This window comes from Chenopodium album, chromosome 13 (assembly GCF_948465745.1).
Source record: "Chenopodium album chromosome 13, dcCheAlbu1.1, whole genome shotgun sequence".
In the NCBI taxonomy this organism is placed as follows: Eukaryota; Viridiplantae; Streptophyta; class Magnoliopsida; order Caryophyllales; family Amaranthaceae; genus Chenopodium; species Chenopodium album.
Genome location: NC_137846.1, coordinates 42940208 through 43012296, shown reverse-complemented (window position 1 = coordinate 43012296; position 72089 = coordinate 42940208). Strand labels below are relative to the sequence as shown.

The following is a 72089-nucleotide window of genomic DNA, read 5'->3' as shown; positions in this document are numbered from 1 at the left end:
CCGAATAAAAATGGTAGATTGTGTTAGTGGAAACACAAATCACCAAAAGAGTCCAATGTGCATTACATATATATTCACCAAATAAATTCCATTAATTGTTAGACGTCAACATAAATACTTATCAAATAACTAAATTATGACATATTTAGACGTATTCCTCAAAGTATGGGGCTAATATGAACTTATCTCCCGCACGCGTTGATTCCTTAATACTCCGCCCAAGGTAATCTTGCACATCACGAGGGTTGCATAAGCATCTGGTAACGGAGGTCTACTCGGGGCAAAACCACCCAACTACAACCTCATAATTACCTCCAGTAAGAAGGTGCTCCTGTAGTGACCTTCATGAAAGCAATGTGGGGAATAATTATTAATTGCATTGTCTACATTCGAAAATGCAACAACAATATGATTAGGAATAGTGGCATTGAATTACCTCATGAAAGTTTAAATGATAGAAATGTTAAGCATGGAACCGATTAGAAATTCCTTCACATCCACTCTTGAAATAAATGTGATTGCATCCTCATCATAGTGGAACGATGCCTTAGGTAAATTCACTTCAATAGATCTACCAAAAGGCAACTCACTAACACGGTTGTGAAGAAAAGTACAAGCTTTAGAGAGCGACCGAAGGACATCGGCTTCTACTAGTGGAGTAGAGCTCAAGGCAGAACCTCTCGAATCTTCTTCGACAGGTGTTCACCCTTCAACCCTTGTCCTTCTTCCATGTTCTTTGGAGGTTGGACATCCTTGGATTTTGGTTACTCCACCTTATTCTTTTTAGAGGATTGATTTTCCTTTGTAATCTAGTAACATAAAAGCACATGGTCATATTACAAGATATGTTAGACTTGTTTTAAAAAAAAAAGTATTTTATACTTACCCCTCCTATCAACCTCACCCAATCACGTGGCCATTGCACAAAGCTACTTTTCGAATCTCATAGCGTAAAGAAGTCATATTCCTCTCTAGGCACCAGTAGTGGTAAGTCCTCAAACCCAAGTACTATAGAATTGATCCCGACCGAGATATACCGGGTACTAGTATTAGACTTGAAATGGACCTTGTCAAACGGTTGTGCGCTACCATACCCCACCAACTTCAACTCTCCATTCATGTTTTCCCTGGGGTAAAGAAGCTCACAAGGTGTCTCTTCCTACACATTTGATTAGGACATGAGTTATGAACTAACCGACGTAAGTCTAATAGAAGCACATTTGATTAGCTAGTGATGTTTACCTTAACATCTGGAAAAGGATCAAGTGTCGGATGTGCAATCTCCCATGTGTCTGCATGCATAGGACTAGGAATTTGAAATAGTAAAATAATTGTGCTACATAAGACTTCGTGTATGGACCAAGTTCATATTTTATAAATTTGATTCTAATGAAATTACCTCGCTCTCAACAAGTGGATCATCCCCGACACTTTTTGGGTGACTACATGAGTCCACTGGAGTAATCGAAGGCAACGGTAAGATTGGTAAGTTCATGTGCTTCAAAATGGCATTGAATTGACTTTGCAATTGTTCTTGCATCTCTTTGTGTATCTCCGCCTTAATTTATTCCTTTTCCTTTTCATCCATACGTTGTGGTGAATTAACACTTGATCTACTTCTTCCTGATCTATTGTATTCTAGACCCATCACCTTTTCCCACCCTAGTTGTTTACCTCCCGATCCAATAACTCGCCCAGGGTGGTATGGTTTTCCCAAAGCCAAGGTGAAAGTATCGTTGTCTATGCTTAGAGTGAGCTTGCCTTCAACCACTTTCGACGCATGCTCCAGCTGTAATAACACAAAAAGATCTCAGTTCAAAGTTAGGTTGTAGTTTATATGAAAATACGTAATAATAAGGGTGTAATATTATCATAAGTACCATAGGTTGCTCACAAGTGCATATGCTACTATTTTGGTATCCGGACGCGAGATGACATACTTGCCGGTTTTCTTGTCGATACCATGCATAGCACACCACCAATCAATTGCACGACATACCAAAGTTGTGACCGTGGACGACATTGGTTTATCAGATGATGATATTTTCGATATGGGGTATAGACCCTCTTTGATCCACTTTGATCTACTTTCCGCAAATGTCTTACAACCCATATGATGGCTATACAATTTCTTCTCCGCATTGATTCTAGCTTGTTCACTTTTTTCCTATACATTATGAAATATTAGCATCATTATTAGTATTGAACCAAATTTATTAAACAACTTAATTGACATATATATATAACTACATACAAGTGCAGTAAAAGTAGTTGATTTCTCCACAAACTTCTCCCACTCCTTCACCGTTATTTGTGGATATAAATCCCACAGTTTCTTCTTAGGTTCCTCCTCTCCTCCATTAGCTTTCACATTTTTCTTTGCGCTTTTTCGTCTTGTCTTGTGGATCCATTATGATCTCAAGGAACTTTTAAAGTTTTTGAACCTCTTTTATACAAAAGCTTCAAACGATTTTCTCTTGGCTGGCTCATCAGCAATATTGAACACACTCTGTAAGAATGGCAAACGGCCACGTTAGGAAATGGAAAAAAAAAATTTTAAAAAAAAGTAGCACAAGCAACTGCCCAGGCCGATGCAGCAGCCAAGGTAGCTGCCCAGGGAGCTGCAGAAGCTCAGACAGCTACAACAGCCCAGGAAGCTGCCATAGCTCAGTTTCGATACGGTTTTCATGTTTTGCCACTTACCGTTTTCTTGTACAAAGCTAATCTCAAATAAAACCACTTACCATTGTATCATCCTAAAACGTTTGAAGCAACCCTTCAGGTATCTCGATCCACTCAAGTGTAATGGATATTTTACGAGTACGTATGCCAATGTGACTAGAATATTTGTTGCGCCATTGGCCAGTAGGTTGACCGAACTCATCATACTCAAGAACCATGGGAACCCCGGGTTTCTTAAAAGCTTTTGTTGCACCCCTACCCTTTCTCTTCACCGATGCCTTTACCCCCTCTCCACCAACGGTGGTTTTCACTTGATTTTGCATTTGACTTTGTCCTTGTGAATTAGTTACAAACTCGAAGACAACATTATCCTTAATAGGGGGCACATTCATCTGATACCTCATATTCGTCAAGCCTTGGTCTTCTGGTTCACCCAAATCTGTCTCCTTATTTATATCATACGCCTTGTCATCAAGTAAGAACTACCAAGGTCTTCATCATCCATATTCTCATCACAATGAAGGTACTCATCACTGCCCATGATATATATACACCTACCATCACAAGCAAAGCAAATTATTAGTCAGCATTAAAAACAATCAAAGGTGACTACCCAAAATAGCCAAACACTTACCCAACTTCTTTGTTTTGAAAACAAATTCACATCTAATCTTTCTAACAACTCATATTTGGTATATATAACATGTTTGTAAGTTGAAAATGCTTAAAAGTAATTGATTTCATGCAAAAACAAGCTTGTAGGAGCGAAAGAAGTTCAAAATGGCATAAATGAGGTTATTACGTCCCCAATTCTTTATAGTAATTAAATGTCCACATCTAATCGTTCTAACAACTCATATTTGGTATATATAACATTTTTATAAGTTGAAAATTCTTAAAAGTAATTGATTTCACGCAAAAACAAGCTTATAGGAGCGAAAGAAGTTCAAAATGGCATAAATGAGGTTCTTACATCCCCAATTCTATACAGCCATTAAATGTCCACATCTAATCCTTATAACAACTCATATTTGGTATATATAACATGTTTATAAGTTGAAAATGCTTAAAAGTAATTGATTTCATGTAAAAACAAGCTTGTAGGAGCGAAAGAAATTCAAAATGGCGTAAATGAGGTTCTTACTTCCCCAATTCTATATAGTCATTAAATGTCCACATCTAATCGTTCTAACAACTCATATTTGGTATATATAACATGTTTATAAGTTGAAAATGCTTAAAAGTAATTGATTTCATGCAAAAACAAGCTTGTAGGAGCGAAAGAAGTTCAAAATGGCATAAATGAGGTTCTAACTTTCCCAAATTCTATATTTTGTTATTGTGATGCACACATAAAAGTACCTCATTCGAGTATTCCCTTATTGTGGTCAGATCGAATATAATTTGCATCATTGTATACATCATTTTCTATCAAGTCTAGGAGCAGTGAAATGGGACGAATCATCAAACGCATCATATTCTTCCTCGTCTTCAACATCTCCAACCCCTAAAATTCTTCTTTTTCCAGCAAGGACGATAGACCATTTTGGATCGGCTGGGTCGGTTACATAGAACACTTGTTTAGCTTGAGACACAAGAATGAATGGTTCCAAACTATCCCGCAAGTGGCCAAGGTCTATAAGAGTGAAGTCGTCATGTCTGACGTTGCGCCTATTATTATCAACCCATTTAGACTTGAATAGACCTACTATTTTGACCATAGTATGATAATAGTGCGTCAACTGGTGATGTATCCTTCGCACTTGCAAACTCTCTTGATGAAGCCACACCACTATTTTGAGTTAATGAGGATTTCTGATCCCGATGCTCAGTCCAGAATGTATACCCATTAATGTCATATCCCTCAAATGAATGAACTTCTTCCTTTGGACCATAAGCTAGCCACTTTATTGTATCAGAGATACTCTCATCTAGTTGACGCATCACTCGATCAGGGAACCATGTCAGAAACATCTTATTATGCAATTGTATTAGTGCCCTTTCCCCTTTTGATGGAAATTCGACACCCAAACTTTACATGTGCTCTTCTAAATAGGAGTGAACCTCCGTAACATGATGAAGCACAAATAGGTGAGCTTGCAAGAACTGATCTCGAGTGGGTGAGATCTGTTTTGACCCGATTGTGTCATGACCATCAAGTCTCCCTTCATGTCGGGAAGTGGGAAGTCCAATAGCTTCGGCAATGGCAACATACTCTGCCACAAAATTACCAATCTCCTCAGCCACAACCCCTTGAATCCTACTACCTTCCAGATGGGCTGGATTTCTTACTTTATCTTATAATGTGCCCATGTGTCTTTTAAAAGGGTAGCACCATCTCATAAAGACTGGACCGCACAACTTAATCTCACAAACCAAATGAAGAATCAAATGCACCATTATGTCAAAAAGTAACGGCGGAAAATATATCTCAAATTTGCACAGAGTTACAACAACATTCGTCTTGAGACCATCAAGTGTAAAAGGATCAAGCACTTTGCTGCATATAGTATTGACAAACAAACAAAGGCTAGTAATAGCTTTTCTCACGTGCTTCGGTAAAATACGACGAATTGCAATCGGTAGAAATACTTACATCATCATGTGACAATCATGGGATTTCATACTTGTCAACTTCAATTCCCCATTTAAGGAAACGAATCTTTTCATGTTTGACGAGAACCCAAATGAAAGCTTGATGTCATACAAACAAGTACAAAACTTTCGTTTTTCTTCCTTTGACAATGTGTAGCAAGCTGGAGGTAATAAACCTTTTCCGTCTTACCTTCTCCATCATCTTTTTTCTTTGATACACCCGTGGCCTTTCCCTTGCGCTTCCCCTTACATGTTTTGCCACCATCTTCGTTTCCCTTTTCCTTTTCCTTTGCCTTACCTACCTTTGGCTTAACCCACAATTCCGGACGAACCCCCCACACTTCCAAATCTAATCGCACACCGTTTTCATCCTTTGTTTTGCCTTGAATGTTCATAATTGTCCCAACAATTGCATCACAAACATTCTTCTCTATATGCATCACATTGAGACAATGTTTGACATCATGTTATTTCCAGTACTCGAGCTTCTAAAGATTGATCCCTTTTTAAAGAGAGCATGTGGATCTACATGTTTCGCTGTTTTACCAAAAACAGTTGGTATACCCTTCACTCTAGCATAAACCTCATTTCCACTTAATGGCCTAGGAGTAGCATCCTCTTCCACTTTCCCATTGAAGGCCTTTTTCTGCCTACGATATGGGTGATCACGCCTAAGAAATCTCCGGGTCCTCATGTACACATCTTTGTCATAGTGATCACGGTACACGTTCAGTGTGTAATCAATACAAATAGGACATGCTTTATGCCCCTTGTTCTTGTACCCGGACAGGTTGCCATATGCAGGAAAATCATTAATGGTCCACATAAGGGTTGTACATAATAGAAACATCTCGTTCTTATGGGCATAAAAATAGAAACTCTTCCGTCCCACATATTTCTCAAATCACCAACAAGGGGCTCAAGGTAAACATCTATGTCGTTTCTAGGTTGCCTTGGCCCCGTTATCAAAAGTGAAAGCATTACGTATTTCCGTTTCATGCATAACCACAGAGGCAAGTTGTAGATCACTAAAACTACCCGCCATGTGCTATATTTTGTACTAAGAGTGTCAAATGGATTCATACCGTCCGTGCACAACCCAAGCCTTAAATTTCTAACTTCAGCACCAAATGCCCTAAACTTCATATCGATGTTCTTCCATTGTGGAGAGTTAACCGAATGCTTCAACAAACCGTTTTTCTTTCTTCCCTCTGCATGCCATCTCAAGTTCTTAGCATCTTTTGGTATTGAAAATAGACGCTTTAACCTTGGAATAATGGGAAGATACCAGAACACCTTGGCAGGAGGTCCCTTCATCCCAGCATTGCAGCTTGTTCGCTTGTAACGCGACTTACCGTAACGTGGACACTCTTCCAACTCTTTATATTCATTTCGATATAGAACACAATCATTAGGACATGCATGTATCTTCTTATACTCCAAACCAAATAGACACATGAGTTTCTTTGCATAATAGTAGGAATTAGGAAGTTCATTCCTATCTGCAACATGTCACATAACGCAGTCAACAAAGAAGTAAAACTAGTGTTACTCTAGTTATGCTTTGACTTAATGTTAAAAAGTGTTAGCACGACTGAGAGTTTTGTGCATTTTTTTGGACCCAGGATACAAAGGCTTGGCGACCTCTGATATTGACTCAAATACATCAAATCGGTCACCAAATTCACCTTCTACATCATGTATCATCTCATCCAAGTGATCAACACCACCATCCTCGATCTCATCCCTCTCCTCATCCCCATCTCCACCATCATCAGTCCCATATTCCTCTTCCACATGAATCTCGACACTCTTATCATGCGTATCATTCCCAACAGCATTCTCTCTATATGATCCCGTTTCACCGTGCCAAACCCACGCATGATATTGAGGCGTAAACCCATGACATACCACATGATCCCTAATGGTATCAACACTATCAACCATTATGACATTATTACAATTGACACAAGGCAATAAAGGTAATTGACATCCGTTCGGAGTTGATACTGTGAAGCACTCTTGCAAAACTCTTGAACCCCATTAAAGAATTCCAATATATCATATCTACCATACATCCAACCGCGATTCATCGACGTTTTAAATTGCCTTTAAGCATACCAACACATAACAAATAATGTATAAATGTAACATATATGATGTCAATCAGAGTACATAACATATATATCATTCATATCGCGTAAAAATGAATGCTCCCAAAAAGCTCTTATCACTCCAACCTAACCCATCCTTGAACGTTTAATCTCACTAGTGAATGTATGTCAACTTTCCAATTTTAAGGAAAATCCGGCAGCATCCCCCCTCCCCCAGTTCTCCAAGTACACAATGTAGGTAATAACTTACCTACATATGCACCCAGAGAACACGGTGGGAAAATGATAAGCCGAGATATTCCTTAAAATCGAAAAAGAGACATACATTCACTACCTAAGTGAGATTAAACGTCCAAGAACAGTCCCAACCGGGGACTATTCAAGACTTTCTCCTAATGAGAAAGACTCGAACGGGTATCTAGGCAAATGATGATGCAAGCATTCAATAATTTGCATTTATTTGACATTCAACAATACACAAGTTCATTCGTTCATATAGTACCTACAAGCAAACTAAGGTTACTTAACAATCCATATATTCATTCATAACAAATCCATTAATACATTATATTTTACTAACCAAATTTAACAAACTAACTACTTAACTAACAACTATTCTATTAAAAAAAATCACTTTAAAGCTACTCTTATTCAAACAACATATATATATATATATATATATATATAGCATTTAAACAATTAAAGTAACAATTAACATTATGGAATAAACAAACAATTAATAAAACAATTAAGATAAAATTGTGTTAACTAAATTTGAAACCCTAACTTTAAAGTTTGGGAATTTGTTGAAAGCATACAAATATGGAAGTAAAATTTAGCAAAAACTCACCCTAATTTGAGAGTGAGAAAGAGAAGGAATGTGGGGTGAGAGAAAGAGGTGTGGTGGTGCCTTTGAACTAGGGAGAATGCGGGCAGCAGGGAGTAGCAACGATGAACTGTGGTGCGGTGGTCCAATGGTGTGAGCAGGTCTAGTCGACGCGGTGGTCGCGTACCAAGAGCAGCACCAGAAGTGCGCGCTGTGGTTCGGTAGTTCGCGCACCAGGAGCAGTTGAAATGAAGTACTGGAGTACGGTGGTAGGGTGGTAAGGTGGTGCGAAATTGAGAGTGAAAAGGGAGTGAAGGAGCGATGGTGGTGGTGGTGGTGTGCCGGAGTATGAGAGCTCAAGGGTTCGTGGAATTGAGGAGGGAAGAATGAAAATGCTTAAAAATTTCAAGGGTTTTAAGTATACAGTGAAGGCCGCAAAATTTTTTAAAAAAAGGGAAGCAGTTTGAACCGCTTCCTATTACATTTATGGGAGCGGTTGAACCCGAACCGCTTCCCTTTTCATGTGCAATTTTTTTTATGGGGTTTTTGGAAGCGAAATTCAATAACCGCTTCCCATTTGGGGCTTCCCAATTACTTTTTTCTACTAGTCCAGGTCCGGATGACATTCAACCTAAATTTTTCCAAAAATATTGGAATGTATTGGGTAATTCTATTGTCAATCTTGTTTCTAATTGTTTTAAGGATGAGAAAATTTCGGCTTATGTTAATGAGTCCTTTATTTGTCTTATTCCTAAAATTGAACAACCGGAAACTATGAATGATTTTAGACCTATTGGGCTTTGTAATTCTTTTATAAATTGATTACTAAAATTATCGCTATTAAAATTAGGCCTCTTCTTGGTGATTTAATTAATTCAATCCAATCTAGCTTCATAGAAGGAAGATCTATCGATGAGAATGTATTAGTCATTAAAGAGATTGCTCATTTTTTAAAAAAAAAATCAAGCAAAAAACACCTTATGGATTTTAAAGTCGATATTTCTAAAGCCTATGATAGCATGGAATGGAGTTTCATTAGGGAAACCTTAATTGGGTTGCATTTTCCTATCTCTCTTGTTAATCTTATCTTAAGTTGTATTACTACTCCGTCCATTTCCATTTTATGGAATGGTGAAATCACGGATAATTTTACTCCTTCTAGAGGGATTAGACAAGGAGATCCTCTCTCCTCCTATATTTTTGTTCTTTGTCTTGAAAGATTATTTTTAATGATAGAACAAAAAGTAGGAGAGGGACTTTGGAATCCTATAAAGATTTGATAATATAGTTAGTATTTCTCACCTATTTTATGCCGATGATGTCTTTTTATTTCCTAAGGCTTCGGCTGATAATGTGAGAGTTATTAAGGAGGTTCTTCTTGACTTTGGTGCAAAGTCCGGTTTATGTATTAGTCGTAGTAAGTCTAAGGTTATTTTCCCTCCCAAAATGTGTTTGTCCATTAAAAGGGCTATTCTTAATGCTTCTAACATTAAGGGAGGTCCCACTTTTGGAAAATATCTTGGAGTGAATATTAGTCTTAATAGACTTAGGAAATTGGATTACATTGACCTCCTTAATAAAACTAAAAATAGAACCAAAGGTTAGTAAGCTAAACTTCTTAACATGGCCGGAAGATGTACCCTTATTAAGTCTGTTCTCAACTCTTGTCCTCTTTATGTCATGCAAACTACCTTGCTTCCTAGTGCCATTATGGAGGATTTGAAGAGAAGTTGTAGAAGGTTCCTTTGGAATAAGGTACATAGAACCCGTTATCTTCCTAGGACTAGTTGGGAGAAGGTGTGTCTTCCCTCCGGTTTAGGGGGTCTTGGTATGCTCAATCTTAGGAATTGAAACCTACCTTTTATGGCTAAACTTGGATGAAGAATCATTCATGAACCGGATAAGCTTTGGGTGAGAATTCTTCGTGCTAGGTATTTCAAACGGTCCACCTTCCTTAATAGTGTTCCTAATACTCATGATTCCCCCCTTCGGAAAGATATCCTAAAAGGGAAAAAGTTATTCATTCATGAGGGGTATTTCATATAGAATCGGGAGTGGAAGGGATATTTGTCTTTGGTTTCATCATTGAGTGGGGGACAAACCCATTTATTTGGTCATTGACAAACCTATCCCAAACTCTATGGCTCATTGGGGAGTTAATCATATAATTGACAATGGTGTGTGGAATACTAATACAATCAAGCATATCATTCCGAACTATTTTTGTAGACTTATTGTAGGGAATATTTCAAGCCATTAACCCAAAGCTTCAACCCCACTGTGATCATACACTTAAGCATGGTGGCGTCCAAAGGGAAGGAAGCTAGAGAAAAAGAGTTGCCAACAAGTTTTAGGAACTTGTAAACCGTTCACAAGGTGAAGATTACACCCCTTAACGATCTAGGAGATCGTCAACTACAAAAGGTCTTGAACCAAATAGGGTTCAGGGATGAAGGTACAAATCCAACCTAAAAGAGATTGAACCTTCCCTAATAATAGGCCTCTACTTTATTCTTCTCGCATTCATGTGCGCTTTCTGACTAACATGCAAACAATAGGTTTACCCTAAACCTGTTTATCTATGTTGGTTGAATTTAATGCACAAATAAAACTATTATTGGTGATCACTTGAATTATAATCATATTAGCCCTAAACAAGATTATTAATTATCTTATTAAGCGTGATTACAAGTACAAATTCCCTTTAGGCATGCATAAAAGGCGTGATAAGCAATAACAATAATAATCATCAAGCAACATAATAACAATCATCATAATTATAATCATAATCATAAAAATAATCATGTTAAAGCATAATATTAATAGCAAGATCCTAGGCATGATACTAATAAGATTAATAACAAATCCTAGCATGTCACTAAACATTAAAGATCAAAGCTTTAGCTCTAACAGGATACTAACATGATATTGATATGATATTAGAAAGCATAGGAAGCACCCTAAACATGATACTAGAAAGCAATAATAACATACTAAGCATGATGCTAGGAATTAATAAATAACAAACATGCTTTCTACAAGAATAGAGCAATAAGATTACATACTTTGATGCCTCGTATCTCTTTCTAATAACAAAATACACGCGTTAGTAACTTCAAGGAAAATAATAAATCAAACTATTAAATTAAATAATTGAAATAGAGATTTGGGACCAAACCCTCAGAAATTATAACCTTTCACGTCTAGGGCGAAGGCAACTTCGAACACGGCAAGGTGTGTCTAGAACTAATGTATGAGGAATTGTGTAAGAGGGAAGGTTTAGAAAAAGAATAGAGAATCAAGAAATTCTTGATGAGAGTTGATTGTAGATTGTTGATTGTAGATGATTAAAAACCAAGGTTTAGGACCCTATTTATAAGAAAATAGTCCGAAAATAGGTAGAATTTGATAAGGAATAAAACTACACTCTGCCGCTGCAAAACTGACTTTGTCGCCAGGCGATAGGGTCTTTCGCGTGGCGACAGGCCTGTCGTCTGGCGACAGCCTGGATTTCTACACGCTTTCAAACACGGAGTCCACATATGAATCAAAATTGATTTGTAAAGTCTGTATGAAAATCGAAATCGTATTTTTCATAAAATAAAATTTTATTCCAAATAAAACTTATCAAAAAATATAATTATTAATTCTAATCTTATTAGGATTAAAGAGAACCTTCTACAGAATTCTAGAAGACTATAATCAATTCTAATAACTTGAGGAATAATAATTAACATTGGGCCCTCCCCTAGATCATCGGGCCGCGTGTAAAGACCAAACAGGGCCCAGTTTAGTATTTTGGCCATAACTTCCTCATTATTCATCGGAATTGGGCTTATAATATATCGTTGGAAAGCTCTTTGCAAGCCCTATCCAACTACACTATTATTGGACCCTTTTCGTGGACCAAACTAAACTGGATTGGCTGTTTTCATAAAATAGAGTTGTTTTCGAAAACAGAAAGAAAGAATTTAATAAAAACCAACCGCAACACTTGACTTTTCACACTTTCACCTCATTCGATAATCATTGGACGCAAAAGGTATTCATCACTGGGTTTGGTTTTGGGAAGACACATTTGGGTGTCTACAGAAGCCCCCACTTTGACTGAGTTTGGAGAAACACGAGTTTCGAAAACGAAAGTCAAAGTAGCGATAGGGACGGAGAATGATTCAGAACGTTCTGCGATCCTAAATCATTCTTGTAACGCCGATACCTGCAAACTAGCGTTAGTTAAACAGATAAAAGAGTTAAGAAACGCGTATCTTGCACCGTCGAGCACACGTCTCTAAAGGTAACCGATTTGCTGCATTTTGTTGAAGACCGCTCTGCTTGTAGCTGCCTCCTATTTCATCGAAGATGGCTCTGCTTGTAGTCATTCTCCGCCGCTTGTGACCATCTTCCACATCCTAGGGAACACGATCGAAGATAACTCTGCTTGTAGCCATCTTTAGTTGTTTGTGACCATCTTCCACATCCTAGGGAACACGATCGAAGACAACTCTGCTTGTAGCCATCTTCAGTTGTTTGTGACCATCTTCCACATCCTAGGGAACACGATCGAAGACAACTCTGCTTGTAGCCATCTTCCGTTGTTTGTGACCATCTTCCACATCCTAGGGAACACGATCGAAGACAACTCTGCTTGTAGCCATTGTGACCATCTTCCACATCCTAGGGAACACGATCGAAGATAACTCTGCTTGTAGCTATCCTCATTTGTTTGTGACCATCTTCCACATCCTAGGGAACACGATCCAAGATAACTCTGCTTGTAGCCATCTTCGGTTTTTTTGTGACCATCTTCCACATCCTAGGGAACACGATCGAAGACAACTCTGATTATAGCCATCTTCGGTTTTTTTATGACCATCTTCCACATCCTAGGGAACACGATCGAAGACAACTCTGCTTGTAGCCATCTTCATTTGTTGCGACAATACTCCGAAGAATATCATCGAAGACCAATGCCTGTTGATCCTTTAAAGTTCGCTTGAACTTTGCTTCCGCTACGCCAGTACGTCGGCACTTTTGCTTGCTTGTGAACCATTATGTCGGTGCCTTTGCTGTTTATGAACCATTATGTCAGTGCCTTTGAGCCAATGTTTAGGCGCTTTAAGCTAAGTGAGACGATCTTTTCATCAGGTCGGTTGATCACTTGATTTAATCGTGATCGAGCCGATCATTTAATCATGTAAAGTTGCTTAGAGGGGCTAACTGGCGTACCAAGGAACCCAAAATTGCTGGACGAGGTTCACATAACCATATTATGGAGCCCTGTACTCTGTCGCCGCTCCAGCGCTAGCCGGAACTGCTTGTCGCCGCTATTTCTACTTGTCGCCAAGTGACAAGCTTTGTTGCCGCTATTTCTGCTTGTCGCCAGGCGACAGGTTTTGTCGTCGTTGATGTTCACTCGTTTTTTGAACCAAAGAGCTTCTTTTTTAGGAATGTTCACTCGTCCCTGAGCAAAAGATCTTGAAAAGAAATGTCCACGCGTCTCTGAACAAAGAGCTTTAATAAGAAGCCCACGTGTCTCTGAACAAAGGAGCTTGAAATGATATGCCCACGCGTCTCTGAGCAAAAGAGCTTTGATGATATGTCCACGCGTCTCTGAACAAAGAGCTTTGATGATATGTCCACGCGTCTCTGAACAAAGAGCTTTTTATGTCCACGCGTCTCTGAACAAAGAGCTTTTTATGTCCACGCGTCTCTGAACAGAGAGCTTTGATACTTGAATGTTTGTTGAGATCGTTCGGTTGGCTGCAAACAGGAGCTTTGCTGAATGGTTGTATCCTGTAAAAATCAAAAGATTGCCAAAAGACTTTGCTGGTGTTTTTCTTAGGGTTGACCTAAGGTGATTGACTGACTTGAGGTTGACTCAATGTGTTTGGACACGTGTGTGACTCTTATGTGATTTAATGTGTTTTAACACATGGGTTAGACTCAATTCGAGGGGACATGACTCAACGTACATGACTCGTGTGTGCATTATAATGTGATTGTGCAACTCGAAAATGCAAAAAAAGCAAAAATTTTCCGTCATTTTTTGTGGAGGGTACCGACTTTCTCCCGAAAAAGAAAGACGCGAAAAAGAAAGAAGCGAAGTTTTTGATGGTGCATGTTGAATGAGCTTAATTCGGTAATGTTGTCTCTCACAGTACAAGGATTGTAACATCTTAGACTATCCTAGTTGACTTAAAGATGAAAGTATTTAGGTAGCTTAGGCGTGGAGGCTAAGTACTTCATACTTTGTGATGCAATGATGATTGATTTTGATTTTGACATGACAAGGCATGCTCCAACGTTGTGTTAAGATTTCATGACAAAGAGTTCCTAAGGGAAGTATATTTGGTCATGTATCTGTGTAGTGTGTGAAAATGACACTAAAGTTAGGCCGCAAGGGCTAAGTGTGTGGAAAAATATATTGAAAAGAGTCAAATGGTGGTGACTCTTAGGTTGGGTAGGCTAATAATGTAAGGATCAAGCCCCCAAGTCTAGCTCTAAATGGTTAAGGATGAGCGTTGGAGATCCTTTGATATGATCATGGTGTGAGTGTGAATGTGAATATGAATGCATGTTTATTACGGCCGCACCTCGATGTGAGGTTGCCTACTTATCCATTAGGAATCAGGCCAAACGTAGCTCTAGCCGAACCTCGCACAAGTGTGTATACCTCAAAAAGGTCTTTTAAGGGTTGTAACGTGGTTAGGCTAAAGGTTATAGAAGAAAGGGATAAAGGCTCAAGACCCTAGATAAGCCCCTAAGGTGTGCAACCTTGCTTTTGAATCTTTGTATGTTTATGCTTGAGTGTTTTAACTCTTTTTTTCTTTTTTTTTTTTTTTTTTTTTTTGCTTTTGCATTCTTTTTATTTTTATGAGTGTGGGCAATCCCGATCATGCGGTCTATCACTCACTTGGCATTCATGTTTCTCAGGCACGGTACCGAGCACTCGATAAGAAACGCAATCTGAGATGTGTTCATATCAAAGACATATTCATGTCAAAGACATTGGAACACTTGCCCTTTTGTACACTTTTATTGTTTCTATTTTGCTATTTTAATCTTTTGAAGTCACTCAAGCTTTTGAATTTGCATAAGTTGCACACCATCCCATCCCAAGGTTAGGTATATATGGGTTGAAAAATGAAAGGTCTATCGTTAGACGAGGCTCAAAGTGGTTTATCAAAAAAGGATTTATTTTTTAAAGGGTGAAAGGTGATATGATGTGGCTACAAGGGGTGCCTCAAATCATTGGTATACCTTATGCTTAGTTCGACGTTTCTTTTTTTTTTTTTTTTTTTTTTTTGCAATGCAATGTAATGATCATATGCAAGGAAACAAATGCTCATTTTATTAAAGGGAGAAAATAAACATACAAAATAAAAAAAAATCTAAGGAAAAAGGTGCTTATTGCTAGACTTATTAGGGAAAGGAAAAATGAAAAAGAAATAGAAAAAGAGGTCATGAATTCTTGTCATTGACGCTTGCCTCTTGTCTTATGTCGTTTCCTTCAACATCATCCAGTCTTTTCGCTAGCTAGAGGCAATGGGACCTTGTTTGCTTCTATGAGATCTTGAATGAGATTTTGAAACCTGTAGCATTCATCGGTGGTATGACCATTTCCTTGATGGTACTTGCGATAGGAATTGGGATCCCATCTTGAAGATCGCTTTTCTGGCGTTGGATCCTCGGTAGGGCCAATGGGTTTGATTACTCCTCGATCGTAGAGACTATCGAAAGTAGCATCGTAGGTCATTCCAATGGGGGTGAAATCCTTTCTTAGTTGCTTTCTAAATCTTCAATTATCCATGGCTAAGATTTCATTAATGTCGAAAGTACCAACACTGGTGCTAGAGTAGGTGTTTTCGGAAGAAGAAGGATAGTCGTTCTTCTTTCCTTTACAGCCACTGTTGTTATCGTTACTAATCCTGGCCTTCTTGTCGCACGGAGGAACATGAAGGAGACTCGAATCAATGAGGTCTTGGACGCGATCTTTGAGGATGAGACGTCCTTCGGTGGTGTGATCATGGCCTCTATGGTGTTGATAATGAGAATGTTGTTCGATAACCATTATCCAATCTCTTAGTCCTTCTATAGCACCCATAAGCGTAACAACGGTATTTCGTAATTCCTGAACATCCTCTTCCAGGCTTGACGAGCTTTCACTAATATTACTTAAGAAAATTTCCTTTTCGCCGGCCATTACTACAACCCTTTTGTTTTATAAAAAAGTGATGCTTTATCAAAAGTGTTGTCTTGGTTAAGTGCTCTTCTCTCTTTGACCAAGTACTGTGGAAAGGGAAATTAAGGGATATGCATGGTTAATTATTTGACTCAACTCTATTCAACATGCAATGGATGGAAGAAGGTAGGAAGAATGAATATTGTGACATGAGGAAGGCATGAAAAGATGATGTAGATGGAGAGATATGAAAAAATTAGGAACAGAATGTACCCCCAACTCAAATGACGGAAAAAACCAACTCATGCATGAACCTTAGACACGGTCATGGTGACTATATAAAGTGTGTGCTAACACTAGTGAGTGTATGTGACATGTTAAGGCTCTTGTGTAAGACCATGCGGCTAGACTATGTGAATAGACTCAATTAAGGACTTAACAAAGGTACTGTTTATTAATAAAATAATCGAACTGATTAGCAAACTGTTTAATTAGACTCGTCGTGATGACTCGAGTAAGAATCTGGGTTGTCGTCGGAACAACAGAGCTGTCGCCACAGTTGAAGCTTGTCGCCAAACGACAAATCTGTCTCCAGGCGACAAGCAGTAAACTGCAGCGCCACAGCCCAAATTCCTGCGCCATTGCTGGAACATTAATCTGGGATTGTTTCCAATAAGCTTACTTTAAGGGGACATGCCTAAAGTCGTACTAAGTCAGATTAATTACTTTATTAGTCTTTAATTAGTCAAATTAATTAATTAATTCATTAATTAGACAAAGTCCTTTTTAGTCATTAATTGGTTTATTTAGACTTAAACACAAGTCAAACAAACGGTTAGCACATATAAGATATGCACAAGCAAAGAATGCACAAGTAGTTCAAATAGTCACAATATGATGCAATGAGTTTGCAACCTAACCATGGCTCTAGTTCTCTAAAGTTCAGGATATGGGTTAGTCAAAGAGGGTCCATGGTTATGAGTCCGGATGCACCGCGCGGAAGCCTTACCTTTGGAAGGGTTGGTGCGAGTGGATGGGACCCCGCAAGTTAAAAACTTGCTTCCGCGGTTTGGTGGATTCACAAACTCGGATGTACCCGTCATTGCCAGGAGCGTTCGATTGGGTAGATGGAGCGTGAACCCCTAGAGGGCTATGTCCATATGTAGAACACATATGGGTTTCAGAAAAGTGAGAAAAACTCAATCAGGAAGTAGAATCGAGCCAACAGTGCTAGAAATGGTCAAAACAAGAAGGCAGAGTTTTGGCTCGGTATTGGAAGAACTTGGCGCCAGACTACAGGGACTGTCGCCGCAAAAGTACCCCTGTCGCCAAGCGACAGAACTGTCGACATGCGACAGAAACACTTTACAGGCGACAAGCCCTGTTTTCTAGGCGCTAGTTCCTACATGCCTCAGCAGGTATCTACGTTCTTAGAATTTTCTAGATTTCGCAACATTATTTCGATTCTAGTTGTGAAAGATATTTCTCAAATTTCCTACGTGTAAAAATCCTATGTTTTTTACTCATTTCGGATGGTCTATCCAATGAGGACCTTTTTTATGCATATGACAATAATGTTAATCAAAATTACGCACATGAAATACTTAGAACTTTTCGAGTCTCATCCACTCATTCTAAATCATTGCCGAAATAAATTTCCGGAATTAAAATAGAAATCCTTCCCAACGGAGTCGCCAAAAACTGTAGGGAATATTTCAAGCCATTAACCCAAAGCTTGAACCCCACTGTGATCATACACTTAAGCATGGTGGCGTCCAAAGGGAAGGAAGCTAGAGCAAAAGAGTCGCCAACAAGTTTTAGGAACTTGTAAACCGTTCACAAGGTGAAGATTACACCCTTTAACGATCTAGGAGATCGTCAACTCCAAAAGGTCTTGAACCAAATAGGGTTCAGGGATGAAGGTACAAATCCAACCTAAAAGAGATTGAACCTGCCCTAATAATAGGCCTCTACTTTATTCTTCTCGTATTCATGTGCGCTTTCTGACTAACATGCAAACAATAGGTTTACACTAAACCTGTTTATCTATGTTGGTTGAATTTAATGCACAAATAAAACTATTATTGGTGATCACTTGAATTATAATCATATTAGCCCTAAACAAGATTATTAATTATCTTATTAAGCGTGATTACAAGTACAAATTCCCTTTAGGCATGCATAAAAGGCGTGATAAGCAATAACAATAATAATCATCAAGCAACATAATAACAATCATCATAATTATAATCATAATCATAAAAATAATCATGTTAAAGCATAATATTAATAGCAAGATCCTAGGCATGATACTAATAAGATTAATAACAAATCCTAGCATGTCACTAAACATTAAAGATCAAAGCTTTAGCTCTAACAGGATACTAACATGATATTGATATGATATTAGAAAGCATAGGAAGCACCCTAAACATGATACTAGAAAGCAATAATAACATACTAAGCATGATGCTAGGAATTAATAAATAACAAACATGCTTTCTACAAGAATAGAGCAATAAGATTACATACTTTGATGCCTCGTATCTCTTTCTAATAACAAAATACACGCGTTAGTAACTTCAAGGAAAATAATAAATCAAACGATTAAATTAAATAATTGAAATAGAGATTTGGGACCAAACCCTCAGAAATTATAACCTTTCACGTCTAGGGCGAAGGCAACTTCGAACACGGCAAGGTGTGTCTAGAACTAATGTATGAGGAATTGTGTAAGAGGGAAGGTTTAGAAAAAGAATAGAGAATCAAGAAATTCTTGATGAGAGTTGATTGTAGATTGTTGATTGTAGATGATTAAAAACCGAGGTTTAGGACCCTATTTATAAGAAAATAGTCCGGAAATAGGTAGAATTTGATAAGGAATAAAACTACACTCTGCCGCTGCAAAACTGACTTTGTCGCCAGGCGATAGGGTCTTTCGCGTGGCGACAGGGTCTGTCGCGTGGCGACAGGCCTGTCGTCTGGCGACAGCCTGGATTTCTACACGCTTTCAAACACGGAGTCCACATATGAATCAAAATTGATTTGTAAAGTCTGTATGAAAATCGAAATCGTATTTTTCATAAAATAATATTTTATTCCAAATAAAACTTATCAAAAAAATATAATTATTAATTCTAATCTTATTAGGATTAAAGAGAACCTTCTACAGAATTCTAGAAGACTATAATCAATTCTAATAACTTTAGGAATAATAATTAACATTGGGCCCTCCCCTAGATCATCGGGCCGCATGTAAAGACCAAACCGGGACCAGTTTAGTATTTCGGCCATAACTTCATCATTATTCATCGGAATTGGGCTTATAATATATCGTTGGAAAGCTCTTTGAAAGCCCCATCCAACTATAATATTATTAGACCCTTGTCGTGGACCAAACTAAACTGGATTGGCTGTTTTCATAAAATAGAGTTGTTTTCGAAAACAGAAAGAAAGAATTTAATAAAAACCAACCGCAACACTTGACTTTTCACACTTTCACCTCATTCGATAATCATTCGACGAAAAAGGTATTCATCACTGGGTTTGGTTTTGGGGAGACACATTTGGGTGTCTACACTTATAGAGAGCATCCCCCTTCCTAGTGTTGCTTCAGTTGAGGACACTCTATGTTGGGGTGTGGAGACAAGTGGACAATTTAGTATTCGGAGTTCATATAAGCTTGCTTCTAACTTTGTGACTCACCCCTCCTTTCCCTCTATTAATTGGAAAAAATTATGGGATATCCCTATCCGTTTTAAATATAAAATGCTAGTGTGGAATGCATGTCATCATATTCTTCCCACTGCTACTACCTTGGCCTTGAGAATTGATAACATTGACCCAATTTGCACTAAATGTAATCTTAGTGATGAAAGCCATATGCATTTATTTAGAGACTGCATTAATACTCGTACTTTGTGGTCTAGGATCTTCGGCCTAAATAAGATGGATAAAGATTTTAGTTATCAGATTTTTTTTCAACATTAATTGGGAAAGATGGATAAACTATAATCTAGGGATGAGTACTACTTGGAGAGTCACCTTCTCGGTTGCCTTGTGGCACAGTTGGAAGTCTCGAAATTATACGGTTTTTCAATAAGCTGCCTATCACCCTATGACCTTGTTTAATAGATGAGAGTTGGACTTGGATGTTACTCTTTATGTTTTTCAGGGTAAAGGAAGAATTCCAGTAGTTTTAATTCGTGAAACAAGGTGATAGAGGCCAGTAGGATGCTGTTTCAAGATTAACACAGATGGTGCTTGGCAAGGAAAGGAGAAGGCAGGTGCTGGAGTGGTTGCTAGAACTTCTGATGGTTCTTGTTTTTTGGCAAAGCTTGGAATGTGGCTGCTAATAATCCTGCTCAAATGGAGCTAATGGCGATCCATGGTGGTATGTAGATGGCTGTAGATGCACAACTCAAGGAACTTATCATCGAGACAGATGCTCTTTCTCTTAAGCGTAACATAGAGGATGTGGGAAAACATGGAACTCATGAACTAGCAATGATCCTTAAAGATATGCAGATGCTTCTTGGCAAAGGGTGCTCGTTTTCCTTCAACTACGTTCCTAGGGAGGCAAATAGGGTGGCTCATTATCTCGCAAAGATAGCAATTCAATAGGAGGGAGTGGCAAAGTTCTTCGACGAGTCTCCAGATTGTGCTAAAGATGCATATGAAGACGACATCACAGGAAGTATTTAGCTGCATTAAGAATTATCATCAGGTGCTGGAAGGAATGTTAGGTTGCAATCAAACTATAATCTGTATTGCTTTGGTTTTAGGTAATGATGTAAGATTGATTTTTAGTTGTTGGTTTTTGTTTCTGATAAGCAGCACTAATCGTAGGAGTAAGGGGCATGACTTGGTCTTGCTGTTTAAACTCTATTTTGTGTACTTTGATTATCTTTAATTAAATGAATGCCTTCTTATTTTTTTAAAAAAAAAACTAGGGTTTCCTCGATAAAATGCTAATTTTAGTTTTAACTAGGTTAGAACTCGTGCGATGCACGATTTATATAAAACCTATTTTTAATTTGTACATTTTAAAAATGAATCGCTATTATACATGAATATAAATAAGAATTACATACATTTTGTAGTTTTAAAATTTTTCATTTTCATTAAAATTATGATATAGTATTTGTTCAACATCGTCTAATTTATAGTTCAATGTAGGAGGTCATTTATTAGTGTACTATTTTAAATTGTTTCAATTTCCTATGATAAATTGATAGGTTTTATTAGCTGTAATGTAGAACCTTCTAATATTTTAATTTAAAAATTGTTTCAAAATATTATGTATTCTTTACCACTACACTTTTTAATTTTATTTAAGTTATTATGGTGGTGTATTATTCCCTTCCCTAAATATAAGGCTAAAACTTAACAAACTTCTTTCAATAACAAAAAATAAATAAATAAAAACTAGTAGGAAATTTTTTTATGAGGTAATGACACGTGTACTTTGGGGATAATTATGGGGGTACTTTAGTATATAATATAGATATAGATTGACACAGTCAAAAGGTTGAAATGAAAAAGAATAAAAAAAATAACAAATTCCTATGAATAAAAAAAACACCCAAAATATATATGACATCATAAGTGCATTTGGCGGGAAATTTTTTTGTGAGAGCGTGACACATATACAGTTTGGGAAGAGAATGATGTCAATTTTCTGTTTTAGTTATAGTTAATAGATAGATTAATAGATTCCCAAACAAACCCCACTTTATCAATTTGTCGCAATTAAAAAAAGGATTTTTTGTAAATAACCACCCCAAATTGTACCATGTGTTGAACTAACCACCCATTTTTTTTGAAATTAAAAATTACCACCCCTATTTTAGAAAATCTGTAGGTTTCACCACCCCTCCTATATTCCGGCATGTGTTTCTGACTGATAGTTCACGTGTCACCACCCTATGGGTCTAAAATAACAAATTAAAAAAATTTAAATAAAATCATTTTTTTAAAAAAAAAAAAAAGCAGCCACACCTCCTCCTTCTCCTGCAACCGGGACAGTCAACCCCACCCAAACCAACCTCTTGCCGGACTACCAAAATTAGACAGCGCCGCCCTCTCCCACTCCCCATTCACTGCCAGCGTCCAGCATAACCTCCCCGCCAGCACCCATTCTTCCCCTACTACCGACAAACCAAACTTAACCCAGCCTCCACCTTGACCACCGCTTGAAACTCGCGGCAGGCTTGTTGAACCCCCGAAGAAGCACCAATCGCTATCCCCACCCTCGCCTGAAATTCCCACCCCTTTACATGAAATCGAAACGCTAACCCACTCTCCATAGCCAGAAATCCCCTATTTTCCCGAACACCAAACCTCACCTGAAACCCTAACCCCGAAACTATCCTAAACCAAGGAGGGAGGGCAAAATTGTTGAGGGGCAAAAACAAGAACGAAAAGAAAGAGGGGATGCCAGAAACGGAGACGCGAAAAGGAGGGGTGCTGGCGGTGGCACTGCTGCCGCCTCTTAAGGTGGCAGTGTAACACCCTAAAAATTTCTTTCTTTTAAAATACCTGTTTTTCCCTGTTTTAAAACTTTAAATAGGAACATCTAAGATATTACCGCCACTGTAAAAACGGCTAAGGCAACTATCAAAGACACACAGCAAAAGACTAATTTCAAAACCATTCAAAACAAGTCAACTTGAAAGGTCAACCAACGAAAGTAAAGTCAAAACCAAAGTCAAACAAAATAAAATAAAATCAACCTACAACTTGGAACCACTGTAAGCCCTTATTAAAACCAAACCAACTTTAATACCTTGCGTTATTCTCATGAATAATAATATCATAATAATTAAAGCATTAAACACATCATAAACTTATGGAAACTAGCATGATTCGCTCTTCACTCATGCCCATTCATGAATATGCTTCATCACCTAAAAAGCTTCTCTCTACTTATTTCCACTACTCTCCATTAAAAAGGGGTCATCATAGGGCCAAGATAAGGACAAGGCCAACAAACACACAAAACACACAATCAGCAAAGCTGAGTACATAAGCGTATTTAACACACTAACATGCATTTACCTATCAGCGCACAACTTACCTTGTTGCACCTGTTTTTCAAGCACACAACATTTATCAAAACTTCTCAACTAGACACGTACATAATTTGTTTAGCGTTGATTACACATCGAACGGGTTTCCCAACTAACCTCCCCCAATAAATGAGGTTACTGACACGGGAGCTAACCGTGCCAGCAACAATAACCACTCGTAAGTGGCGGAACTCCTGCGCATAATATTAATAAAAGGAATGTACAGCTTCCTGTACTCTAGTAGAAGTTATGGTTAAACATAAAACCCCATAACTCCCCCTATATGTTCACACTCAAGGTATATACGTTCTAAGAGTTTTGGTGCGTAATCTCTTTCACTTTACGTTATTTACATATTATTAAACTTGATGATGACTCTCAAACCATAATCATGCAATCAACAATAATTATTCAAACAATCAAACATACTAATTTAATTCTTGAATAATTAGTGACCACATAATATTTAATGTTGAACCCTTTTTAAATCTACCTCGGTGTCAATGACACCTTAAACGCATAAAGCACCACAAATCATATCCCTCGGTGTTAAAAACACCTTAAGTGCACTAACGCACCAACATACAATTTATTCCTCGTGTACATAGACACTTACATAGCTCTTTTTCCATGCTTAAAGCATAAATAAAAATTAGTAAAATTCTCTTTTAATATTCCCAGCCAAATTAAACATTTAGTTTAATTAAACATGCTCTCTATTATGCCATAAATAAAAGTGTGGTTCATATACAATATTCCAAACTATTATTTTCCAACCATTACTCCATCACAAATAATTCATGCTTCGATATTCAATCACCAACAACAACCAAATCATAATTTTCATTCCAAATCTAGCATGATACTACTTGTAATCAATTAAACACATTTAGCAAGCTATTACATCATAAAATTATGCTAAGTACGCAAACGTACCTTGAATACAATCTTAAAATCGCCACGACTAATAGAAATCACTCACTTCGAAGTCTCCTACAATTTAAAATCATAGAAGAGTATTAAAATCCTCTCTACACAATTTTCCAGCAATATATAATTTTATTAAACCTCTCATAATTTAATTAAAATAAAGCTGAAATTATATTTAAAACATCATACCTTAATCCCAATTAATGGGTAATTAAAATTCCTTAAAGAAACTTGATTTTTAAAAAATTCCAGCATTATATTTTAATGAAAACTTGCTGTAATTAGGCCTTAAAAAACTTGCTGTAATCAAAGGTTTAAACCATCCTATAACATAATCCTTCAATAATTAATAATTTATGAATCTAGGGTTTCAAAAATTGGGCTTTTTGTTTAAAATTAAAATCTGAAAATTAAATTTACATGATACTCATAATCAAACATCATAATCAAATCACAAAACTCATAATTAATAATTAGATCTAGGATTAAACTAGTTTTAAAACAAAAGAATTTAAGGTTTTTTTTTTTCGAAAAAGGGGGCAGCCGACAGCCACCACGACTGCTGCTGGTAGCCGGTGGCCCACCGGAGGTGGTGGTGGCCGGCGGTGAGGGTGAAGGTCGAAAGGGGAAGGGAAAGAAAAGAAATAAAAGTAAAATAAGGAAAAGGGGAGAGAAGTTTATCTTGAGTTTTCTCCACTCTGGGCAAAGTTTGATTTGCCTCAAGTGTTGAATATTTATACCCCTTCTCTAGAAACCCTTCTTCCTAAACTTTCCCTTTTTAATATTTCCTAATCCTTTCCCTAATAAAACTTTACTAAAATAAAACTTTCTTAAATAAATTCCCAATTTATATAAAATAATTAATTAAATAAACTTTCCTTTTAAAATATTTCCAAACTTATTAAAATAAATATTTAAAATACTATAAATAAAGCAGTTCAATTTATTTAAATATTTCACAAAATACTTATTTCAAATAAAATACGTATAAAAATACGGGGTATTACAGTCTACCCCCCCCCCCCTTAAAAGAAGTTTCGTCCCGAAACTTGGGAAACGAAATTCAAACTTTTTCCTCACTTAGTATAATATTGTTGTACCTTTTGTCATACCTTTACCTTTTTGTGTCTCTTTGAGAACACAATGACTCAAATACTCGTTAAAATTGTGCAAAAAGCACAAAAATAACTTAAAATATAGGGAAAAGGCGCGAAATTCTACCATATTCTACCCCCCTTAAAGAAAACGAGTTACGTCCTCGTAACTCAACATACTTGAAACAACTCTGGGTATTTCTTTTTCATTTCCTCTTCTGCCTCCCAAGTGGCTTCCTCGTATTCTTGGTTAGACCATAGCACTTTTACAATCTTAACATTCTTATTGCATGTACTACGTACTTTATTGTCAAGAATTTTGATAGGTCTCTCTTCATAGGTTAAACTTTGACCTAGCTCAATGGTTTCAGGTTGTAGCATATGGGATTTATCAGGTATATACCTTCTTAATTGAGACATATGAAATACATCATGCACTTTGCTTAGCTCCATAAGTAAGGCTAACCTATAAGCTACTTTGCCTATCCTTTGCAGTATTTCTTAAGGACCAATGTACTTTGGGCTAAGTTTTCCTTTCTTCCCAAATCTCATCACTCCTTTCATCGGTGATACCTTTAATAACACCTTGTCACCAACTTCAAACTCTTCTTCTCTACGCTTCAAATCTGCGTAGCTCTTTTGGCGATCTTGAGCTGCTTGAATCTTAGCTTGAATTTCCCTTACTTGCTTCACTGTATCCTCGATCATTTGAGGCCCTAAAATCATTGTTTCACTTATGTCGTTCCAACAGATTGCTTCATTGTATCCTCGATCATTTAAGGCCCTAAAATCATTGTTTCACTTATGTCGTTCCAACAGATTGGACTACAACACTTTCTCCCATATAACGCCTCAAATGGAGCCATTCCTATGCTCGCATGATAACTATTATTATAGGAAAATTCAATCAAATCCAAGCTATCCTCCCATCCTCCTTGGAAATCTAAAACACAAGCTCTCAACATGTCCTCTAAGGTTTGAATGGTTCTTTCAGTTTGCCCATCTGTGGCAAGGTGAAACGATGTACTCATCTTAAGTGTCGTACCAAAGTTTTCCTGTACGCTTTTCCAGAATTTTGAAAGAAACCTGGAATCTCTGTCAGACACAATATCCTTTGGAACTCTATGTAACCTCACAACATTTTTAATGTAAGCCTTTGCAAGTTGCTCCATCTTCCAAGTCTCCTTCATTGGTATAAACACCGCAGATTTTGTAAGTCTGTCCACCACTACCCAAATGGTATCGTTTCCACTCTTTGATTTTGGAAGGTAAGTCACAAAATCCATTGAAATGCAATCCCACTTCCATCCAGGAATTTCCAATGATTGCATAGTCCTTTGGGGTCTTTTATGCTCTATTTTCACCTTTTGGCAAGTTAGACACTTTGCTACAAATTCCGCTACTTCATTCTTCAATCTAGGCCACCAATACACCTTTTTCAAGTCCTTATATAGCTTATCCCCTCCTGGGTGCACAGAATAGGGTGTATTGTGTCCCTCTTCCATTAGCTTTCTCTTCACTTCCTCACACTTTTGAGGTACACACCACCGACTTTTGTACCTCAAACTCCCGTCTTCATGAATTTTGAAATCTATAGCTTTGCCTTGTTTTATTTTCTCACGAATCCTATCCAATTTCACATCTCCTACTTGGTTTTCCCTTATTTCATCGAATATGGTTGGTCGGATAGTCAAATTCGCAAGAATGCCAGCTGGTACTCCCCATTCTACAACTTTTAAGTTCATTTTACTCATTTCCCTACATAACTCATCAGCCACTACCAAAGTATTCAATCCATGACTGGTCTTACGACTTAGAGCATCTGCAACTACATTTGCTTTCCCTTCCTGATCCTGTATGTCCAAGTCATAATCTGTTGTATACTCTAACCATCTCCTTTGGAGAGAGTTCAAATCCTTTTGAGTGAAAATGTACTTCAAGCTCTTATGGTCTGTGTAAATTCTACATTTCACTCCATACAAGTAATGACGCCAGATCTTTAGTGCAAAGATAATTGAAGAAAGTTCTAAATCATGGGTTAGGTAATTTACTTCTGAAGGATTTATGTCTTTGATAAGTGCAATTACTAGATATATCAAGGATCACTATTATGGAGATAATAAGTTCGTTCTTTTGGGTCGTCATTATCTGTTGCTAGACTATGATCAATGATCTTTGGCCTAGTCAAATAGTCCAAACCCGTTAGAATGGATCCTATGAGGTCACACACAAGAGTATTGGGTCAAACAAGTTAGAAGCCCATTATTGGGTCTCATGAGTTTATGACATGCTACATTGATTGTTGGGCTAGAATAGTTAGAAGAGCTTAATATGTTTTGGGCTTGATGTGGATTTATTTAGAGATGTGATCTATAAATATAATCCATACCTAGGGTTGTATTACACACAACAACTAACAGTTAATTGTGAATCAATCAACCAAGGCAAAAACCCTAATTCTCTCTCTCTCTCTCTATTCGGCTCCCTCTCTCTCCTCCTTGTCCGTACGGCCCACCCCTTTGGGTGGCACGTGTGGTGGTGTCGTGGGTGGTTTGTGGTGTGCTCGTGACTCACATCTCCGTCAAAGGTTGATTGAAGTGATCGATCACGACTAACTAGCATTAGTGGAGGTTTGATCCGTGCTCGTGGACCAAGTAGAGGAATCACGCTTGGGGTTCTTTATCTCCCTTTGTTCTTGGTCAATCACTTGTGGAATCACGCTTCAAAGGTATTAATTCTAATTCTTTATGTGTTATGCATGATCTTGGGATTAGGTGCTATATGAATATGATTCATGTTTTCCGCATTCGTACCTATAAACTCCTACAGTGGTATCAGTTAGCCTATGCATGTACATATATTGAATATTAATTCTTTGTTAATCCACAATTTTAATTCAATTAGGAGGGAGAATAATTTAATTATGGGTCAATTATTATATTAAATGTGATTTAACAATATAGAATCATTAAAAGTTATTTAAATTGCTCCAAATTAGCCTTAATTTTATTCGAATTTTGCCCTATATTGATCGAAAATTTCGACCCCCCTAACCCTATTTTTAGAAAATTTCGAAATCATAAACCCTAATTTGTGAAATTTTTGTTTTGGTTTTGATTTAATTCGATAGTTATGTGTTTAAAGAATTTAATCTATTTGATTTCATGTTAAATTATGAATTTTTCATGATCAAATTATTTAATTTAAGAGTTAAATTAAATTGGGGATTAATTTCATGAAGAACCCTAATTTCAAGATTGAATATGATTCAATTTTGAAATTAATGGGACCACATTAAGATTAATTTAATTTCACAAAAATTGATTTGTTTTTATTTAAATAAAAAAATAGGGGGTTTAGGGTGCGGCAGTCGCGGCTGAGTGGCGCTGCCACGGTGACTACCTCACCGGTGGTGGTCTAGGAGGGAGGGCGAGCTAGGCAGAAGCCGAACAGGAGCAGCACAACAGTGCACCACCAGTTGCGTGTGCTGCTGATGTTGCTGCTGTGCAGCGTACACCATAAGGTGTACGGCCACCGTGGCTGGCTTCGGCTGGCCACACCACGGTGGCTGGCGCAGCTATTTTCTAAAAAAAAAAATTTAAATAAAAACAGATTTCAAAATTAAAAAAAAAATTAAAAAGATAAGTTTTGATTTTGAAAAGATAATTAACAAAATTAAAGTTGTTATTTTTGTTAAGTTTGGATAATTATGGAGCAAAAGATTCTATTTGGATAATGATTGATTTAATGAGATTATCCCATAATTAATTTTGGATAATAATTGATTTAAAATATGTGATTGGCTAGCAATTAGGATAGAATCTCCTAAATTAGTTAGGATAATCATGGAAAATAAATATGATTTATCTTCCATAATTAAAATATGATTTGATTCTATCTCTTACCTAAAATAATATATATGATATTTTATGATTGGTTAGAAATAATATATGATATTATCTAATTGCAGTAATTAATTAATTAAAAATATGAGATATTTTGTGCCATGTTTCCTTAATTATGATCATTCAATGTTGTAGTTTAGGAAAGCATGATGAGTGATTTATTATGTGGCACTTCATAATATATGATATTATTTATTGCTATATATAGACTAGTATGGCCCATAGATTCTAAATACGATCTGCGCATCATTTCGTATTTTTGTAATCTAAATACGGTATGCGTACTGTTAAGTATTTTTGTAATTTTATTTTATTTTATTTAAGTAGTAGATAGAATAGAATAATATTACAGGTTGCAGTTGATCCAAGAAGCCAATGGAGTGGAGGCCCAAAGGAATAAGATGGATGAGATCCATGAGGATTCAAGTGGGAGCATTTTTCTGATTTATTAGTTTTCTTAGGATTAAGGGGCCATACTATGTCATGTTTTACTTATGCATTAGTAGATTATACATGTTAGATTTATTTTATGTTGATTGATGATGCGTTAGAGTTCACTAAATAATCACAACATAATAAATCTAGGTCCCGGTAATATTGAGATTGCTTTTCCAATTGAAAACCCAATGAAACCTTCGATATTTATGATGGGTCATGCCAAAGCTGGGTGTCATATTATATCTTGGGAAAGTTGGGGTAAATCAAGTTTTACAATTTTAATTGGTTATACTCAACAAGGTTACCTAAAGAGTTTAGAACCTTGAAGCAAGGGTAATAATTAAACATGTGATGAGTAATTATTCAATCAAGAATTACAAGAGTTGTAATCAGTAAAGAGTTTACTCACCTTGAAAATGTAATGGTTGATGGTAGGGCCAAAGTCCGGTCAATTATTACACAAATAAAGGGTCTTGGAATCATTTAATTCAATAGGGATCATTTTAATATTGAATAAATGCTTTAAAGTTACCAATTTAAATCGTTTATGGTACTTTAAAATTATTAAACATAATTAATGAACTTTGCCTCGTTTTGTTTTTGTTTGTAGATGAATAACTATAATGACAACACTATTTTGCCAACGAAACTAAATTTAAGGCTGAATCTCAGAAACTTCAGGGAATGGGAGAACGAGTTGAGAAATGTTCTCATAAGCATAAGCTTGAATCTCGTTTATACATACCTGTTGAGGGCAAGTATACTGAAGGTTATGATCCTGAAAGGCATGCGAAAATTGTTTCGGATGCAGAGAAAATCAGGAATCTCATTTTAGAATCTATTCCAAATTGTTGGAAAAGAAGGTTCATGCAATATGAGTTAACCAACTTGTGTGAATGTCTTTGTGCCATCTGTCGAGGTGGCATTGGGGCATTAGGAAGTGGAGGAGGAAACTTCAACGACTACAATGTAAGAGAGGTCGTTAATTCGATCCCTCGTATTTACTATTCTTGGACTGACAGCATAAGGTATGAGGCTTACAATGTTGATTGTAAGATAATGGCTAAGAAACTCATGCCTAGTCAGTCAGTAAGGACCCATGTCAATGAACTGATTGATTTATTCAATCAGATGTAAGTCCTTGGGAAACCGTTTGATGATGACTCCGCACATGACATAATCTTGTTCTCACTCCACGATGGTTTTGATATAGTCAGGCTCACTCATAATGATGAGGGCTCGACTGTGACAATAGTCAACCTTTTACTCAACCATGCTGAGGAGTACCTGAAGAGGAGACAAAGCGAATGCTTCTATTGTGGTGATTGGCTTCGCCATACACCAGGGTGTCCCCATTATACACCAGTGAAAACAGAAGGTAAGGAGTTACTTGATGTTTTTGTTGTAGAAATTAATCTTACCTCTTCTCCAACTTGGGTATTCGATACCGATTGTGGTGCTCACATTGTTAATAACATGCAGGGCCTAGAAGGGAGTAGGGCATTAGCAAAAGGGGAAGTCACACTCCGAGTAGGAAATGGAGCAACAGTTGCTGCACTTGTTATTAGAGATTATCATTTGAGACTTCCGTCTAGTTTAATTTTGGTTCTTAATAAATGTTATTATGTTCCAACTATTACCAAAAACATTATTTCAGTTCCTGTTTTAGATACTGAAGGATTTTCTTTTGAAATAAGAGACAAATGTTGTTTTATTTCCAAAGAAAATATGCTATATGCTAAAGCGAAATTATTTAATGGCTTGTATGTTTTAGATTATACAACTCATATCTATAACATAGATCATAAAAAGCAAAGAACAGATGGATCAAACCCAACTTACCTATGGCATTGTAGGCTTGGACATATTAACCAAAAGCGCATCCAGAAATTACATAAGGATGGAGTCCTTTCAACATTTGATTATGAATCATTTGAAAATTGTGAGTCATGCTTGCTTGGTAAAATGACTAAGTCACCCTTTACGGGTGTAGGTGAGAGAGCTAGTGACCTTTTGGGACTCATACATACGGATGTGTGTGGACCAATGAGTTCAAAAGATAGGGGTCAATATAGATACTTCATTACTTTTATTGATGATTTAAGTAGATTTGGTTATGTTTACTTAATGAAGCAGAAGTTGGAAGCCTTTGAAAAATTCAAAGAATTCCAGAATGAGGTACAAAACCAACTTGGGAAAACAATTAAAGCATTACGATCCGATCGTGGTGGTGAATATTTGACTCAAGAATTTGATGAACATCTGATAAATTGTGGAATTCTTTCACAGTTAACTCCTCCAGGGACACCACAGTTGAATGGTGTGTCAGAAAGGAGGAATAGGACCTTACTAGATATGGTTCGGTCCATGATGAGCTTTATTAATCTTCACATATCATTCTGGGGATATGCATTAGGAGCAGCTGCGAACATACTAAACAGAAGCCCATCCAAAGCAGTTGAGAAGACACCATATGAATTATGGACTGGAAAAGTTCCAAAGTTGTCTTATCTCAAGGTTTGGGGTTGTGAAGTCTATGTAAAACATTTACAAAGTGACAAACTCGGCCCTAAATCAAACAAATGTTTCTTTGTGGGTTATCCCAAAGAAACAAAAGGGTATTACTTCTACAATCGCGACGATGACAAAGTGTTTGTTGCTCGCAATGGTGTCTTTCTAGAAAATGAATTCCTCTCTAGAAAGCCAAGTGGGAGTAAAGTAGTTCTCGAAGAAATTCGAAACCAGAAACAAATGGATGTGGATAACACCACATCAGAGGCGAGGGCGCATAATCATGCGTCGGAGCAAGCTAATTCAACTAGAGAGACTCCTATCGTCCCACTTGAATCTAATTCTTGCGAAAATCTTCAAAGAGTTGAAGAGAACATTTCTATTGTTTCTCCTACCCCACGTAGGTCGACCAGAATCAGAAACAAACAGTTTGTTGAAGTTCTGTTAACTGAGGATTCTGAAATCTTCTTATTGGAGAATGAGGAACCTACAACCTACAAGCAAGATTTGATGAGCCCCAACTCAAAAGAATGGCTTGAGGCCATGAAATCAGAAATGGAATCGATGTCTGAAAATGCTATGTGGACCCTGGTGGACTTGCCTAATGGGGTAAAGCCTATTGGTTGCAAGTGGGTTTACAAGATTAAAACAGACAAGGATGGAAATGCCTACATCTATAAAGCAAGACTGGTTGCGAAAGGGTACAGACAGATTCATGGTATTGACTATGATGAAACCTTTTCCCCAGTAGCAATGCTTAAGTCCATTCGGATTCTTCTAGCGATTGCTGCATTATTCGATTATGAAATTTGGCCGATGGATGTCAAAACCGCCTTCTTGAATGGGTTCTTGATGGAGGAAGTGTATATGACACAACCTGAGGGTTTTGAAGATCCAGAAAATCCTGGAAAGGTATGCAAGCTTCAAAAATCCATTTATGGATTGAAGCAAGCATCAAGGAGTTGGAACCTTCGTTTTGATGAAGCAATCAAACAGTTTGGTTTTGTCAAAAGCGAAGAGGAACCTTGTGTATACAAGAAGTCCAGTGGGAGCAGCATAGTTTTCTTAGTCTTGTATGTAGATGACATACTACTCATGAGAAACAACATACCAATGCTTGAGTCAGTCAAGGAGTGGTTGAAAAGTTGTTTCTCCATGAAAGACTTGGGTGACGCCGAGTACATCTTGGGAATCAAGATCCATCGAGACAGGTCTCGAAGGATGATTGGATTATGTCAAGAGACTTATGTTGATAAGGTTCTTGATAGATTTTGAAAGACTCTAAAAGAGGATTTCTACCCATGTCTCATGGCATTACGCTCAGTAAATCTCAATGTCTGGTTACACCAGACGAGATGAGACGTATGACGATTATACCTTATGCTTCGGCAGTAGGGTCGATAATGTATGCCATGATTTGTACAAGGCCAGATGTTTCATATGCTTTAAGCATGTGTAGCAGGTTTCAGGAAAATCCAGGTGAAGCGCACTGGACAGCTGCCAAGAACATCCTTAAGTACTTGAGAAGGACTAAAGGAATGTTTCTAGTATATGGTGGCGAAGATGAGTTGGTTGTCAAGGGTTATACGGATGCGAGTTTCCAAACAGACAGAGATGATTTTAAATCCCAGTCTGGATACATCTTCTGTCTGAATGGAGAAGCAGTGAGCTGGAAGAGTTCAAAGCAAAGCACTGTCGCAGACTCTACTACAGAATCAGAATATTTAGCTGCTGTCGAAGCAGCTAAGGAAGCAGTTTGGATTAAGAAATTCCTTATTGAGATGGATATTGTACCAAGTGCTCAAAAAGGGATTGAGTTGTATTGTGACAACAATGGCACCATTGCTCAGTCAAAGGAGCCTAGGTAACACTTCAAATCAAAACATGTTGAGAGGAAGTATCATCTCATTCGAGAAATCGTTGGCAGAGGAGATGTCAAGATGTGAAAAGTTCATACGGATGAGAATATCGCTGATCCCCTTACTAAACCCCTTCTATTGCCTAAGCATGAGAAACATGTTGATGCAACTAGATTGAGGCTAATGATGTAATTTAAGTTGTATTTGTTTTTAGAGAAAAACTTATTACATATGTAATACATTCATTGGCAAAATTATGTTTAATCAAAAGTTTATCATCTCTCTTATTTAATTGTGGTTTCAATATTAAATAAAATGTCCAAAATAATTATGGATTGATGGGTTCATCAGGTTAATTATTTAATTATTTAATGACCTGGTGAATGAAACCCCAAAGGTGAACAAAATCCATATATTATTTCAATTCCTAGTTCGGAATCATTAAACTGGACATAAATGATTTCAATTAATGGACTAGCATGTAAGATTGATTGGATAGCTCTGTTTCATGGGCTATAGGAGTGTAGTGAAGCTCGGTCAATCACATGGATATGCATGAATGATGCATGATCGAACTATAGACCTACTTTGAAGCTCAAGTATAGAGCTTCCGGATATATTAGTGGATTCCTTTGACATGAGTGGAACACTGATTTCGTTTAATGATTGATTTAACTGTGGTACACTCAAACATCTTCCCGTAACTGGAGATTATAAAGTGTGTTTCCCGGTTGCTTCATGAGTTGAGTGGGAGCTTTGGTTGCCGCAAGATTGGATTGAGTCTACCTATTTAGTTAGGAATGTGTCTTGGCCCCTTGAAGAGGGAGAATTCAGGAAATGCATGGCCGTGCTCAAATGGATTACATAGTAATCATTTGTTTTGTAATTCTAACTCAGTTTTTCAAGAAAAGATTTGTAGGTTAATATGATTACGACATGAGATGCAATCATATTATCAAATCGACACACATTGACTTAAGGAATTTGAATATTGCGCACTTGTCTCAGACAAGTGGGAGATTGAAGGAGTTATGTCTTCGATAAGTGGAATTACTAGATATATCAAGGATCACTATTATGGAGATAATAAGTTCGTTCTTTTGGGTCATCATTATCTGTTGCTAGACTATGATCAATGATCTTTGGGCTAGTCAAATAGTCCAAAGCCCATTAGAATGGATCCTATGAGGTCACATACAAGAGTATTGGGTCAAACAAGTTAGAAGCCTATTATTGGGTCTCATGAGTTTATGACATGCTACATTGATTGTTGGGCTAGAATAGTTAGAAGAGCTTAATATGTTTTGGGCTTGATGTGGATTCATTTAGAAATGTGATCTATAAATATAATCCATACCTAGGGTTGTATGACACATAACAATTAACAATTAATTGTGAATCAAGCAACCAAGGCCAAAACCCTAATTCTCTCTCTCTCTCCTCCCTGTCCGTACGGCCCACCCCTTTGGGTAGCGCGTGTGGTGGTGTCGTGGGTGGTTTTTGGTGTGCTCGTGACTCACATCTTTGTCAAAGGTTGATTGAAGTGTTCAATCACAACTAACTAGCATTAGTGGAGGTTTGATCCGTGCTCGTGGACCAAGTAGAGGAATCACGCTTGGGGTTCTTTATCTCCCTTTGTTCTTGCTCGATCACTTGTGGAATCACGCTTCAAAGGTATTAATTCTAATTCTTTATGTGTTATGCATGATCTTGGGATTAGGTGCTATATGAATATGATTCATGTTTTCCGCATTCATACCTATAAACTCCTACAACTTCATGGTCCTTTAACTGCCTTGATGCGTATGCAATTACCTTCCCATTTTGCATAAGCACACACCCCAAGCCATTCTTTGATGCATCACTATACACATCATAGATACCACTGTCGTCTAGTAGTGTAAGCACTGGTGTTGTAACCAGCTTCTGTTTCAAGAGTTGGAATGCTTCTTCACATTTATCATCCCACTCAAACTTCTTGTCTTTCTTCATTAGAGTAGTCATAGGTTTAGCAATCTTTGAGAAATCTTTCACAAATCGCTTATAATACCCTACTAGACCTAAGAAACTCCGAACATCAGACACTGTTTTGGGCGTAGGCCAACCCTTCACAGCTTCGATCTTGGCTGGATCTACTTCCAGGCCATCCTTTGACACAAAATGACCTAAGAATGCTACCTTTTCCAACCAAAATTCACACTTAGAGAACTTTGCATAAAGATTGTTTTCTCTCAGTGTTTGCAGAATTGCCCTCATGTGTTCTACATGCTCTTCTTTGCTCTTTGAATACACCAATATATCATCTATGAACACTACCCCAAATTTATCCATAAATTGATGAAACACCCTATTCATCAAATCCATAAAGATTGCCGAAGCATTTGTAAATGCAAATGGCATCACTGTAAACTCATAGTGTCCATATCTCGTTCTAAATGCAGTTTTAGGTATGTCTTCATCTGCAATCCTCAACTGGTGATATCCGGACCTCAAGTCAATCTTAGAAAACACAGTTGCGCCTTTCAACTGATCAAACAAATCATCAATCCTTGGAAGTGGATACTTGTTCTTTATTGTCACCTTATTTAATTCCCTATAATCAATACACAACCTCATGCTCCCATCTTTCTTCTTAACAAACAAAATTGGTGCTCCCCAAGGAGATGCACTCGGTCTGATGTATCCCTTGTCTAACAAATCCTGCAGTTGCTCCTTTAATTCACTCATCTCTGCAGGTGCCATTCGATATGGTGCTTTGGATATTGGTGCTGTCCCTGGGACTAAGTCTATGGTGAAATTAATTGCTCTCTTAGGTAGAATTCCAGGGATCTCGTCTGGAAATACATCCAGAAATTCATTTACCACTTCTATATCTTCTGGCTTAGTTACTTCATCATGATCCATGTTTCTCACACTGCAAAAGTACACTGGATGCCCCTTTTTCATGTACTTTCCCAACTTTAACACGGATATCAACCTAGGGCATTTGGTTTCACCATGCATCCAATAAGTCACTGACTCATTCTCACTTGTGTTCATTCCCAGGATGACATCAAAATCTTTTAACCCGAACTCGATGAGGTCAGACTGAAACACTTTCCCCTCGATCTCTAAAGGCACTTCTCTAAGGGTTTTGGTACAATTCACTACCCCACCCGTCGGAATGGTTATTGGTAAGTCCACTACTTCTACTATTTTCAAACAGCCTTTAAGTTTCAAAACAATTCTTTTCGAAATGAAAGAAAAAGTTGCACCAGAATCAAATAAAACTTTAACAGGGATAGAGTGAATAGAAAAAGTACCAGTGATGACATATTTTGTGGAATCAGCCTCATGCCTACTCAACACATTCATTTTTCCTGTAGCTCCATTTTTCTGCTAATTGTTGCCATTGTTGCTGTTATTGTTGTTCTTCGCTCCATTCTGCTGCGCTCCCTTATTCCCAGTGAAATTGTTGTTGTTTCCCTGAAAGTTCCTTTGGGTCCCTCCTAAATTATTATTCTGCTTATTCCCATTAGAACCTTTGGAGAAACACTCATACTCTCAATGCCCTAGCTTGTTACAAGCACGACACGTAACCAGATTTCCATCACAGTCCTTCCCAGGGTGGTTGTTCTTGCACCTCTTGCAAAAATAACGCCTCTCATTCTTGTTATTCCCTTGGTTATTGTTTCTAGCCCCTCCATTGAAGTTACGTCCTCCTTGACGATTGTTACCTTGGGAATTGTTGTTGTTGTGAAAGTTATTGTTGTTATGGTGGTATTTTTGCTTCTTGAAGTTATTCTGGTTACCCTGTTGGTTCCCAGAATTTTGCCCCACCTCTTTCCTCTTTTCTTTCACTTCCACATCAGCCAGCTCTTTCTTTTTCTTCAACTCTAAAGCATACAAGGGTGCAGCTCTGCCATACACCTCATCCAAGGTTTCAAACACTTGTCCACATAACTTTAGCTATAAATCAGTAGTCAAACCACTCTCAAACTTTCTAGCCTTTGCCTTCTCCGTAGAAACAGACTTTTCAGCAAAACGAGATAACTCAATAAACTTGGTATAGTATTCAGTCACTGACATCCCCTCCATCTTGAGGTTTGAGAACTCCTCAGCCTTTTGCTTCTGTAAGAAGCCAGGGTAAAACTTATCTCTCACTTTCTCTTGGAACTTAATCCAATTGAATCCAGATAGCGCTCTAATAGTTGTTTCATTTTGCTGCCACCAAAGATCAGCTTCACCTCTCAAGTAATAAGTAGCACAGCCCACCTTAGAATTTTCTGGGCATCTAACTGCCCCAAACAATTTCTCAAACTCCCTTAACCAATTTTCCAGTATGGTAGGGCCAGGCTCTCCTTGATAGGTTGGTGGTTTGCTTTGAGCCACCTTCTTGAAAAGTTCTCCCTAAGCATCCCCATTGTTGGTTGAATTCCTGGCCAACTGTTGGGCCACAACTGCTAATTGCCTCACAATCTCACTCAAATCACCCCCATTATTACCAGAATTACTTCCCCCTGCCATTTTGCTTCTCCTGAATTAAGAACAAGGGTTTATATTAGAGATGGCTTTGGTTAGCTCTCAAGGCAAACACTCATCTATTACTTAACACCCTTGAAACATTCACAGTAAAATTTGAACCTAACAAATTGGGATAGCAAAAGCTAAAAATTCCCTAAACTCGTAGCTTTGTCAATCAATTATTGATTGCTAACCAACCATACATTTAATAAAGCATCACATAGATAAATAAAAATAATCCCCATAGATTCCCATAACTTAATTAGAAATAGTTTATTGGAATTAATTTGCTTGGAATTTGGCTATTGGAATAGCGATGTGAAATGGAAGATTTTGGAAAATGAAATGAATTATTTATCAATAATATAAATAATTTAACAAAGAAATAAATAGGATTTTTATTAATTAAAATAAAATAAAATTATTGAAATAAAATTGAGTTCTAGAAACTTATGTATTACATAAGCTCACTGACTCACTCTGGTCATACCACTTATTATTTTAAAACTAAAATAATAATAATAATAAACTGTAATTAAAGCTGAAATAATAATAATAATAATAATAATAATAATAATAATAATAATAATAATAATAATAATAATAATAATAATAATAATAATAATAATAATAATAATAATAATAATAATAAACTGTAATTAAAACTGAGGATTCATAACAAAGAAATCTATAAAAATCAAATCCTTTCGAACGTTATCTCTCTTGTCCGCCGACTGCTTGTAGCTACTAGGGTCGAACTCAAGATCATCTGCCTCCTCCATTGGTTCAGGTGACTCTGGTTCAGGTTCTACCTGCACGAACTCTCCCTCTTCCTCCTCATCAGAAGAAATTTCTATAATGATTGGAGTTGGAGGTGGATTGGGATTAGAAATTTCCATGAGTGAACTATCTTCCTCCCCTTGCTCTCCATTCTCTGCTTGACCACCCTGTGAAGAAGAAGAACTCCCTGATTGATGACTAGGAGAAGGGGGATTTTGCCCCACTGGATTTTCGAAATAATAATCATGGTATGGAAGGTGGAGTTGTCGACAATGGGCTTTCTCGACCCTAACAAGATAGGAAATCAAAAATCTGTAATCCGGGTACCATTGTCCATAATAGTCCCTATATTTGTAGTAGTTCGAGATGTCCCCTGGTAAATAGAAATCAGAAAATTTGGATTTGACAGCATAATAAGGAGGCTCATCAGGCAAGCAATGGACAATCATAGCTGATATACGATCAGGGCTATCAAAAACTCTGTCCCTTAAAACATTGCTCCTGTAGGAACAGTAAAAGCGATTCTTTTGAACGTAATCATAGGGATGCTCATTAGGTTTCTTAGTGAGAGTTCCTAGTTCGATGTATCTGCTAGAAAGATTCGGCATCCTGTAAAGAAAAGGCTTAGAAAAGAATTCCATTTCCCAAAGAAAACAAAATAATACAGTTCTTGCATGAATTAGATTCAATGTTCAATCAAACAATTTTTTTCTTATTTCTAAACACATAAATACATATCCTCAAGCAATTTGTTCACATGATTAAACATCCACAACCTAATATTAATGCATACAAGAACATGATTATTTCTAACTTATATGCCCAAATTCTTTCCTACCTATTCTCACCCACATGCTTTAAAAACTGTAAACACATAATACTTACCTTAATCCTTGATTTCCTGCAAAATGAATAGACTAAAAAAATATTTTTGACTCCTTTTTAATTTAAATTTTCGAAAATAATAGGGAAAAAGACCAAGGAAAATTCGGCCCTCCCCCTAAAAAAAATTTTCGGACATTCTCCAAAATAAAAAAATAATTTTGGTCCTCTTTTAAAAAAAATTCGGACCCTTTTAAAATACTTCCTTTGTTTTTATTTTATTGCACCATTGGGACTTTTACACTATTCACTTAATCTTCTTTGACCATCATTTGTGATTTATACATTAGAAAAAATATAGTCATGTGGGATCTAGTTAGATTCGTATCGATCTCTAATTTTCAAATATCAAATATTTATAATTTTTACAAAAGTATAATTGAAGATATTGATAGCTAAAGTAATGCATTGGCAAGCGTGAAATCCCTTATGGTGCAATAAAAAAGAACGGAGGAAGTATAAAAAAAATTTCGGGTTTTAATTTAATCAAATAAATATTTGATCTTCTCAAAATAAAATAAAATAATTCTCCTAAAAATTTTCACCAATAAATAAGTACTTGGCCAAGTTTAAAATTAAAACACGTGTTTGGCTTTAGTGATAATAAAATCTCAACCTGGCTCTGATACCACTTTGTAACACCCTATAAATTCCTATATTTTAAAATACATGTTTTGCCCTGTTTTAAAACTTTAAATAGGAACATCTAAGATATTACCGCCACCGTGAAAACGGCTAAGGCAACTATCAAAGACACACATCGGAAGACTAATTTCAAAACCATTCAAAACAAGTCAACTTGAAAGGTCAACCAACGAAAGTAAAGTCAAACAAAGTAAAATAAAATCAACCTACAACTTGGAACCACTGTAATCCCTTATTAAAACCAAACCAACTTTAAAACCTCGTGTTAGTCTCATGAATAATAATATCATAAATAATTAAAGCATTAAACACATCATAAACTTATGGAAACTAGCATGATTCGCTCTTCACTCATGTCCATTCATGAATATGCTTCATCACCTGAAAAGCTTCTCTCTACTTGTTTCCACTACTCTCCATTAAAAAGGGGTCATCATAGGGCCAAAATAAGGACAAGGCCAACAAACACACAAAACACACAATCAGCAAAGCTGAGTACATAAGCGTATTTAACACACTAACATGCATTTACCTATCAGCGCACAACTTACCTTGTTGCACCTGTTTTTCAAGCACACAACATTTAGCAAAACTTCTCAACTAGACAAGTACATAATTTGTTTAGCGTTGATTACGCATCGAACGGGTTTCCCAACTAACCTCCCCCAATAAATGAGGTTACTGACACGGGAGCTAACCGTGCCAACATTAATAACCACTCGTAAGTGGCGGAATTCCTGCGCATAATAATAAAAGGAATGTACAGCGTCCTGTACTCCAGTAGAAGTTATGGTTAAACATAAAACCCCATAACTCCCCCTATATGTTCACACTCAAGGTATATACGTTCTAAGAGTTTTGGTGCGTAATCTCTTTCACTTTACGTTATTTACATATTATTAAACTTGGTGATGACTCTTAAACCACAATCATGCAATCAACAATAATTATTCAAACAATCAAACATACTAATTTAATTCTTGAATAATTAGTGACCACATAATATTTAATGTTGAACCCTTTTTAAATCTACCTCGGTGTCAATGACACCTTAAACGCATAAAGCGCCACAAATCATATCCCTCGGTGTTAAAAACACCTTAAGTGCACTAACGCACCAACATACAATTTATTCCTCGTGTACATAGACACTTACATAGCTCTTTCCCATGCTTAAAGCATCAATAAAAATTAGTAAAATTCTCTTTTAATATTCCAAGCCAAATTAAACATGCTCTCTATTATGCCATAAATAAAAGTGTGGTTCATATACAATATTCCAAACTATTATTTTCCTACCATTACTCCATCACAAATAATTCATGCTTCGATATTCAATCACCAACAACAACCAAATCATAATTTTCATTCCAAATCTAGCATGATACTACTTGTAATCAATTAAACACAATTAGCATGCTATTACATCATAAAAATTATGCTAAGTACGCAAACGTACCTTGAATACGATCTTAAAATCGTCACGACTAATAGAAATCACTCACTTCGAAGTCTCCTACAATTTGAAATCATAGAAGAGTATTAAAATCCTCTCTACACAATTTTGCAGCAATATATACTATTATTAAACCTCTCATAATTTAATTAAAATAAAGCTGAAATTATATTTAAAACATCATACCTTAATCCCAATTAATGGGTAATTAAAATTCCTTAAAGAAACTTGATTTTTAATGCACTACCAAAAATTCCAGCATTATATTTTAATGAAAACTTGCTGTAATTAGGCCTTAAAACACTTAAATCAAAGGTTTAAACCATCCTATAACATAATCCTTCAATAATTAATTATTTATGAATCTAGGGTTTCAAAAATTGGGCTTTTTGTGTAAAATTAAAATCTGAAAATTAAATTTACATGATACTCATAATCAAACATCATAATCAAATCACAAAACTCATAATTAATAATTAGATCTAGGATTAAACTAGTTTTAAAACAAAAAGATTTATTTATTTATTTTTTTCGAAAAAGGGGGCACCCAACAGCCACCACGGCTGCCGCCAGCGCCGGTGGCTGCCTGTTGCCGGCGGCTGGTGCTGCTGGTGGCCGGCGGTGAGGGTGAAGGCCGAAAGGGTAGGGGAAAGAAAAGAAAGAAAAGAAAAAAGAAAAATAAGGAAAAGGGGAGAGAAGTTTACCTTGGGTTTTCTCCACTCTGGGCAAAGTTTGATTTGCCTTAAATGTTGAATATTTATATCTCTTCTCTAGAAACCCTTCTTCCTAAACTTTCCCTTTTTAATCTTTCCTAATCCCTTCCCTAATAAAACTTTATTAAAATAAATTTTTCTTAAATAAATTCTCAATTTATATAAAATAATTAATTAAATAAACTTTTCTTTTATAAAATATTTTCAAACTTATTAAAATAAATATTTAAAATACTATAAATAAAACATTTCAATTTTACAAATTACAACTAGTGTAACTTGTGTGACCGAGCTACTTGTATTGTCTCTTATCATAGGGTAATGTAGCCCTTAAGCTTGGATGCTTCGGGTGGTGATGTAGCATTTACAAATTACAACTAGTGTAACTTATCATTTGAAATTTCATTAGAAGTTAAGCTAGTTAAATCAATGTTATTCTGAATGAAGAATTGCCAGATAGGATACTTTATAAGATTGGCTGCTGATTAAGGGAAAACCAGGTGTATGGATATTGGATAATGATAATATCTCATTCCATACTTTTTCTCTTACTTGAGACTTTCTGATTGTCGAACAGCTTCTCTTGTGATTACTAGCTTTTTAATCATTAAGTTATAAAGTTTTTGGCTGAAACTTTTGTAAAATGTTGCAGCATTTTGTCACCACATATGGGGATCACTTTCTTCAAGCTATTCGGCATCTTTCACAAGATCTTAATATGTCGTTGGATGGGGAATTGATCATACAAACTGTTTCAGTGAAAAAGGTGACTCCTGTTCAAACCCTTCCAAAAAAGCTTACACCAGCAAAGTTTGAAGCATGGAGGATGTGGCATGAAGACGGACATTCAATTGAGAAAATTGCTGTATGCTATTTTATTTGGTTGCTCTCTTTTTTTCCTTGCTGTATATCTCTTTGAAGTTTATATTTCCTGTTGTTTTCTATTCAGAATACTGCCTTCGTAAGCTGGAATATGCATTGCATGTGTTCGTGTGTTTTGTAATACTGTGTAAGGTAGGCCACTGAGCCCTGCCAGAGGAAGGGGATTAATCCCCCCTCTGTCAGGGGTGAGGATTGTACCTGTATCCAGACTCCAGCAGGAATTCAAGTGGATGACCTACCCTGGTCCTCAGTGCATGTTTATGGTCATATTTTAGTGATACTTTGTGTACATATTTTCCGGAATACACCTGCTACGATTTCTGGCTCCAACTTCCTCTCTTTTTCAATGACAGAACTTCCCTGGTAGATCTGCCCCGATTAAAGAAGGAACTGTCCTCACTTATCTCCTTGAGGCTTTTCAAGAAGGCTTAGCTACTGATTGGCCCAGGTTTTGTGCTGAGATTGAACTTACACCCGAGATGTTCACTAGTATATTGGATGCAGTTACAAAGGTTGGCTCAACTGAAAAATTGAAGCCCATTAAAGACGAATTACCTGAAAATGTGAGTTCTGTACAAAAAATATGTGCTTAGTCATAATCTAATTTAATAAAAGCTTAAAAGCTGAACTAATGAGCTCCGTTTTCTGTGTAAATTTTCGGATGTCATACTAAAACGGGTTACTGGTGCCAGGTAAATTATTCGCATATAAAAGCTGGTCTTACAATGCTAAGCTGTGGTATCTCTTCTCCATTAGAGCTTAATCCTCTGAATAAAGCAAATGAAGTCCCTGAAGCAGCTGAATCATCACCAAAATCTTTGGCATCGTGTCTTGCTGAAGAATCTTGTAACTTAGATCATAAATTGCCAAAGAATAGGAAGGATGAAGAAACTGTTTTTGATTGTGATATGCTTACATCGAAGCGTTGCAAGACTGATAAAGAAAATGAGTGTTGCAGTACAATGTCAGCCACTCAGGGTTCTATAGTAGAATGGCTTAAAAACTATGATGATGGGGTTTGTTTTCCTCTCTTAGTCAACATTACCCAGCAAATAAAACCGAAAAAGAAAAAGAAAATGCTTAAGCATCTTATATATGACTGATTTCTGATTTCTGCAGGTTGCTTTGCACGATATTATACAGCACTTCAAAGATTCAAGTGAAGAAACTATACGGACATTGCTTGTTGACCTTGAAGGTGACTTTGTGATTTACCAAAAGAGTGGTGTATATAAGATGTTCTAGTGAAACAATCGGCTCCTCAGTGAGAAATATTTTGGAAAAAACTGATTAGTCATCACTGATATTTCTGCCTGTAAATCAGTAAGTCTGCATAATGTTTTTGTAATGAAAAATGCTGGTTATCTTATTGTAAAAATATACGAAGTATTATCCTTGTGTGATACGGCTCATCTTATAAAAGATTTCCCCATTCTCATGTCTCTTGAAAGGCTATACATATACTTCATGTTAATTCTTGATAGGTTCACATTGTAGATCTTCTGACATGCCTTGGATGTTAGATTGTCAGTTTTTTTTTTTTTTTTCTTCTTCTTTGATTACTTGTACAGTTGCGCCCTTTACATGTTCGTTCAGGAATCTTAACTCTTCAAATTTCAGTAGACACTAGACAGGCCCGTATCTCCAACTTGTATTCTGTTCGAGGTTTTAATAAATTTCCTGTAACAAAACTCGATTTTATTCTTGTCTCATTTGTCCTATAGAAAGATATGCTAAACATAACATCATCAGCAAACTTAAGTATAATCGACCGATTGAGCAATATAATTGAGCAAACTCTATTTCTGTTCCCTTTTAGCTGGTGGTTGGGAAGGAAGGACACAAAAAATTTATCCCATTGTTGTCCTGTTGGCTTGTTGGGGCTACTGCAATATAATGGTGCATGAAGGGTAGCCTTCTGACCTTTTTGTTTTTGGTTGAAAGAAACATCCTTATTTTTGGTCATCAGCAAATTTGCATGTTGTAAGCGGGTTGACCAGGACCTTCCTTTCCTTGCAGTAGGGTGCCTTGGGTTTCGTCGGGTTGTGTATTGCAATAGTCCCAAATAATACAATGTCAAATGAATTAGTAAAAATGTCAATATTACCTAGGAACTTTATTTATAAGGCAAAATTACACTAATTGATGTGAATGATGTCTTGACTACAACTTTTGACATGAACTTATTTGCATGCTTAAATTGACATAAATTAAGATGCTAGAGACACTCACTGACATGAACAGATGAAGTTAATAAAGTACACAAATCACAGGAATGATCTTTGGTGACTTAGCTTGCATGTCGTTGAGTGTCTTTACTCTTTAATAGATTGTTAATTTCAGCAAGGGAAGGAGCTAGACCACCACTCTATCTGGTCCATTGCTCAAACAAAGTTTTTACAGGATCCTTACTCCTTAGTTACCCACCCGTCCAGGAACACACTTAGGAAGAATTTGCAAAACTACGATTCCATTGGAAACGTACAAGAAAAGCACTTTGAATTGTTGAACCCACCTATCCAAGGTTGAGCCATGGGATTAGACGGTGAGAATTCTTTCCAGAGGACAAAAAAATTCTTTCTAAACATCGGTCATTATAAAGACAAGTTTATGTCCATGGTTGTTGTTGGGTCATAATTCATGTCAATGAATTTAATTTTGCATATTTATTTTAGTCATTTAATATTTCGTCGTATTTTGGCATCATTGAGAGAACTTATGTTAGCAATAATGAATATAGATTGATTAACTTTTAAAATTGTGCAGTGTCAAGTAGCTAATTGAAACTTCAATTGGAAAAGTCAAACCCTTTCCCCCTCTGCTGCCATGACTTGTAAGCAATTGCACAAAGCATAACGATGAATTTTTCGTCTAGATGATACAGGGCAGAACAAAAAATTTCAATTCTGAAAATCCGCCAAATTACATGTAAACATACACATATATACCTGCACAAGTTTAAAGAGTTTTGTGTTCCACAAATCTTACAACTCAATAAACTTGAAGTTAACTGCAAATAAACACTAAAATTTTAACATGGAACTGTTCGCAACGAGCTTAATAATATCCCTCTATACACAGGCCTTAGAAAGTATCTTTTTATCAGGATTTATCTTGGATTGATGTCAGGAACAACTCCGCTAATAAGATCACTACCAGAGACATCAGACGAGATGAATGGGTGCCTCATATTGGATGAGTAACTTGGTGAAGAAATGCTTCCTGAAGGCATACTTGAAGATTCAAAATCTGGCATCAAACTAGATATATTTTCCAGTTCTCGGACAACCTCCATCATCGCTGGCCTAGCATCTGTCTGGTCTTGACAGCATCTAAGCGCCAGACTCAGAAACTTCTCCACACACTCAGAAGGGTAAGATCCCATCCGCTCATCAATCACAGAAAATATAGTACCAGCCTGAAATGCCGTATTGACCTAGTACCAAGTATACAGTAAACAAAATATCAGCTGGTTCCCTGGCTAGCAAGTTGCCCTGAAGACAGCATTACAGGCTGAACTCAAAACGCATCAAGCTGTGCTTTTGCACCAATATATTCACGACAACAGTAGAGGATGTATAAACTATGCTTATAAAATTTGTATACAATTTAAAGCACGCACACGCGCGCACATACACGCACACGTGTATTCAGTACCAACACACTAATCAAGTGTACAAAGGAATACCTCTCGAACGATATTTTTTCCATGTGAAATTGGATGCATCCCTGTCAGAAGTTCTAGAAAAACAACTCCAAGACTGTAAACATCACTTTTATCAGTCAGCTTGTGGGTTAAGAAGTACTCGGGGTCAAGGTATCCCTGCAAACGTCAAAGATGATTAGTTTATCATTTGCAATCCGTTTTTCTATAGAAAAATTAGAGCCAAATGGTAAATAAAGTTAGCAGCATATTGTGAGTGCACCAGAGAAACATGTTATATTAATCCCTCCTATAGGTTTTACAGCCTTTGAAAACCTGAAAAATACACTTAAGAGTTCTTACACTGGAGTAACAACACCGTAAAAAGGTATAGCAGGCTAGCAACCTACATAGTCTACATTGGAGATGTTTCAGTCTACTAAATGATGTATCTCTGAATGAAAAAGGTATGTTTGCATCGAACATTATAGGCATTGTAGCTACCTTTTATTTCCTCAATTAACAGTTGAAAGCAAAAGCACATTAAACTTGGTGAATCTCTTGGCTAAATGTGGCTTTACAGATAATTTTATGATCCTGAATCAACTAATCTGTACAACCAGAAGTTTGAGGTTGACTGCCTAGCAAATTAGACCTGATATGAAAAAATTCCAAACAGAAAACGAAATTGATTTCACAAAATCACAAATGTTTTAAACAGAATGGAATTGATTTCACGTAATCGTAGAAACATACCTAATGTGATCAACTCTAATTGTTACATTCTAAATGACAATTAACTTTTGTGGCTAATATCAAAGTTGATCTATGACTCATTTCTCTATTTAATTTTCTCCTTTACAAATATGTGGATGTGGAAGACACTCTATTAGTATCACTCATTGTCAATACTTAAGTGAATATGAATCTTCTAAACTATGTATCTATTGAATACTTTTACAACCTGTTTAATTGCCAGTAATAAATAGTGGTAATGGCCAAAACTCGTGATAAATTTTGCAAGAAAACTTTTCTCATTGTCCATCGTGATAGAAGCATAGAACCATATCACAGAATAATGAGTAATTTTTTAATAATAAATCTTTCAATACCACTACTACCCCATAATCCCATGTATAAGTGGTATAGAGTAGTAAAGTATATTTATGAAGAAAACACATTTTGTTAGTCATGTTAGATATGAAGAAGCATTACCATGAACATTTTCATCGGAATTTTCTTGCAAACTTACTTAGATTATTTACCATTATGGCATTACCTCTATTTAATAGGCCATCAATGATTATTTGCCACAGTATAGCAAAAATTGTATAAATCTAGAAATTCTCAACAATGCAAGGAGCATTCAGAGGTCAAGACAAGATGCTACTATGTAGGTAACTTCACATATCACACATATTTTATGCAGTAAAAAACATACCGGTGTCCCTTTAACAACTGTAGATACATGAGTTGGGGTAAGTCCTTCAATGTCAGGAACTGGTGCAAGTCGTGATAGTCCAAAATCAGCAACTTTTGCCATATATTTGGAGTCTAGTAATATGTTGGTGGCCTTTATATCTCGATGAAATATTGGAGGATCAGCTTCAGTATGCAAGTAAAGGACCCCCTTGGCAGAACCTAGTGCAACTCTTAATCTTGAGGCGAAGTTCAGAGGTTGTTGGCACTTAGCTGTTGCAAGCAACAAGCTGATTATCAAGCTCTTAGACACAAAATTAAATATTACATTCTTTGAGGGAAGAAATCATCAGTTATGTCATTGTGAAATGATTAAATCCGTGGATCAAGTCAGACTTTGACTTCTAACCGGCTTATCTCTTCATTCATTATTTAGATGGAATATGACAAACACCTTTAGTAAGATATATGAATCAGAGTTAGTATGGCATTCATACCTGAAATATGTTCCCTTAAAGTTCCATTTGGCATAAATTCATAAATCAGCATCTGCATAAACAGTCACAAGATAAAGAACAATTCCAATAATCCTTTAGCACAGAACTCCAAGTGATAATCAGTAATTTCTGAAAACAAAACTTGAGGAATACAACTTATTGAATAACTACAATACTAATTGATTGTACATCTACTGAAGAGCATTGGCAGATTAAATTTTCATGGATACAATGAAAAATTAATGTTTAATTTAAAGGCAAGGTGGATACCTGTTCACCTTCTTCATCACAATAGCCAACCAAAGAGACAAGATTCCGGTGATGTAGCCTTGAAAGCAACTCTATTTCTGTAAAAAATTCCTTGTCACCCTGTAATGATCCTTCTTGTGCGCGCTTGATAGCCACTACCGAGCCATCAGCAAGAATTCCTTTATATACCTTTCCATAGCCTCCTTGCCCCACTTGCTGGGATTCAGAAAAGTTGTTGGTAGCAACTGCCATTTCCTCATAACTGAATCCCTTGACCCCATCAATTTTGATGGGGTTTCTGGACACTGCTGATGTACACATGCAGATACAATGTTATACTGGAAAAGAAAAAAAAAAGAAAAGAAGTTTCTTTTTTCTTTCAAGTAAAATTCAATGGTTCAAATTCTTGTTAACTCTCATCCCATTCACTTTTTCATTGTCTTTTCAAATAGTTTCTCTTGCTTATTTCTTTCCCATGATCCACTTATTACAAATTATCTACAATGTGCAAGAATTGTTTGCAGTTGCTTACCTCGGCGACGGCTGTATGGACCTCCATGGGGCCTCCTCCTTAAATATATTTTATAAATAAGAAGTGATACAGCTGCTGATAAGGTAACTGCAAAAGCTAATGTCCCAAGTATTATACCAGCAAGTGCTCCGCCGCTTACTCCACCAGACTTTGATGTAGGTATACCAAAATCTGCAGTAGCATATATCATAGATGTTGATGAATGGTGCCCAAAGTATTATAATCACATACAATAAATTTGGTTGTGATAAAAGATAAAAGATATTTTCCAAATGAGTTCTTTTAGGTCAGATACATAGTGAAACAAGTTTATAATTAGTTCACATTCTAAAAATACCAAAAAGGCAATTGATACTGAAACACAGTCAATTGCACCTTAAGAAGAATCTTTGAGATTCTTTCAATGGAGTATTACCAGCATGTATATCTACCTAAGACCATATTTATTAGTAGGTTTGGAATAGATAGGATAGAAGCGAACTAAAGTAACTATCTCGAACAAATGAAGTGTACAGAGTTGAGTCCAGTGGAAGGGTAATTCAGCTAAAATCACAAAGGCCACTCCATGAAGATAGCTCATATCTCAACTTTAATTCTTTGACAACCCAGAAAAATCAAGCTCAATAAAGTAAAAGGTTTAGAGATTTAGACATGCCTTTCTTGTAAGGATCCAGTAGGATGAAGTCAAGCAATTCATAAGGTCCAAAAGTATCATTATCTGGTACCTGCCATCCAGTAAACATTCTCCAAATACGCCGAACTTCACTGCTATTGAAAACATGAGAGCTGTTTTCGGGAAAAAGCTTCAAGGACATCTTCAGCCTAGGGCCTTCTTGCCAAGTGACAGAATTAATGTCTAGCTGGGAAAGATTTAATCTGAGACCAGATGATAGGTATTCCTCAAATCCATTCTGATATGGTCGAAAGCGTAAAAATCCAGGACTTTTTAAACGATATTCAATGATCAAAGGTGCAGCACAGACACAGGACTCAGGATGACCAGGTGAATACTCATAAGATGGTGGACATGCTTGACTTGGACAAGAAACGGGAATATTTTTAGGGATTTCGCTTTCAATTCCATCTTGATTTGAACCACAAAAGCGGTCCAAGTTTGCCCTTGAGCACAAAGGATTTCCTTCAAGGCTGAGGTTATAATTCAGAAAAGTTAGAATCATGAAAACAAGCTTCTTACATGTTTTCATCACTATAACTTGAAGACAGAATATATAGTTTAGAAGTTTAGACATACTGAAGTGTAACATTTGGCGGAATGTTTGTACTCCCAGAAATGTTTGACAGCATATTATTCTTAAAATCTCTGCAATGTTCAAGACACTGTAAAATTAAAATCAAGCAAAAAAAAAAAAGAGTAAATGAATTCAGTTATCATAAGCAAATAATAAGAGAACTAGTCAAAGAATGTCATGCCAAGATTGTTAAGGATGTAAACTAAATGCATGCAGAAGTACTATAATTGTAATAGAGGGAGGTGTCTGATGTAGGGGAATGGGTTTATGACTTACAAGATAAGTTTGTGACCATTGGTTAAAGTTCTATTTTCCCAAATTGTGCCAGGCACGGAACCATTCAGCTGATTATCTGCAAGTGACCTGCAACAGAGGAGTAATTACAGATATCTTCTGATAAAAAACTTTAGCAGAATATAACATCTTGAATCACAAGTTAATTACTGACATATTTAAGAACATGAAGGAAGCAGGTCTTACAGTCTCTCAATAAAAGGCAGCCTCGAAAAGTTGACAGGTATATTTCCAGTAAGATTGTTGTTTGACAAAATGCTGCCAAAAGCCATGAACATATGTTAAAATCGATGATAAAATTGTATTGATAAGGATACTGCCTTCACGTGGGAAATCATCTAATCTATATAACCATAGGGCCTCTGCACATCAAGGGAGCTTACATAGTGGTCATATTATCTGAAAACTTGTTAGAAGGTATGGAGCCACTCAACTGATTCGAACTGAGGTCTCTGAAACTCAGAAAACAGGAAACGAAGACATTAGTGCTACACTGACTACTATAAAACAGACTAGGCAAATAAATGCCTATAATATATCATGCAAGATTAAGGATGTAACTGAAGTCTGTAGAAGCTGACTTCATTATGGAGTAATATGGAGTAAGCAGAACTTGTGGCTTACATATAACTTAGTTGTGGTATTTTGCTCAGGTCGGGAATTTCTCCTTGTAATCCACAGTTCCTCAGACTCCTAACAAACCACCAAAGATGAAAAGTAAAAGAAAAGGCCAACATAAGAAACTTGAAATGCTGATTAAAAGTAGATTGGTCCTCCATTTAAGGATGGACATAAGAAGGGACTTGAGGAATCATGGGAAAAGTACAGTCTAATCAGAAACTGTTTTACCGTTATGTATTACAGTATATTAGAATAAATTTCAGTTGATAATTCCCTTAAAAAAGCAAAGAAGGTAGTATAAATTGAAAGGACGCAGTGAATTTTGAAATACCATAAATTTTTACACCCTCAAGCTTCATGCAATCACTACTTTTTATCTAAGAATACCCTTCAGTTGATTATTATCAGAAAAAACTTCTTACATTTTCAACAATTTAGACATGTTGCTATAGCTTGCTGGAATAGTAGTCCCATCAAAGTGGTTGTTGTCAAGTTGGCTGCAATGTAAGGAAAAGATAAGTATCAAGAGTTGATCATAACAATAAATTACAATTAAAAAAAATCCCCGTAAAGGAAAGAGATAATGGCTATAAAGAACACTAGCTGCAAAGCACACATAGTGTGGCAGTTTTCCTGCCCTGCACATGCAGCAGAATGACACAGAGAGAATTATATCACCTATGTTTTTATTGTGATATTATAACAGTTATATAGTAAAAAATCAAAGATGGATGGATGATCTCCACGATTCGGACAAAGAGCATGGACTCAACAAATCATTAAATCAGTAACATGTCTGCTCATTATCATATTGTAGTCTGATCTGTAATCTGCTATGTTTGGAAAGTATGTAGGCCTTGAGACTTGAGAGAGCAGAAGAGGTGTGCTTCCTACGTGTAGTTGAAAGATGGGATAAGATTTCCCAAAACATTGTTCATTGTTGCTAAACACACTATCTTGCTAATTGATTGATTTCTTGCATTTCTCTGCACCATTATCACAAGGATTTCATTGACTGATGCACATTGTGATTGGGGTTCGCAGACTTTTTTTTTTTTTTTTTTTTTTGAGCAATTACTGTGCTCGTAATTTGTAGACTTTGTTCTTCTAAAGAGCTTACTTCTGCTTTAGTGCTTATCATAACATAACTTAGCAAACAATTAAAAATAAAAAAAGGTATGACTACAAGAAATAAGGAGAAATTTGAAGAAATTCAGTAAACAAAACTTACATGATCAGCAAGTTGGGCAGTTCAGAGAACTCAGGGGGAAGATGACCTGAAAGGTTGTTATTGTCTAGCAGACTGCCACATAAATTGGTCAGCTAAGAAAAAAAAAGAATGAAATGTTCTGATGCACAGAAAAACTTTTACTCCGTATGAAATAAAAATCGAATTTTTGGTTGTAATATAAACAGGGAGAATTCATCAACTTACAAGTGAACAAGTGCTGGCAGTCTTGATAGTTCATGAGGAATTTGACCACTAATAGAATTGTTGTTCATATGGCTGCAAGTATTGTTAGAGCATTCGGTGAGATATTTAAAAAAAAAAAAAAAAAGGATGTATTATAAGGTAATACTTTAGGTACATTGAAAAAAAAATGGACTTACAAGTGCTTTGTTTTATTCAAGTTTGCAAATGATTTAGGTAGCTCCCCTGATATAAAATTTTGATCAATCTGTATACGATTTAGATTAGGAAGATATCCAAGCTCTTCTGGCAAGGGACCTGTCAGCTGATTTCCGTTCACTAGCCTAAAACACCCATAATTTTATGAATATATGAATTTACAACAGAAGGCATTACAGTAGTGTACATAATAGTAGGGAAGTTTAAATTAAGGAAATAATGGTACATATAACCGGATAAGTTTAAAAGTGGTACGACATAGTGAGAAAATATTGAATGAATATAGTCATTCTTAAAGAAAAAGTAGCTTACAAGAGTTCCAATGTTTTGATGTTTCCTATTTCCTTTGGTATGCTCCCACTTATTTTGTTCCACATAAAGTCCCTTAACGAAAACATAGAGCCGGATTATTATACAAAATAACACTAGCCTGAGACCTTGATATTTGAATATCCTTGTGGAAAGAAGATAATTGGAGCATCAAAAAGTTTGGCTCATAGACTCACAAAATTTTCAAGTAGGTTAAGTTTCCAAGTTCTGGTGACAATGATCCTGATAAATTCATATTCAGCAGTTCCCTGTAAGGAAAAATAAGAGATGTTACTGACGTTTAACTAGGATATATGACAGAATGTCCTAGATTTTGGAAACGATGTTTATATTAATGCCCTTCCAATTAAACTTCTTGTTATTGGTACTGTCTTGTACAGAAGTAATTTGTATAAGCTTAGATAAAAGACTTACAGTTCCTGTACATGCATATAACCATCATTCAATGTCTTGTTGTAGCAAATAATGCCTGTCCAATTGGATGAGCAAGGATCTCCCCAGTCCCAGCTGCTTAAGTTCTTCATTGGATCAACCAAATTTCTTCTTATTTCTTTTAAAGCGCTAACTGTAAAGAATAAAGCGATTCAAGAAAGTTGCATTTGTGTCTTAGTGAGCAACAAGGAAACCATATTTTAGACAACCTGTTGTCATGTTATCAAATCACCTTAAGCTACATGTCTCCTGAGAGTGGAAAGAGTTTAAGTTACAATAAGCAGCGCAGCTCTCATATAATGAGGGAAAATACTGCAGCTGAAAGTAAGAAACACTAAATTGTACTTTGTAAAATCTATGCCCAATTGGCAGTTGTTGAAACACCACTATTCAAGTCTATATTGGTTAGGGGTAAGACTAAGGGCCTGTTCTCATTGACTGAACTGAACTAAACTGATTAGAGCTGAACTGAACTGAACTGAACTTAACTGAATATTTTATAAGAGAATGAAATTAGGAGCTAAACTGAACTGAACTGAGCTTATTAGAGCTGAGCTGAGCTGAACTGAACTGAAAATAATCGTATCAGAACAGGGCCTTAGGCAGCTCTTGTTTCGACTTAACTTCCTCCCAGACTTGCCAAAAGACGAGATTTCTACTTGATTTAATTAAGCTAGTCTTTTTTTTTTAAAATTCCAACCAGTAACACCAAAAAATTGGCTAAGATCAAACCCATTCTTCCAAAGTAATCAATATATTCATTAGCTTTTCATCAAACAACTTGATATAGAACTATATTTACTGAATTCAAGATCCAATGCCCCCATCAAATTGGAAGCTGTCTATCTCCCACTATGTATAAGACTATAAGTTACTAAATCACACAACTTATTTACCAACTCTATGTAAATATTCAGCCAATTTTGGGTGAGATCGTCTCACACTAACTTATCATAAAAAATAACTCCCCCTCTCCCCCCCCCCCCCCCCCCCTCCCAACACAAAAAAAAAAGGTAACAAGTTTGCCCCTTGAATGGAAACAGTCACTCGGGTCTCACAATAAATTATTGTAAACGTCCTTTATTCTTTTTATCCTTGACTGTTTTATCTATATCTATTTCTCCCAACACAAACAAAAAAGAACAAAAAAACACAAAACAGAACAAAAAAACAAAAAAAAATTGAAATTATGTAAAAACAAAAATGACAGCAACATGAAACAGAAAAAGATTGACCTTCAGAAGGATCAGTAACTTGAGCCTGAACTCCAATTGACAGACACAGACAAACTGCCAACAGCAGTAGCAGAATGCTCCTCATCCCCAATTCTTGACATACCCACTTCATATCTTCCCTTCAAAAATCAAACTCAATCTCAAACAATCAATCAGAAACTCAAGCCACCGCCGCCGACAGCCCGAACCCAACCGGCTAAGTTGGAATAATATGTAATAATACAATAATAAACATAGAATTAATGGACTTAGAGATTGTCATACTACATTAAAATGTCCACTTTCTCACCTTCCCAATGAAAGATAATTTGATATTATTTTGGTTGATGTGATGTGATGTAATGACAGTTGAAATATTAAGGAAAGATGTATAGTAATTGACCAAGTCAGTCACCATGTTTATGACCCAATTGTATTCAATTTCATATGTTTCAACAACTGCCATCATATTGCTGATGTTTATAGTTTATTTGTGTTCTGGGTCAGGAGTGCGTGCTTGACTTTTTGTGCCTGAAATATGACGGCTAACTACTACAGGTGGGCTGACTACCAATTCTTTGACTTAGTGAATTAAAAGTAAAATGAATGATTAGATATCTAGTAAAGTTCAACCCATCCCCAAGTAATTGACTTAGATCGATCTCGGGATTAGAGTTAGAGGTGGTCATTAGACGAGTTGAGCCGAGTTTTGATGTGGGATGGTTGGATTTAGCTTAATTTCACTAATTTTGGTCTTTTAGGTTGAGTTGAAGTCGAACTACATGGTTCAGCTTGTCTTACCTCATTTGAAAAAATCGAAATCACCTGACCCGATATTGATTCAATTGATTTGTAACCTAGTCTAGTTTAGTAAGATGAATTGTTCTATCAGATCGGAACCTCTCACGTGTTAACCCAGTCAGCTTTGCAGGCTAAACACTATTAAGTAAGGGAAAAGGTAAGGGAAATTCCTACTCTTAAAATACCTCATATTACTTATATTCCTTGTGTTAAAACTTTTTCCATGTATGACACTTGTATATGGAGTAATTTTTGCTTTTTAATATCCAAAATTATAAACAAGTAAAAAAAAAATAATATAAAGAGTTCTATTTTTAAAATACACATTGAGACAAATCTAAAAATTATTAATGGAGTATTGATTTTTATAATTTCCTAATTTATCTTCAAGTATTTTTTAATGGATCATTACAATAGTTTTTGGACCTTTTACTCAAATGGTTTTCATAGTTAAAAAAGGTAGTCATAACAATAAATAAATAAATTAAAACAAAGCCTTCAAGTCATTTCTATTTCACTTCTCTTCAAAATGAGTTATTTTAGTAGCACAATTTAATTAATTACCGTTTTATCATCAATTTCCTTCGGAGAGTTAAAATTAATTTTCTTCAAAGAGTTAAATGTCTAAATGACCCTCCTTGTGTCATGTTGGCATAAATCATTCCAATGGTATGCTCAAGGTAAGGGGATCAAGAGTTGGTGGAGAGAGAGATATAAATGTATAATTAACACTAGTATTAGAAAAGGCAAATGGGCAAGCCGAGTCAAATATCCCTCCTCCATATCAGTACCCACCTATTTTTTTCCAAGCCCACCACCATGGCAAGTACATACCACCTCCGTTACATATTAATTGTAACTTTTGTTAAAATGGGTTGTTACACATTAGTTGCAACTTTTCATTTTTTTTCTTTTTTAGTAAATTTTTTCAACAAAAGTACAAAAATACCCTTACTAACTATTTTGTAAACACAATTAGTTACCGAAATCAGATTTCATTAAATTCCTAAATCTAACTTATTTAACATAATAATATCACCCAATTAAATCAACAATCATAAAAAATCATTCAACTTCCATCTTCATCTCCCACGAAAATAATCAGACCACCATTGCATCTTTACCGTCACCGTCGCTGCATCTTTCCATCACCATTTTCAACATCGTTGATGGTCACATCGTCAAAGCCGGCGTCGCCCCCTCTGTTGTTCTTCCCTCTCTTCTTTTTTTTTTTAAACAATCGTTTAGATCTGATGAATTGCGGGGTGGGTGGGCTAATTTGGGGTGGTTCGAGGCAGTTTCTGGGTGAATTAGGTTGAGATAGGGTGGTTTCGGTATGGTTCAGGGTGAGTGGGGATAGTTTTGGGGCGATTCAAGGTGAGTGTGGGTGGTGAGTGACGGACTGACGGTGGTTGTTCTAGGGTGGTTTTGGCGGAGAGGGTACGGTTTCGAGGGGGTTTGAGTTGAGAGGGGGTAGTTTTAAAGTTGTTTGGGCTGGGAGACGGTGGTTTTGTGGTCGTTTAGGTGGAGAGGGAATGGTTTTACAGTTGTTCAAGTGTGTGTGGGTGGTTTCAGGGTGGTTCGGGTAGAAATGTGGTGATTTCAAGGTGGTTCAGGTTGAGATGGGGTGGTGTTTAGGTTTAAGTTGGTGGTTTCAGGGTGGCTGCTATGGGCTACAGTGGTGGACTGGTGGGCTCGGTGCTGCTAGTGGTAGTGGTTATTAATTGATTAGTTACCTTCACTTTCTCTCTTCTACCCTCAATTTACTGCCCTTTAATTCATTAATCAACCATTATGATTCGAAACAGAGGTAGTAATTTAATACTACTTCCGTTTCATTATTTTTTGCAACGATTAGACATTTTTTCTTTCTATTTTATGTCAAATTGTTGCAAATAATAGGAAATTTTACAAAAAAATCACCTTTCAAATCTTTTTTTTTTTTTTTTTTTTTTTTTTTGTATATAACCATCTTTTAAAAGAAAATGTTGCAAAAGACTACCAATTTTAAAAATTTTGTTACAAGTTACCACCTTTTAAGGCAAATTTATCAATTATTTACATTAAATTGGTGGTAATTTACAACAAAATTTTTAAAATTAGTGGTCTTTTACAATATTTTTTAAAAAAAATAGTTATATGCAAAAAAAAAAAAAAAAAGATTTAAAAGGTGGATTTTTGCAAAATTTACCAAATAATATGAAACGGAGGTAGTATTTATACCATTCATGTGAGTTTAAATCTAAATCCATACTCGCTCCACCATCCAAGCAGATTTTCAATATCCCATCTATGACCACTTATTAAAATACACACTGCCACTTTGCAATACCTACTCAGAAGGATTTTTACTTTTAAATATTTAAATGATAGTTATGATTAAAGGTAGATATTGGTAAAACGGGTGGATATGAGTCGAAAAGGTGGATATAAGGCAAGTATAATTTCAAATCAAGTACATATGGATTATAGCAGCTTGTTAGATATAACTTTTGATATCCATACCCATTACTATCCTGTAAAATCGTACTCATCCCCACTCTAACTAAGACTGGTACGGTGCAAAATTTGCAAAAATAATCCCACTTGTCACCCTTAACTTCTAGAAAAAACATCATGCCTACCAGTGTTAAATAAAGCATTGTATATTTGTATTTGTTAAAAGGAACTCAAAACCGATGGAAATTGCCAAATTGGTAACATTGAAGTATTGAACCTCGTATAGTTTGCATACACGCAGAGATTTCCAAAAAAATATTGTATAATTTCACCAATCATTATTTTGATATTTTCTTATAGACACATGGTACTCCGTAAAATAGAAGTACTCCGTAGTTGGTTAGTCAAAAGTGAAAGCGAGAGTTGATAAAATCAATGATAACATCAGCAGCAACATCATTAGAATCCAAGTGTGGCCCCCTTTGTAGTTTGTACCAGGGATATCCGGCCTGCTTAATCCACGTGACTCGTCACAGCATCACTGCGTCAGACTATCAGTATTCAGCCCCTTGATTATATAGCCTAGTTGGTCCCCCAACTATATACATTCATTAGCTGCCTTCCGATTTTGCCAAGACATGTGCTGCTGTTTATGTGTGCTAAATTGTGTAAGGGGGGAGAAGGAGAGGGTGGTTCACTGAAAGATCGATGCGGTAGCGGTAGCCACAGCTTCCGAATAATATGACCAAGCAGATTAGGGTGAAACACGAGTTTACAACATTTCCCTTTCTCAAACTTCTCATATTTCTGTTTAGCAAATTGTTATTAGTCAGATTTCTTTCTTGTTTAATTAAGAGAATTGGATGACTAGTATAACCAATTTGCTAAGCTTTATGGCCAATGATCTAGTTCTTCAGATCAGAGCTTATTGTCGTCCATTTAGTACCTAGATTAAATGCGCTTTTTTTGTAGTAAAGGCCCTCTTCTGAACTTTTATTAGGCGATTTTTTTTATGCATGAAATGAAGATGAATGAATATTCCCAAACCTGAGAAGAGTTTTGAAATGTTCAACTTTTACTGGGGTAGATGAGAGGAAAGAATAAGACCAATACCTCATAGATAACTTGATGCTGATATATTTCTGGGTTCATCCATCACCTACTGCTTGAAATTAGGTTCCGTTGCACCATTAATGTAATTAAGCATTCAACTTCTGGCTTTCTACCTCTTGACTGCAGCAACTCAGAAATATTGCTTCAAAGCAAGAAGAAAAAAAGGAAAACGACAAAAGGAAAAAAAAAGCACACTAGTGAGGATGAAAATAATCCAAAATAACCCAGAATGGTGATGAGCACCAAACTTTCATTTCAAGAGCTTACAGTAAATACAATACATATTTATATCAAGCGATCATGTCAGCGTTCTCATCTTCATTCACCTCTACTCCAGGTACTGCATTGAACATGTATTGGTTTTGATACTCCATTAAGTACTGTGTTGACCTCTTCACATCCAGAAATAGCTGATAAACCCTGCTCACATCCTCCATCTCCACTGACTTTGCCTTCCGTCTTTGACAAGCCAGTGCAGAGGAATTTATCAGGTTGATAGCATACCGGAGTGATGTTTCCATTGCAATCTTTGTCAAAAGAACTTTTGCCTCTTCAGTCATTTCTACATCCTCTTCTTGACATCTGATCTCCAAGATCTTGCGAATCTCCTCCTCTGTGTAGGGTTGAGTAGCAATTATAAGCAACCGATCAAGCAAATCAATGGGCATGCCGTGTGGAGATCTGTAATTGGTCCCTCTGATCCTTGTATGCCCTCTGTTGGTTGCAACTACTAATATTGGTGCCATCTCGTTCTCCAAAGCACGATTTAAGAAAGAGAAGCACTCAACATCCAACATGTGTACCTCATCAATGAACAGAACCCCTGGGACAATCTCAGCCTTCCCTTCTTCCCTCCACTCAGCTACCTTCGTGTCGATTTGTTCCCTCACTTCAGCACGAATTTCACCAGTATCGCCAGTGAAGAGTGCCAGGAATCCCTGAGTTCTGAGCAACACAAGTACAGTGAGGTGAGCAAACAACTAGTTTACAAGTCTAAAAACCTTCAGAATAAGGTTACCTCAAGTTTTATGACATACTGTTCAAGTTTGGGGAAAGAAATTATAGCTAATAAAAATATAAGTTATAACAGATTATGATCAAGATAAAGGTGATGTTTGATAGAGTTGATAAACAATAAAATTAGTAAATTGAGAGCAAAATCTAAGACATTAAAGGTTACATATTGGTCTTATTCAAATGTTCAGAAATGCAAGAACCAAATTTCAGGTCACAAGCACCACCTTAGATTATTTATCATGAAACAAAAATCTTTATCCCTCCTCTCTCTTACCCCCTAAGCACCTGGTGCTTCTCCTACTCTTCTCAATTTCTTTTACGGTGTGTTTGGATAGAGAAAGGGGAAGAAAAAGAAGGGGAGGGAGAGGAAGGGGTAAGAAGGGAAGGGGAGGAATGGTGAGTTTTCCTTCCAAATCTTTTACAGTTTGTTTAAGTAATGTTAACGAAAGGAAAAGAAGGGGAGGGGAGGGAAGGGAAAGGAAGGGGAAGGAAGAATGGAGAGTTTTCCACTTTGTTTGGATTGAAGGAAATAGAGGGAAAAGAAGGGAAGGGAAATGGAGGGATTAATTATCTTTCATTTGGATAACAAATGAGGAAGGAAAGGAATTGGAGGGGAGAGAAATGGAAGGATAAAAATATAAGAAATTAATCTCTCCAACAATGGAGAGATTTGGAAAGAAAACTCATCTTTCTTCCTTCCCCTCCCTTTCTCTTCCCTCCCCTTCACCTCCCTCCCCTTCTTTTCTTTCCCATTTTTTTATCCAAACAAACCATTCCTTTCAAATCTCTCCATTGTTGGAGGGATTATTTTTTTAGAATTTAATCCCTCCATTTCTCTCCCTTCCAATTCCCTTCATCCCTAATTTGTTATCCAATTGAAAGATAGTCTCTCCCTCCATTTCCCTTCCCTTCCCTTCTTTTCTTTCCATTTCCTTCAACCCAAACACACTTTTAATCCCTTCATTTCTCTCCCCTCCAATTCCCTTCTTCCCTCAATTGTTATCCAAATGAAAGATAATTCAACCCTCCATTTTCCTCCATTTCTTTCAATCCAAACTAAGTGTTATAGATGCTCTGAACTCCTAAAAATCTTAAAGCATAGCAAACATCATGTCCCACGATAGGGAAGCATACAAATTCTACTTTCCTGCAGCTTACACATAGTCATCTCATATGAAAGATTGGACATAACCTCAAGAATCATTCCCAGCAAGTTAGAAAACATCCATCCTACGATTGCTACTTTCCCAGCCTTCTCTTCAGTGACATGAGCCTAATCACAATATAACAAGGAAATTCTAACTGCTAACCCTAATCACATGCCTTATTTAATTAGCAACTTATTATGGCCCTATACTCACTCAAAAGTCATAATGCCATACATAAATTACTTACGAGCACTAATTGTGATCTCCTACTTTGTTTTATTTTAGGCATTATCATCAATTATCTACTTACACCCCTGCTACAAAACCTTAATCAAAAGATAAATTAATTCTTGAAATCTCCCTACATTCGAAGTTCATTTATTATTATTGGGAAAACTATTTTATAGATTAATTTACACCAATAAATACAAATGTTCAATTTTTTTTGGATGCTTAGAAATTATTTTTATCTCCTACGTTTTCAATTTTGAGTAATGAAGAGACAAAAGAACAGGTAGAATTTTGTTCTTACTAAGGATTTTTAATTCATTCTAATAGGTTGTAAATTTGAGAGACATAATCTGCAACAAAAGGAAATCATACCAGAGCATCCTAAAGTTCTTTTCCCACTAGTTTACAAAATCAGGAAGTAGCAATTTGTAGGATAGAAAGGTCACCAAGCAGTATACATGTGATTATAATCAATTGCATTACATGCAGGAAGGTAAGTTTACATTCTCTATCTCTTTGCTGACTGCTTATAGCTACATTCGAATTCGCAACTCAACTATCTACCTTACATTGTAAAAGTAATCTTATGACTCAAACTTACATCATAGTTTGTGATAACCAAGAAGCAATCATTCCCATTCCCTCCCTTCCCCTCCAAGAGTCATTCAAATCAATTAACAACAAACATTTGCAAATTATGCTTAATGTTATTCCACCACATTTCTCTTGCAGGCATATATAAAATAAGGATATTAAGCAACAACCAACAATCTACACTCACTCGGGAAGACGACACATTAAGTACCGAAAATTACTAATAAAATAGCTACAAAATGAACAAGTAAACAAATTTTAACAAAGAAAGAAAGTACCTGCTGTTAATAACATCAATCTCATGAAGAGTAACACAATGCACTACCTCCTTCCTCTTCTGCAACTCCCCATCAGGGCACTGCACAAACTTAGTATGCGGCCCCATAGCATCGTAATCCCTCGACCTCGAAAACGATCTCCCAAGCTTAGTGATCTTCCCAGAGGCTTTATCAATAGCAATCACATCCCCACTTTGAACCTTCTCCTTACTAAGCGCCTCAATCATCTTAGTTCCCAAATCATACACCGTCTCCATATCCGTCGTCTTCAACGTCAATTTCCCCGTCTTCGATGCCGCCCCAGCAACAGCAGGGCGGTCTACCTGAATCTCAACAACCTCACCCTCAATAACCTCAGCCTCTTCCTTGATTCTCACTCCAATAGCACGGCGGAACGCTTGCATCAGCGCTTCCGTCTTCGACATCTCGAGCGAGAAGATTTCAGACCCAGATAGCATAGCAAATGGGGTTTCGTGACCGAGTGATTTTGCGAGACCCATTGCAATTGCGGTCTTTCCGGTGCCGGGTTGGCCGGCGATGAGGACTCCGCGGCCGGCGATTTTTCCGTCTTTGATCATTTGGAGGATGACGCCAGCAGCTTTGCGGGCCGGGAGTTGGCCGACTAGGCCTTCGGAAGTGAGGCGGGGTTCGAGGGTTGAGTCTAGGCCTAGACCTCGGATGTGGGAGTGGGCTCCAATGCGTTCGATTCTTGTGAGGTCTTTGCTTTCTGAGAGTTTGAGTTCCGCCATTGTTGAGGGTTTGTAGCGGCTTGGAGAGGGAGAGAGAAGAAGGGTTTTGGGGGGTTTAGCGAAAAGGGGAAGGAAATGGGAGGGAAGAGTTGAAGGGAGGAAGGGTTTCACACTTTCACTAAAGAGAAGCCTTTTTTTTTTTTTTTTTGAAAATATCCGCCTACTATTGAAAACCGATTCCGGAATTACGAGAACTGATCTCGGATCTCTGGAATCGGAAACGAAGCTCTAATCACTTGAGCTATTTTTCACTATCTTATCATTTTATTAATAACTGCCTTTAATTATTATTATTTTTAATATTACCACCAATTATTTTACAAGAACATTAAATCTGACCAATCTTACTCAGATTGCCATGTCACGTTATTATAGTCCTCACTGACGAACTTTTCATTTTTTATTTTATCTATCTTATGTTCTTCAGTTTCTTAATTATAAATTCAAATTATACAAATAAAACACATAATTAGGTACATAATTTATGAAATTGGGGCTAATTATATTTTAATGTTCTTCATTTAGGGGTGTTAAATGAAATTGAGAGTTTGTTATTTAGTGATTAATTTACGAAATTGGGACTAATTTGCATCAATTTCATGAATTATGTTTGCAATTAGTACCAAAATCGCCATTATTGTTTAAAAATGATGTTTAATTATTGTTATGAAGAATTAGGGGTTAATATGTACATTGGGTTTTTCTTAAATTCAATTGGTTTTCTAAATTATGATTTATAACCCTAAATGATCATGAGCATATATATTATGTAAATTCAATAGAGTTAATTAATGTGAATAACGCTTAATTAAGAAATTTATATCAATTTGAAAAATTCTCCAAATTTGAGATAAACTCTAAAAGAAGAACAATGAATTATAATTGATACATGTTTAGTAACTTGATTATCATGGTGTGAGCTTAAATTATGTTAAATAGACTACCAAATGCTTTCCCCTAACCCAATTTTAATGTTTGATGAAAAAAAAAATTAATCAAACATGAGAATTGAGGCCTCGAAAGAGAAGAACACCACAATGACGTCATCTATTAGAGAGTGGACATTTTTGTGAGAAAATTTAATATTTTTAAAAGGAAAAATTAGATTATAACACCACAAAATTGTCACAATTTTGATTACGACACCACAAATTTTAAAACTTTTATTATACCACCAAAAACCCAAAAGATTGGTTTCACCACCACTTAACTTTGCCATCCAAAAAACCGTTAAGTGCGTGGGCCCCACATAGTATACGTGTCAATCAACTATTGGATTAAAAAAAATTTAAAAGAAAAACCCTATAATCCTAACCTAGCCACCACCCTCACCACCGGCGCCGGTTCCTACCGCCGTTACCCCTACCCTAAAATAGCCGTCACCCCGACCCGAAACCGTTGCCGAACCACCCAGACCCCAACCCCAAACCAGCCCAGTGGAGTAGCCGACACTCGACGACAGGACATCAAACCACCACCATCGCCGAACTCCTCTCCCCTACCCAAAACCGTCGCCGAAACGCCAAAACCAATTTTCTGGTCCCATTCCATCATTTCTGGGCATTCTGGACGTTCGATTTCGATTTGGGCTTTCGATTTCTAGGCGGTGGATTTTGCGGTGGATTTCGTTTTCGCGGTGGGTGGTTGTCGTCGGTTTTGAGGGTGGTGGTTAGCCTGATTTCGCTGGATTTGGTAGGAGGATTGGTGCCCAGCGGCTAAGGATAGGCTGCCAGTGGAAGGCTAGTGGCTGGGTTAGGGTTGTTTTCTTTTTTAATTTTTATTTATCTTATTTTTTTAAAACTAATACCTAATTGACACGTGTTCATAGTGGTCCCATTAACGGATTCCATCCAAAATTCCGTTACTGGGTGGTAAAATCCAATTTAAGGGTTTTTTGGTGGTGTTATAATAAAAGTTTTAAAATTTATAGTGTTTTAATCAAAATTCTGTGATTTTTGTAGTGTTATTTTCTAATAAATCCTTTTTAAAAATAGTAGGTGGGAAAATTCAAAAAATAATTGTAGGTGGTTATTACAAAAATGAGATGAATAGTTGGTGGTTGTTTCCAAGAAAAAAAAAACCTTAAAATTATAAACAATTATAATTGATACTTGGTTGTTTGCAATTTGACCATCTATACTAATCTCCCCTTATCCTTAAATATAGTTCTCATTTGACTTTTCACGGTTTTCAATACATGTCTTAAAACGTCTATATCTTTATTCTCATAAACTTAAAAATTATAAAACTTGATATTAATAAGATATAAAATGTGGCAAATCTAACAACATCTCACATGAACATATAATCTCTTATAAAACGGGAATTTATAGTCAAAATTTTCAAAGTTTGACCTAAATAAGTCAAATGAGAACTACATAATTAGGGACAGAGACAATATTTAAAACTTTTAAATAATTTGTGCCCTATATTTTTGCCCCATCAACAATGTTTCGATCAAACTTTTACAACTTTGACCATTAATTGTCTTTGATTTATATAAGAAATAGTATATCTATGCGAGTTCTTGTTAGATTCGTCTAATTGTGTATTTTATTAGGGTTGAGTTTATATAATTTTTATGCTCATGAAATTAGAGATAAATTCATTTTAAGACGCATTTTGAAGGTCATGAAATGTCAAATGGGACAAAAAAATAGGGATAGAGGGAGTAAGAAATGAGATCCTGAAATAAGGTGAACTAAACATGCATGACCTTTAAATAAACGGATGAAGTAGGTGAACAATGAGCACGTATAGATATCAAAAGTCATATTTGCCATGGCCCCATGGGTAGTGCATAGGTGGATTTCTCCATACATGCCTAACTCATCTCGCATACACCAGTTCATCTAATTATAATTCTAAGTAGATTTAGGTGGGTAGTAGACAATCTAAGCTAGCGATTTTTTGTAGCCAAAAGAGGATGATTCTATTTTAATCATCTGATTATTGAAAACTCTTTCAGTCTCACATAATTATTTTTCATCAAGACAATTATGGTATCCCATTAGATATTAAACTTCAAAATTAAAAAAGAATAGAACAGTCTCTCGTAAGAAAAGGAGGATAAACTTTGTCTTTTAAAGAATAGATATTTGTCTTCACATAATGAGAAGCATTACTAAAAATATAGATAGTCTCATAAAACTATAGAAATAAGGAAAAATTGATTATAATAATCCCACCTTTGCCCGATTCGCGAATAATAATCCCACCTATCGATTATTATTTAATAATCTCACCTTTGGGGTCATCTTTTTTTAATGGTCCTTGACTTGTTAGTAACTGGTATAGTAGGACATGCCATGAGTCAATTTATGATTCGTCCAAATATTTATTTTTATTTTTTAAAAAAATTCAAAAAATAGTTATTTTCTTTCCTTTTTCCTCTTTCCTTTTCCCCTTCCTCCCTATTGATTCCGGCAACCCAGACCAGCTACCTCCTACACCTAGCCACCTCCTCCTCACCCACGGACCAGCCATCCCCTATTCACGAAAAACCCCACCCATTATTGTGAAAGGAATGGTGTCCTTCGAACAAGTGTATTATTCCGATAGAGGGTTCGGAGGTATTAGAAAGCTAATTATTTAGTAAGGTCAAGTGATCAGAATGCCTAGGTGGAGGCCGCTTCCGATTAGTAATATTAATGGATAATTAATATTACAGCTTAATCTTGACTGAATCCTTCAGGTCACACCCAAGCAACTAACGATCCGACATTACGAATTAATTCGGAAGGAATTAATGAGTCGCTCGAGTAATATGAATTTAAGATGTCGGAAATCGAGCAAGGAGCGTCGAGAACGAGCGTCGCATGTCGAGTCGAATTAATAAAAGACGAGACGGTAAAATCAATAATTAATGAACAAGTTACCAAAATACCCCTAGCATCGAAATGCCTCGAGCAAACCGAGTGCTAGGGGCACTTGGTATAGCAAGGTGGCTAGCATGCGCACCAAACCAAGCCTAGGCTAACTGGTTGGTGCTGCGGCATGCTAGCGCACCACTGCTAGCACATGGCTAGCAAGCCGCGCTAGCATGTGCGGGTAGCAGCAGCATCGAGCTAGCAGTGCTAGCTAGCTAGCTAGCAGCGCGCTAGCGTGCTAGCACTACTAGCAGTGTATGGCGCACAGTGTCCTCGGCCAGCAGCCCGCAAGCAATGCGTGGCGTGCTTAGGCCGAGGCAGCAGCATTGCCGTACAATGCGTGTGCCCAACAACGGGCCTAGCCGCGTGCACCAAGCGCCAGCAAGGCTGCTTGGGTGCCAAGGCTTGGCCTGCCACGTGGCAGCCGCTCATTGGAGCTAAGAGTGATGAGGGCCGGTTTTTTGGGAGCCTTGGGGATCAAGTATTGGTCCCCCCCTCCCTTGTGGTCCTTACCTAACATCTCCTCTTAGAATGCCACTTGTTGATTAATTAGTTGTTGGCTATTTTCTTTTATTTTTGATTTAAAAATAAAAAGGAAAAATTGATTTTACCAACCCTCCCACATTGATGGGAGAGTGGATTTCTCACTTGAGTTTCCCTATAAATATCCCACTTGAGTAAGAGCTCAAAAAGGCACTCCACTTGAGAGAAAACCTTTAAGCTCTTTAATTACTCGAGTAGTGTTTTGGTCCAACTTGGCTAACCTCCAAGTAAGAGACCGATCGGGGTCGTGTTGTGGGTGGATATCGTCAAAGGCCGTTACTCTTGTGAGGCTTAGCTTTCTCAAGTAAGAGCTTCGTCGGTCGAGCGAAGCACGCTTCAAGGGTAATTTAGTCTTTTCTCTAATCTTGTCATTTATGTCTTTTGGTTATATTAATTGTGAATTTTTCCTTGGGTTCGGGTTTTATTTCTGCGGTGAGTCGGACTCATCGAAACCCAACAGCGGTATCAGAGCCTTGCTCATTTATTTTTATAACTAAAAATTTTCAAGGTGTTTTTATGGATTTTTTTTTTTTTTTTTTGGTTTTATGTTACTAATTAGATTAGTAGCTCGATTTTATTAATTTTAATCCCATTTTATGAGATTTTTTAGCCCCGAACCCAGATTTTTGCCCAAAAATAGTGAATTTTGGGTGGAAACAGCGTTTTGAAAAGTTTCCAGCCCTTTTAAGATTGTGAAAAAACCAAAATCTAACCAGAAATGCCTTTTTTCGAGGGTTTTTCTTTTTTGACGAAATTTTTTAAATCTTTTAACTTTGAATCTTAATGGCATATTTATGGTGATTATGTATTTGGTTCTTTCCTTAATATTTCTGCATTTTTGGACCTCTTTAAGCATGGTTACTTTGTAGTAATTAGTGCTTGAAAGATTAGTTAAATTTTCACATAATTGCAAATTCATTGCATTAAGTGTGAAAAATTTATTATTTGAGGCGTCTAAGTACTAAAGATGCGACGATTTATCTAACCAAGAGTGGCTTGAATATTATTTGAGGCTTCTAAGTTCTCAACGATATAAGTGATTGAGTCCTAACATGTCGTGGCAAAGTAGATAAATTGTTGAGAGAGCATTAGATGCGACGATTTATCCAACCAAGAGTGGCTTGGAGCCATTAGCAAAGAGTTGCTTACCTTAGAATATTGAGTGTTAAGACAAGCCAAATTATGCTTAACTACTCATTGATTCTTTGGATCTTGGAATCGACTTATTCTCACCAAATGGGGACAATTTAATGTGTGAATAAGACGTTTAAATAAGTTTGATAAATATGCATGATTTCAATCTTATTTAAGTATTATGAATAGTTTTTCATTTCTAATTCTTTCAATTATAGAATCATGTCTTCAACTAACAACGACAACAACCTAATGTGCCCGGAACTTCCCGAAAAGTTACCATTTTCCTTGAACTTGGTGAACTTTAAGGAGTGGGAAGAAGAACTCTGAAAGACCCTCCGAAATTGCTACCTAGAGCACATTCTCGACATACCCATCCCGAGTTTTTACTCAATAGGGGTTATGAGCGATAAGGTTCACGAGGAATGGAGTTAGGATTGCAAAATAGTCTCACGACTTATGACAAACTCCATCCCGGAACAATGGAAGGGGAAGTTCTCCAACTATTTTTCGGATATGCTCCTCAAAGCTCTAGAGGATATAGTCAATTTGAGGATCACCAAGAGCATCAAAGGCAACTATGATGGTCTCGTGGAGGAAGTGACTAAGTCACTGTCCAACATGAAGATCAAGCCGCCGCAAGAAGGGTGCCTTGCCAAGGAGAGGCAAGAGGTATGGGCACAAGTCTACAATGCTGGACTAAGACCCGGAATACCACTTTGAGCCCACGTGCTCCGAATGACAAGGTTATTCACTCACTTGGTGCTCATTGGCAAGCCGGTGGAGGATGAGCAAGCAGCTCACATGCTATTAAGTTCTCTCCACTCGGGCTATGTCGCATTGAAGATGCGGCTAACTGCCAATCGGAACAAACTCTCTTTGATGGAGGTTGTCCATGAGCTTCAATGGGCCGATTCTTGCGGAAGTGATAGGCTTAAGCTTGCTCTAAAGGCAAAGAAGAAGGAGTTCAAGAACAAGGAAAAGATGCAATGCTTCTACTGTAGTCGACGGGGCCACTACAAGAGAGAATGCATCATGGACCTGGAAGATGAGGCAAAGGGAAGAGAAATCTCTACCTCAGGTATCTTCTTTATAAACTTACACTTAAATACAAGCAATTCATAAAGTATTAGATACCATTAATGACTCACTATATGCTCCTATTTCAGGAACCAAATGAGAAGGGCTTACCAAGTCTTGCTAATATGTTTATGGCTTGACACGTTTATCTAAAATGTGTTTTTTTGTTAGACAAACAAGTTTATAATGTTAATAATACCACCAAGAAAGCTAAGACCATTGAGTCAAATGAGACGTACTTGTGGCATTGTCGTCTTGGCCACATTAACATCAAACGCATCAAGAAACTTGTACAGGAAGATGTTCTTGACTCATTCGATTTACAATCGTTTGAGAATTGCGAAGGATGTTTATTAGGCAAGATGATAAAGCAGCCATTCTCCAAGTTGGGAGAAAGGGTAGGTGACTTGTTAGGCCTAATACACACCGATGTATGTGGACCAATGAGCACAACCACAAGAAATGGCCATCGATATTTTATCACCTTCATAGACGACTATAGTAGATATGGATATGTCTACCTTATGTCGCACAAATCTGAATCGTTTGAAAAGTTCAAAGAATTTCAGAGTGAAGTTGAAAATCAGCTTGGCAAGAAAATCAAAGCTCTTCGATCGAATCGAGGTGGTGAATACTTGAGCCAAGAATTCGATGACCATCTAACAGAAAAGGGTATACTTTCAGAATTGACACCTCCAGGAACTCCACAATGGAACGGAGTATCCGAAAGGAGAAATCAAACCTTGCTGGACAGGGTACGATCAATAATGGGTCTTAGGGATCTCCTTATCTCTTTATAGGGACATGCACTTCTAACCGCGGCACTAACACTGAACCGTGCTCCATCAAAAACTGTAGGAAAGACTCCATACGAGCTATGGATGAAGAAACCTCCAAGGTTGTCTTTTCTCAAGA

At 36.7% G+C, this 72089-nt stretch overlaps 3 protein-coding genes across 4 annotated transcripts; 1 reads left to right on the top strand and 2 right to left on the bottom strand.

Moving 5' to 3' along the window:
- Positions 1-43891: 43891 nt before the first annotated feature.
- On the top strand, positions 43892-45780 carry LOC145576680 (uncharacterized). Its single transcript, XM_081634399.1, has 4 exons — positions 43892-44050; positions 44421-44630; positions 44760-45083; positions 45187-45780. The coding sequence occupies exons 1-4, from the start codon at positions 43904-43906 to the stop codon at positions 45310-45312; spliced, it is 807 nt and encodes a 268-aa protein (XP_081490525.1). The 5' UTR covers positions 43892-43903; the 3' UTR covers positions 45313-45780.
- Positions 45781-46950: 1170 nt separating this feature from the next.
- LOC145576679 (putative LRR receptor-like serine/threonine-protein kinase At1g06840) lies at positions 46951-56651 on the bottom strand. 2 transcript variants are annotated; one of them, XM_081634397.1, is made up of 20 exons: positions 56200-56651; positions 54947-55097; positions 54709-54780; positions 54515-54586; positions 54184-54327; positions 54008-54079; positions 53804-53875; positions 52995-53069; positions 52576-52644; positions 52335-52403; positions 52138-52209; positions 51934-52020; positions 51660-51728; positions 51063-51553; positions 50408-50578; positions 49897-50183; positions 49627-49678; positions 49152-49402; positions 47756-47890; positions 46951-47503 (listed from the first exon to the last, which is right to left on the bottom strand). In XM_081634397.1, exons 1-20 carry the CDS (start codon positions 56309-56311, stop codon positions 47177-47179), a joined length of 2850 nt encoding a protein of 949 aa, XP_081490523.1. In that variant the 5' UTR covers positions 56312-56651; the 3' UTR covers positions 46951-47176. The 2 variants fall into 2 exon arrangements, with proteins under 2 accessions (XP_081490523.1, XP_081490524.1); XM_081634398.1 differs by having other exon boundaries at positions 49897-50180.
- Positions 56652-60731: 4080 nt separating this feature from the next.
- LOC145576678 (uncharacterized) lies at positions 60732-64645 on the bottom strand. Its single transcript, XM_081634396.1, has 2 exons — positions 63800-64645; positions 60732-61476 (listed from the first exon to the last, which is right to left on the bottom strand). The coding sequence occupies exons 1-2, from the start codon at positions 64546-64548 to the stop codon at positions 60822-60824; spliced, it is 1404 nt and encodes a 467-aa protein (XP_081490522.1). The 5' UTR covers positions 64549-64645; the 3' UTR covers positions 60732-60821.
- Positions 64646-72089: the final 7444 nt, after the last annotated feature.

What these genes read in the sequence shown, in the direction of transcription:
- LOC145576680 (XM_081634399.1), top strand. Translation starts at nt 43,904, where the DNA reads ATGTCGTTGGATGGGGAATTGATCATACAAACTGTTTCAGTGAAAAAG. An exon ending in ATTCAATTGAGAAAATTGCT is followed by an intron (nt 44,051 to 44,420) that starts GTATGCTATTTT and finishes TTTCAATGACAG; the next exon opens with AACTTCCCTGGTAGATCTGC. An exon ending in AAGACGAATTACCTGAAAAT is followed by an intron (nt 44,631 to 44,759) that starts GTGAGTTCTGTA and finishes TACTGGTGCCAG; the next exon opens with GTAAATTATTCGCATATAAA.
- LOC145576679 (XM_081634397.1), bottom strand. Translation starts at nt 56,311, where the DNA reads ATGAAGTGGGTATGTCAAGAATTGGGGATGAGGAGCATTCTGCTACTG. An exon ending in AGTTACTGATCCTTCTGAAG is followed by an intron (nt 55,098 to 56,199) that starts GTCAATCTTTTT and finishes TATTCTTTACAG; the next exon opens with TTAGCGCTTTAAAAGAAATA. An exon ending in ATACCACAACTAAGTTATAT is followed by an intron (nt 52,404 to 52,575) that starts GTAAGCCACAAG and finishes TCTGAGTTTCAG; the next exon opens with AGACCTCAGTTCGAATCAGT.
- LOC145576678 (XM_081634396.1), bottom strand. Translation starts at nt 64,548, where the DNA reads ATGGCGGAACTCAAACTCTCAGAAAGCAAAGACCTCACAAGAATCGAA. An exon ending in ATTGATGTTATTAACAGCAG is followed by an intron (nt 61,477 to 63,799) that starts GTACTTTCTTTC and finishes TGTGTTGCTCAG; the next exon opens with AACTCAGGGATTCCTGGCAC.